A 72,089-nucleotide genomic window follows, 5' to 3' on the forward strand; every position below is an offset into this window, starting at 1 on the left:
GAAATTTTCAAAGGTTTTTGACTTATGCTTGATTAAGTAGACATAGCCATATCTGTTGTAATCATAAGTAAAAGTCACATAGAAGCGATTACCATCCCTTGTGGCGGTTCTGAATGGTCGACACACATCAGTGTGTACGAGATCCAACATACCTTCACCCCTTTCACAAGTACCAGTGAATGGTGACTTGGTTATCTTTCTAAGTAAACAAGATTCGCAAGTGTCATCCGACTTTAAGTCGAATGACTCCAAAACTCCATCCTTTTAGAGTTGAGCTATGCGCTTCTTGTTGACATGTCCAAGACGACAATGCCACAAGCATGCTTTATCCAAATCATTGGAAGAATCAATGTGTAACACATTATTTCCTAAGTTATCTACAACATTCACAGTTTCATACACACCATTGCAAGGTAATGCTTCAAAATAAAATTGACCATTGTAATAAGCATTAATACCACCAATTTCATTATTAAAAGAAAAGGTAAAACCTTGTTTATCCAAACTGTGAAAGAAAATAATATTTCTCGCCATATCGGCCGAGTAACAACAATTATTCAAATCTAAATTTAAACCATTACTAAGAAATAAAGAATAAACTCCAATCTTGGTCACAAACGACATTTTCCTATTTCCCATGATTAAGTTTATCTTCCCGTGCTCCACATCCCTACTTCTTTTTAGTCCCTACAAATCAGAACAAATGTGAAATCCACAACCTGTATCAAGGACCCAAGAATTAGCATGTGATGAGTTATTAGATTGAATAGTGTAAATACCTGCAAAGGAGGGTTTGATCTTCCCATCCTTTATGTCTTGCAAGTACTTGGGGCAGCTTCGTTTCCAGTGCCCTTTTTCATGGCAGTGGAAGCATTCTGCATCCTTCAGATTAGAGGAATTAGCAGAACCAGCTTTGGTCCCACTAGAAGAGGATCCATCAAGAGACTTTCCCTTGCGGCTCTTGGAGGGAGCCTTCCTGTTCTTTCCCTTTCCATGTCCGATTTCCAGAACAGGGGCAGGAGTAGTAGTAGGAGTAGACACAACCGATTTTCCTTTCAAGTTGCTTTCAGCAGTCCTTAAAAGGCCTTGAAGCTTGCTAAGAGTGACCTCGTCCTTGTTCATATGATAAGTCATACGAAACTGATCATAATAAGGAGGTAAAGAGTGTAGAATAATATCTATGGCCAACTCTATTTAAGCAAGCAGTCCACGAATCTCTGTATCTTTTGCAAGTGGGCCGTGATGGGTTCACCATCCTTCATTTTGGTTGTGATCATGGAGGCAATGATCTCATACCTCTCCTGCCGATCACTTTGATGGTATCTTTCCATCAAATCATGATACATTTCATAGGGATAGTAGTCCTCATAGGAATTCTGTAGCTCTACAGTCATGGTTGCAATCATAAGACACGACACCTTTGTCGCGTCCCTCTCATGAGTAGTGTGTTCAGTGATTTGTTCAGGAGTTGCAGTGGTTACATCAATCTCCTTTAGCTCTTTATCAAGGGCATATTCTTTGTCCTCATAGCGAATAACCATTATGATGTTATGAATCCAGTCATTGAAGTTCGAGCCAACGAAAATGACCCTCTTGTTGGATTAGGTGTCTAACCCCATAACTATAATTGGTATGTACTTGACCCGAGAGTAGCATGGTCCATTTGGGTTGCATATCATCAGGACAATTTGTTAGGATGAACTTTTGAGAAGAGGTTATTTATGATTTATTAATATAATATAAGTTCTAATATATTAATATGAAATCATATGATTTAATTAGGATTGATCAAGAATTAGTTTGGAACTTATTTACTGATCAAAAGAGACTAATTAAATCAATGGGGACTAATTGTGTAAATTAGTTATGTTTATATGTGTTGGGTCATTGATCCATGTTGGACTAAGTTTATGTATGGATACATAAAGAGTTGGTCCACATGAACCATGGATCATAAATCCATGGGTATGGGTTAGGGTTAACCCATGACCTTTGGAATCCCACATATAAGTATGTTACTCCATAGCCAAAATCACCACTTAGGTTCTTGGAGTTCATATGGACGGTTTTGGGGTATGAAGATTCTCTCTCAAATGTCATCCTTTGTCCTAGGTGTGTTGTGATTCCATTTGAGTCATCCACACTATTGGTGCTAAGTTCTTAAAGGCCAAATACATCACGGATAGCAAGCTACACAAAGAGGTAAACTTCTAACTAGTATTTTATGTAGTTTATATCATTTGTATGCTAGTTGTAGGCTTAAAGCTTTGGAAACAATATTGCATGTATAATTAGAGAAAACATAAATCCAAAGCTTTTAGGGTTGTATGTGCACCATAGGATGTTGTAGTATACAAAACCCAACAATGGTATCAGAGCCATGAGTTGTTTTCTATTATATTTGATGCATAGCCATTTGTTCAAAGACGAAAAAACAGAAAAACTAGACACTGGACAGGGGACTCGACGAGTCCATACACAGACTCGACGAGTCCATGTGTAAAATTAACCAACTCGTTGAGTTGGATAGTGCACTCGTCGAGTTGGGATCCCAGTGTGCAGATTTTCGAGTTTTTTGGCCTGTTTTGGATTAGAATCATTACCACAAAGTGTTTTTGTTCATAAAATTTGATTTTGGTGCTATGGTAATGTTTATTCTCATTCAAATAAATGATAATTGTCAAATTTTCAAGATTTGTGTTAGTTTATGTGAGTAGCTAAGTTCTTGAAAATTGTTGATATGAATTATCTTTGCTTATGAGTTTGATCGTGTTCATAGAAAAATTATTTGATTATTGTGTTAATTGAAATAATTGATCTTAATGGTTTTTATGAACTCCATAACTTCTCCTCAAGTTATGGAAAATGAAGAGTTTTTCATTTAAAAGCACATTAAGTCTCATAGGTTATGAAAATGGAAGAGTCTCTAATTTTAATGTCATCATAAAATTATTTTATGTCATCCATAACTTGTCCTCAAGTTATGGAACTTGAAAAGTCTTCCATAAAAACCATATTAAACTCATAAGTTATGCAAACCAAAAGTTTTTGAATTGTTCAAAACTTGCCCTCAAGTTTTGGAATTTGTAAAGTTTCCCCCCCATGAATCCTTTAATTCCAAATTAAACCCCTAGAATTTTAAAAATTTTAAAATTCAACCCTTATACTATTATAATATTATAGGTTTAATATTATATATATATATATATATATATATATATATATATATATATATATATATATATATATATATATATATATATATATATATATATATATATATATATATATATATGTATAAGAGTAAGTCAGTCTTACCGTTAGTAGGTCTTATTCACGAAGCCGGTCTATAAGGGGGGTATAAGGTTATTGTCTATAAAATGGCAGTTTAATGGGTGTCCACTCTCACCCACCGCTTCCTTGACTGGTGGAGGGTCGTTAGCCGAACGGGTAGGACAGGACATTAATTCTCCCTTCATTAAAAGTATAATGATAAATATAAAGTAACTAAACGTTATTAAATTCCCAATCTTAGTTACTTTAGGAAAATGTGAATTTGGTGCTAACCCATGAAATTGCACTTTGCACCTTGTTAAGTTGTTAGTGGAACGTGTGTGGTTAACTGAAACACTAATATGGGACTGACAATGTGTGGCAAAGGGTAGCTTGATGTTAATCACAGATCAATGGAGCGTGTGTGGTTAGCCGGCACATTGATTAGGTGGTTGTAACATTAAGTGTACCAAGTTAATTTGCATGGTTATTCACTCCTTGTTTGTGATCCTCGACATCCCAGTCACAAACTTGAAGGACACAATCGAGACTTAAACATGCCATTGATTAGTTCAATGAATCTCAAAAGATCTAGGAGTTTCAATTCATTTAAAACCTAATGTTAAATTTAGTTTTTCATGGTGGAAATTGGTAAATCGTCATTTACCTACCTTCAAATATTTTGTAGCTTGGATTACGACATCCCTCTTCCAAGTTATAAAATATTGTGTTGGGTCCTAGCCTTAATATTTCATATTGGGTGTTTTATTAAGGACTTAAATAAACTAAACTTGAATTTCTCCCTCATAGATGTCTAGTTATGACAAATATGGTCTTCCTTATCCTTTTGGATAAAGCTATCCTAATGAAGATGATATCGCAAATGGCGATCAAGGTGAAAGATTAATCCCTTTGTTGTGCATTAATGGGACTGGAAATCATATTTCACCTCCTCCAATTGTTCTCCTTAACCCACAAGTTCTTGAATAGTTCAAGGTCACTCAATACCTATTGGCAAGCAGTGTCTATATGTACTCACATCTTGGAGATGAAGTCTCATATCGACAAGCTGGGAGAGTTGGGTGTCGAACTCTTAAGGAAGTTGACTGTTGACTGGGTTCTTCAATCGCTTTCCCAGTCGTATAGTAAGTTCATTAAGGACTACTATGTGACAGACCACGACATGACCCTTAATGATCTTACCTATTTGGTTGTTGCTGCTGAGTCAACAATGATTTGGAGCACTGGTAAGACAAATTTGATTGGAAGATCTACTTCCCAAACTTCCATGGACATTGACGATGGTAACATTAGAGATCCAGAAAAGCTTTATATTCCCAATAGAAAGGGATCGGCCATGGTCAAGTCATCTGACCCAATGGTAAAGAGAAAGGCTAAGTCTGAGATAGTCTCGTGTACCATTCCTAAAGAGTCCATATGTTTCTATTGCCAAAAGGAAAGGGGCATTGGTTGCGAAGCTGCCCAAGTTTGCTGATGGTAAAGTTTTTATACTCAGGTAATAGTCCACATTCTATCAGTTCCTATTTGGAGATTCTTATTACATGATGTGACTAAGTCGCATTTTGATGTTTTGTAGAATCGAAAAAGGATAGGAAGCATAGAAGAAGAGTATGTTGAATCTGATCACGAAGATGGATTTCGATCGCATGATTCGAAGATCAGAATTTTGAGCTGCTGCTTAAGAGTTATGATAGATTGCTTAGGAATAGATAACACCATAGTTTTCATATGTATTTGCATTGTAATGATAAGTTTTTCCGCAATTTTAAAATAAAAGGATTTTTTTTATTTAATTTATTTTAAGTATCCTTACAATGAGATTTGTGAAAATTGTTGTTTATATGATTCCATTGATAGCAATATTGGAAAATGGATTTGATTCTTTTGTTTGTGGTAGTGTCATAATTTACCAAATAAGGAAAGATTCTCATCACCCAAGTTTCAGTTGGATAGAAACTTGGAATCATGCAACTTGTATTGTATGATGAATGAGAATTTTCATCTTTGGGAAATTAAGACTAATTCTTTGTTCAGATGTATATGTGAGTCAAGTGAAGGACTAGAAGATCGATTACACTTGGTTGTGCGCTGATCAAGTCCACCACAAAGAACGATAAGGCTATTCGTCATGATTTACTAAAGTTTAGTAAATATGGTTGTGCTTACAAGTTTAAGTATAATTCTGAAACATTGGAAAAGTTTCAATGTATGGCAGGACGAATGAGAAGAATCAAATTAGGCAGAAAGATAAAAGTTTCTCCAATCTGAAAAGATGGGAGAGTACTTCAGTATCATGTTTTATGATCATCTTAATGATTAGGAAAAACCATATCACAATTGATCCTCTAAGGACATGTTAGTGCAATTGTTTGACTAAGAAGAGAAATCGTGAATTGTTGAAATGGTTAAATCAAAAGATGAATCATACTTCGTTCCAAAATTGAGTCTTAGAGTAATACTCCAAGATCGAGCCTTGAGTAACATAATGTTAAGAAGGTTTAAAACACTTATCAAATGTAGAGTAAAATGTTTTCTACTCTTGTACATTTGAAATTGGTGAGTTGTGATTTTTTGGATAAAACAAAGACCAACTAAGGCCAATTGTGTGAAGTGTTTGTCTTGATAAGAATCCGCACTAACTCTTGAATATTTGCTTTGTCAAGGAATGGTTCTTGACCAGAGAATCTTATATGTCAAGAGTGTTGGGTTTTGAGAATTCTAACACTCCTATGGTGTACATGCAACCCTATAAACCTTGGATCTATGTTTTCTCTATTATACATGCAAATATTAACTATTCCAAGGTTTCATCCTAACTAGCATATTATGAAGCACCTATACTACAAAGTTCTAGTTAGATGACATACCTTTTGATGTAGCTTGATGTCTTCAAGCTTTAAGAGCTTAGCCCCAATAGTGTGGAAGCCTCAAATGGAATCACAAATCACCAAAACACCTTGGAAGAACTTGAGAGAATATGTATGCACACTAAAATCGGCCCACTCTTATTTTCACACACTTGTGCCAATTTTGTGAGCCAAGGACCCCTTTATATATTATGGAGGATTAGGGTTACATCCATGTAAACCCTAATACCCATGACCTTTCATTTACATAGGATCCATGGGTTAAAAGCTCCATGGACCATCCATGAAAGCTTAGCCCAACCTAAATGAACTTGGCCCATTCCATATATATAAGAGTCCATATTTAATTAGTTCTTTTTGATCACTTAATTAATTCTAAATTAATTCTTGATCAATACTAATTAAATAATATGATTTTCCATATTAATATATTAGAACTTATAATATATTAATATAAATCATAAATATACTATTCTCAAAAGACTATCCATATAAATTGTGCCGGTGAAGTGCAACCCAAATGGACCATGCCGGATCGGGTCAAGTACATACCAAATATAGTTATGGACTTAGACATTAATCCAACAGTCTCCCACTTGGATAAGTCTAAAACTATTATTGAGTATGACTTCAAAACCTAACTGGCAATCGTAGCTCTTAAAGCCGTTGTCGAACTCTGACCTTGTCAATGACTTGTCCATTAGATAAGGGATCATATATTCCCCCATTCAAGATATCATATGGACTGAGACATGGATTATAATCATTCTCTCTGTCCATTTGTTGTTTCCCGATTTTCGATTTATGATGACTGACTGATTGAACAAATCAAATCAGTCCTGGCTTGGCCAAGCACTCACATGTGTCATCGCTAAATCATCGAGGGGCCCACATATATCGCTTTTATCCCGAAGGTAAAAGGAATGGATAAACTTCGACTCATATGGCTTGTTCTACTACTTGTTGAATCATACACAAAGGCACGTTTTATAACATCGAGTTACCAATGCGTTTTCGTACAATCAATGTATAACCAACTCATAGTAACAACTCATATCTCTAGGTTTGAAGAATATAAGATATTATCGTCTCATGATCACTCGTGATAAAATCCATGAAGTGATTCAAATGAGCGTGGGTTGAATCCAATACTCAGAACTTATGAGCACTCATGAGTGTTGTAGCACCACTTTGTCCACCAACTTGGACCTCTACAAACCAACCCATGACAGTCTTGATTCATATCTACTTCCAACATATGACCGACTGTGGATGGTTTGAATAACTTAATCATTCAGGAAGAGCGACTTAGTTATTCTGGAAGTCAAAACATGCGAAGTCAAAACATGCAAAGTGAAACACAAGAATAAATGAATCAAATATGGTATCAAACCCTATGAATATAAATAAACATTTTTATTTATCACCATACTGATTACTCATTATTCATTGTTTCGGTTTTATCAACTTTATACTTGAATTAAAAACACTAGTTGTCCCATGCTCCAAGCATGTACACTATGTTTTTCTTAAACAATAGCTTTGCCATACACCAAGTATGCACTCTATGTTTGTCTATGATCCTTACTTTGTGAAATAAACCAATTGAACATAATTTCAATGATTCTAATTTCACACTCCCAAATCCTTATCGAAAAATGTGAGAATTTCAAATTCCTATCATTTATCGAAATCTGTTTAGATTTTAAACTTATATACACCGACCCTCCTGTAATGAATATGTACAAAGTCACAAAGACTTGTCAACAGTCATTATAAGGTATTCAATTGGAGATCAACTCCATGGAAACTAAGTCTCATATTCAAAGTACATTGCTTTGGACACGCTTCTTGCATTAATTTTTCTAATCTTACACAGATAACTTCCACCTATGGAGACAACTCCATATTCTCATTTTGACTATCACTTCTGAATAAGAGATGCCTCTTTTCAGAATATGTCAATATGGTCCTTCCAAAATTAGCACTATACTTCCAACTGTCCCTGAGCAACCAATCTTTGGTAAATCTCAGATTGTCCTCGACAATTGCTTAATCATTTTAGTCATAAAGACATGATTCTAGACCAGTCTTTTGCTACAATATTTTTATTTGCCATGTTTTCAAAATTTGACTATGAAGAGGGATGTCGTAATCATAATCGAATTTTGAGAATGCAATATATAGAATTTCCTTAAGTTGAACCAATCCAACATGAAATTCATATATATATTCTTGACTAAAGATGATTAAGGTCTCAATCTAAGCCTTTAGAACTGAAATGAAGTATATCCTCTCCCTTAATTATAGCAAAACAACTTTTTCAATCCTTGCAGCCTCACGAATTGAAACTTTTGTTTTCTATAATTAACACTGCTAACTTGCAACACTAACAATAATTATCATGCTCCCACTAGCATGATGATTATTAGCATAACACTTATATGCTCCCACTAGCTTTGACATGTACTCAGAAATCAGCTGGACTTCTAGAAATCAATACTTTATTGACTTTCTTACCAAAGTTCAGATTTCTGATACGAGATGCTTTGATAAAACTTTATCAAAATCATACACCTTTCCTTAGATAACATGCATGTGTGTCTAAACAATTTCAGAACTATGAAAACGGATGCCGTAATCATAGTCTCAATTGTTTAGACCTTTTGCCATCTGCTTCAAATCTACTTGGTGGAAGTGTTTCCTCACCATCATTTTCATGAATCGGAGTCAAACCTTATGACCCTTAGATTTTATGGTGTATGTGTTCTTATCCATGTGAATCGTCAAAACCATAGTCATAAGACAAGGATAATGACAAATCCAAACTCATATGGATTGAACTTATGCAATCTTAACTTCTTGCCACCTGGCAGTACAGGGCCTGCCATTGCTTCCAAGTTGTTATGCAACCAATTGAGAACTTTCAGAACTCCTATGCAAAGCCAACTTTAACTGGAATGGGCACATAATATGTCAGCACGATAGGTTATAAACCTCAAGTCGTGTGCTAGTGAAGAACCTCAGGTTTTATTCTTGATTACTTCTTGAAATTCTTTTTAGGATCTTTAAGACTCCCACTATCCTCTTGACATATAAGACTGTCTTGCCAAATATTCAAGAGATAGTGCAGATTCTTTATCAAGACAAACACTTCACACAATTGGCCTTAGTTGGTCTTTGTTTTATCTAAAACATCACAACTTACCAATTTCAAATGTACAAGAGTAGGACACTTTTACTCTTACATTTGACAAGTGTTTTAAACCTTTCTTTAAGATATGTCACTCAAGTTACAATCTTGGAGTATGACTCTAAGAATTGTTTTGGAACGAACTATGACTCATCTTCCTGATCTAACCATTTGAACAATTCATGACTCCTCTTCTTAGTCATAAGAATGCACTAAGATGACCTTTAGAGGACTAATTGTGATATGATTTCTAAATCATTAAGATGATCACAAACATGATACTAAAGTACTCTCCCATCTTTTCAGATTTGAGAAACTTTTATCTTTCTGCCTAATTTGATTCTTCCCATTCGTTCTGCCATACATTGAGACTTTTCCAATGTTTCAGAATTATACTTAAACTTGTAAGTATAACCATATTTACTAAACTTTAGTAAATCAAATAGTCTTAACGAGCTTTGTGGTGGACATGACCAGTGCACAAGAATGTGTACTCGATCCCTTTAGTCCTTCACTTGACTCACACATCCATGTGAACAAGTAATTAGTCTTGATTTTCCAATGCTTGAAAGTTCTCATTCATCATACTATTCAACTTGCATGATTCCAAGTTTCGGTCCAATTGAAACTTGGGCGATGAGGAACTTTCCTGATTTGGTAAATTTAGACACTACCACAAATGAAAGAATCAAATCCATTTTCCATTATTGTTGTCAGTGGAATCATATAAGCAACAATTTTCCACAAATGCCATTGTAAGGATACTTCAAATAAATAAAATAAAACAATTTTCTTTTATTTTAAAACTTTGCGGAAAAACTTATCCTTACAATCCACATGGAAAAATTGTTGTTATCTATTCCTTAGCAATATATCATAACTTGTTAAGCAACTGCTCAAAATTCTGATGCGATCGAAATCCACCTTCGCGATCAGAATCAACATATACTTCCTTTAAGATTTCTCTCTATTCTTTGATTCTTAAAACATCAACATGTGACCCAGTCATATCATGTAATGAGGATCTCAGAATAGAACTTAACAGAGTTAGATAATGGGCTCTACCTGATGTAGAGTCAAACCTATTGACTTTAACATCCATAGGTAAATTTGGCAGCTTTGCAATCAACGCCCCTTCCTTTGACAAAATAAACATATGGACCCTTTGGTAATGGGACTATCTCAGACTTAGCCTTTCTCTTTACCATTTGGTTAACCGGGTTGAGTATGGCCAATCCCTTTCCATTGGGAAGAGAACGCTTTTTCTGGATTTCCAGTGTCACCATTGTCACTGTCCATAAAGTTTTTGGGAAGTTAATCTTCTAATCAAATTTGCTTTACTATCGTTCCAAATCATTGCTGATTCAGCAGCACCAAGCAAATAGATATGATCATTAAGGTTCATGTCATAGTCTGTTTCATAGTAGTCCCAAAGGAACTCACTGTGTGACTTAGAAAGTGATTGAACATCCAACTTTCTCAAGACTTTGACACCCAACTCTCCCGGCTTGTCAATATGTGACTTCATCTCTAAGATGTGATCACACATAGACCTTGCTTGCCATTAGGGCTTGAGTGACCTTGAACTTGTGGGTTAGGGAGAATAATTGGAGGAGGTGGAGGAAGAGAAGTATGACTTCCATGAGCCAAACTCGGGAAGTCATATTCATTAGGAAAGCTTGGTTTGGGAAGATCATTGTTGTCTAAACCAGACATCAACAATGGGAGAAATTCACGTAAAGTTGATTTAAGTCCTTAATATAACACCCAATATGATATATTAAGGCTAGGACCCAACAAACTATTTTATAACTTGGAAGAGGGATGCCGTAATCCAAGCGATAAAATATTTGAAGGTAGGTGAATGACGATTCACCAATTTCCACCAAGATAAACGAAATGTATTATTAGGTTTTAATTGGTTTTGAAACTCCTAGATTCTTTTGAGATTCATTGAACTTTTAAATGGCATGTTTCAATCTCGAGTGTGCCCTTCAGGTTTTATGACTGGGATGCCGAGGATCACAAAACAAGGTGTGAAGTAACCATGCAAATATACTTGGTACCCTTAATATTTACCCCTCAATCGATGTGCTGGTTAACCACACACGCTCCAACGATACTATGATAAACATTAAGTTACCCTTTGCCTACCTTGTTAAGTCCAGGTTAGTGTGCCGGTTAACCACACACGCTCCACTAACAGCTTAAACAAAGTGCAAAGTGTAATTTCATGGATTAGCACCTTATTCACATTTTCCTAAGTAACTAAGATTGGGAATTTATAAGTGTTTAGTTACTTAGTATTTATCATTATACTTATAATGAAGGGAGAATTATAGTCCTTGTCCTACCTGTTCGGCTAACGACCCTCCACCGGTCAAGGAAGCGGTGAGTGAGAGTGGACACCCATTAAACTGGCATTTTATAGGCAGTAACCTTATACCCCCCTTATAGACCGGGTTCGTGAATGAGGCCTACTAATGGTAAGACGACTTGCTCTTATACATATAATATATTAAACTTTTAATATTATAATAGTATAAGGGTGTATTTTAGACATTTAAAATACTTGGTGGTTTAATCTATTAATTAAACTAGACTTTTAATTTAATTAAACTCAAACCATATATTTATGGATTAATAATACTCTTTTAATTAAACGCTTTAATTAACTATTAATAAAGTCCATAAGAGTTAATTTGAACTATTCAACAAAACATCATAATTCCAATTATTAAACTCAAAATTAAAACCATTTAATTAATTGTTTAAGTTATGAACCCAAGAGTTTTAGAATTCAATTCTTTTTTTCATAAAAAACTTTTCTCAAATTCCAAAACTTGAGGGCAAGTTTTGTAATTCTTGAAAACCTTTGGATTCCATAACTTATGGAATTAATGGTGTTTTATGATGAAACTTTCCATGTTCCATAACTTAAGAACAAGTTATGGAATTCTGTAAAACATTAACACCAAATTTTGTAACTCCATAAAAACTTTGAATCAAATTTTTTTTTTTAAAAAAAAACTTTCATATCCATAACTTATGGAAGTTTCAAAAACCCTTAAGATCACAACTTTAAAAAAAAACTTTTGAGCTCCAAAATATGTAACTCCTTAAAACATTTAGATCAAACTTTTAAAACTAATAAAATAATCATATCATTTTATCTTTTACTAAATTTGACCTAATTCAACTCATATAACAAATGATTCAAATTTTACAAATAATTCGTTTTTCACAAAACAAGTAATTATCTTAAAATTTGACAAACGTCATGTTTTTTTTCCTTTTTTTTCCAACTTGAAAATAAAATATTTGCATCAATATAACAGAAAACAACCTGGCTCTGACACCACTGTTGGGTTTTGAGCATTCTAACACTCCTATGGTGTACATGCAACCCTATAAACCTTGGATCTCTGTTTTCTCTATTATACATGCAAATATTAACTATTCCAAGGTTTCATCCTAACTAGCATATTGTGAAGCACCTATACTACAAAGTTCTAGTTAGATGACATACCTTTTGATGTAGCTTGATGTCTTCAAGCTTTAAGAGCTTAGCCCCAATAGTGTGGAAGCCTCAAATGGAATCACAAATCACCAAAACACCTTGGAAGAACTTGAGAGAATATGTATGCACACTAAAATCGGCCCACTCTTATTTTCACACACTTGTGCCAATTTTGTGAGCCAAGGACCCCTTTATATATTATGGAGGATTAGGGTTACATCCATGTAAACCCTAATACCCATGACCTTTCATTTACATAGGATCCATGGGTTAAAAGCTCCATGGACCATCCATGAAAGCTTAGCCCAACCTAAATGAACTTGGCCCATTCCATATATATAAGAGTCCATATTTAATTAGTTCTTTTTGATCACTTAATTAATTCTTGATCAATACTAATTAAATAATATGATTTTCCATATTAATATATTAGAACTTATAATATATTAATATAAATCATAAATATACTATTCTCAAAAGACTATCCATATAAATTGTGTCGGTGAAGTGCAACCCAAATGGACCATGCCGGATCGGGTCAAGTACATACCAAATATAGTTATGGACTTAGACATTAATCCAACAAAGAGGTCTGTGGGAGTCTTAAAGATCTTGAAAAGTTTCAAGAACAAATCAAGGGTATTGTTTATCACTAACACACGACTTGAGGTTTATAACCTATCGTGTTGACACATTCTTATTTTTGTGCTCATTGCAGTTAAAGTTGACTATGCATGTGAGTTCTATGACTTCTTAATTGTTTGCATAACAACCTGGAAGCAATGGTAGGCCCTTGTGCCGCCAGATGGCAAGAACTTAAGATTGAACAAGTTCAATCCATATAAGCTTGGATTTGTCACTAACCTTGTCTTGTGATTATGGTTTTGACAAATTCACATGGATAGGAACACATACACCATACAAATCTAAGTGTCATAAGGTTTCTCTCCGATTCATGAAAATGATGGTGAGGAAACGCTTTCACTAAGTAAATTTTAATAGTTAGCAATCGTGATATTTGCATTTCTCAAATTCAATTATGATTACGACATCCCTTTTCATAATTCGAATTGTGAGCAATGGCAAAGGTCTAAACATTATGATTACAACATCCCTGTTCATAATTGTTTAGACATACATGTGAGCTATCTAAGGAAAGGCGTATGATTTTGGGAAGCTAAGATAAAGTTTTATCGAAGCATCTCATATTAGAAATCTGAACTTTGGTAAGAAAGTCAATAAGTATTGATTTCTAGAAGTCCAGCTGATTTCTGGATACATGTCAAAGCTAGTGGGAGCATAAGTGTTTTGCTAATAATTATCATGTTAGTGGGAGCGTGATTATTATGTTAAGTATTGCAAGTTAGCAATGTTAATTATAGAAAACAAAAGTTTCAATTTGCAAAGTTGAAGGGTTTGAAAAGTTGTTTTGCTATAATTAAGGGAGAGGAAATTATACTTCATCCCAATTCTAAAAGCTTAGATTGAGATTCTAATCAAATTTAGTCAAGTATATATATATGAATGTTATGTTGGAATGGTTGAACATAAGGAAATTCTATATATGGGAACATTATTTGTGTTCTAAAATTCGATTATGATTACGACATCCCTTTTCATAATCTGAATTATGAGAACATGGCAAATAGAAATAGAAATATTATAGCAAAAGACTGGTCTAGTATCGTGTCATTATGTGAGACATCATGAATCGTGTCCCATATGCTTCGGATATAGGATCGATTACATGTGCTGTAATATTCATCCGTTATAAATTTTCCAAATGCCTAGGACATTAAGAGGGAAAAGGACTAGAACTGGATATGACTAAAAAAATGATTAAGCAATTGTCGAGGACAATTTGAAGTCTACAGGATTGGTTGCTCATGGACAGTTGAAAGTATAGTATAAATTTTTGGAAGGACCATATTGACATATTCTGAAAAGAGGCAACTCTTGTTCACAAGTGATAGTCAAAATGGGAATATGAAAATGTTTCCATAGGTGGAAGTTATTCATTAAATCCGTGTAAGATTAGAAAATTTAATGCAAGAAGGATATTCAAAGGAATGCACTTTGAATGTGAGACTTCGTTTCCATGGAATTGCTCTCCATTGGAATACTTTGTAATGTCTGTTGCCATGTCTTTGTGACTTTTGTGTATAGTCATTACAAGAGGATCATTGCATATAAGTTTAGAATCTAACAAATTATAGTAAATGACAAGAATTTGGTGTTCTTACATTTATGATAAGGATTTGGAATTGTGAAATGAGCATCATTGAAATGTTTTCAATTGATCTATTCCACAAAGAAAGGACCATAGGTAAACATAGTGTGCATGCTTGTAGCATGGGGCAACTATTGTTTTAGTTGAAGTATTAAGTTGATTATTTGAAACATTATACAATGAATAATGAGTAATCAATATGACTCAAAAATTTTGGGACCATATAGGATTAGTATTATTCTTGTGTTTCACTTTGCATGTTTTGACTTCCCGAATAACTAGGTTATTCAAACCGTCCACAGTCGATCATACTTTGGAAGTAGGTATTGAGGCAAGACTGTCATGAATGGGTCTGTAGTATGTCTAGGTGTTTTAGACATATCTGCAGTATTCATGAGTGCTCCTGGAATAAGATTCGAGTATTGGATTAAACCCATGCTCATTTGAATCACTTCATGGATTTTATCTAGAGTGATCATGAGACGATAATATCTTATATTCTTCAAACTCAGAGATATGAGTTGCAGTCTACAAGTCGGTTGCACATTGATAATGTGAAAACGCACCAGTAACTTGGTGTTATAAAACACATTGTTGTGTGTGATTTGATGAGTAAATAGAGCAAGCATATGAGTCGAAGTTTATCCATTCCTTTTACCCTTGGAGGGATAAAAGCGATATCCGTGGGCCCCTCGATGATTTAGTGATGACAACCCTAAGCACTCGGCCGAGCCTGGACTGATTTGATTTGTTCAATTAGTCGGTTGTTATAAATCGGAAATCGGGAAACAAAAGATGGACATAGAGAATGATTATAATCCATGTCTCAGTCCATATGATATCTAGAATGGAGGAATATATGATCCCTTATCTAATGGACACGTCATTGACTAGGTCAGAGTTCGACAACGACTTTTAAGAGCTACGATTGCTAGTCGGGGTTTTGGAGTCATACTTGCAACAATAGTTATTAGTCTTATCCAAGTGGGAGACTGTTGGATTAGGTGTCTAAGCCCATAACTATAATTGGTATGTACTTGACCCGAGAGTAGCATGGTCCATTTGGGTTGCATATCATCGGGACAATTTGTTAGGATGGACTTTTGAGAAGAGGTTATTTATGATTTATTAATATATTATAAGTTCTAATATATTAATATGAAATCATATGATTTAATTAGTATTGATCAAGAATTAGTTTGGAACTTATTTACTGATCAAAAGAGACTAATTAAATCAATGGGGACTAATTGTGTAAATTAGTTATATTTATATGTGTTGGGCCATTGATCCATGTTGGACTAAGTTTATGTATGGATACATAAAGAGTTGGGTCACATGAACCATGGATCATAAATCCATGGGTATGGGTCAGGGTTAACCCATTACCTTTTGAATCCCACATATAAATATGTTACTCCATAGCCAAAATCACCACTTAGGTTCTTGGAGTTCATATGGACGGTTTTGGGGTATGAAGATTCTCTCTCAAATGCCATCCTTTGTCCTAGGTGTGTTGTGATTCCATTTGAGGCATCCACACTATTGGTGCTAAGTTCTTAAAGGCCAAATACATCACGGATAGCAAGCTACACAAAGAGGTAAACTTCTAACTAGTATTTTATGTAGTTTATATCATTTGTATGCTAGTTGTAGGGTTAAAGCTTTGAAAACAATATTGCATGTATAATTACAGAAAACATAGATCCAAAGCTTTTAGGGTTGTATGTGCACCATATGATGTTGTAGTATACAAAACCCAACACCTCCCACATAGGTTCATGAGGGAGAAAGAGCCTGAAGGAATTGGTGTGGAAGCATTGTTTGGGATAGAAATCTGAAAAGAAGAAGAACAAAGTTTAGATTAGATGATAATCCCTAATATTACACCCAATATGAAATATTAAGGCTAGGACCCAACAAAATATTCTACAATTGCGAAGAGGGATGCCGTAATCCAATTATAAAATATTTGAAAGTAGGTAAATGACGATTTACCAATTTCCACCATGAAAAACAAAATAGATTATTAAGTTTTAATTGTTTTTAAATTCCTAGATCTTTGAGATTCATTGAACTTTTCAATGGCATGTTTATATCTCGGTGTGCCCTTCAAGTTTGTGACTGGGATGCCGAGGATCACAAACAAGGTATGAATAACCATGCAAATTAACTTGGTACACCCAATGTTACGGATCACCTAATCAATGTGCTGGTTAACCACACACGCTCCATTCATCTATGATTAACACCAAGTTACCCTTTTCCACACATTGTCAGTTCCAGATTAGTGTGCCGGTGAACCACACACGCTCCACTAACGACTTAACAAAGGTGCAAAGTGTAATTTCATGGATTAGCACCATTTTCACATTTTCCTAATATTGGGAATTTAATAAACAATTTAGTTACTTTATATTTGTCATTATACTTTTAATGAGGGAGAATTAATGTCCAATCCTACCCGTTCGGCTAACGACCCTCCACCTGTCAAGGAAGCGGTGGGTGAGAGTGGACACCCATTAAACTACCATTTTATAGGCAGTAACCTTATACCCCCTTATAGACCAGCTTCGTGAATGAGGCCTACTAACGGTAAGACTGACTTGTTCTTACACACACACACACACACACACACACACATATATATATATATATATATATATATATATATATATATATATATATATATATATATATTATTAAACTCTTAATATTATAAAGCATAAGGGTTGAATTTTAACTTTTAAAACTCTAGGGTTTGGAATTAAAGTTTCATTTAATTAGACTTTGAAAATTCCAAAACTTGAGGGCAAGTTTTGAAACTTGTCAAAACTCTTCACATTCATAACCTATGAGTTTAATTTGATTTTAATGAAGAGACCTTTCATTTTCCATAACTTGAGGACAATATATGGAGGTCATTAAACATCATTTAGATCATTTTTCTAACAACAAAAATTATCACATAATCTATGATCTAACTAAACTCATAATCAAGACAATTTTAAGTCAACAATTTGAAAAGAAACTTTTTTATCATATAAAACAACAATTATTTTAAAAACTTTGACAATTATCTTGTGGTTGGATGAGTTAAAGCACTACCATATCATAAAAAACATTTCCAATGATCCAAAATAGTTTGTGGTAGTGTTCCCAATCCAAACCAGGTCAAGAAACTCAAAATTCTGCAAACAGGGCCTTCAACTCGTCGAGTGTATGAACTGACTCGCCGAGTTGCCCTATTTACTGAGTGGAATCGTCGAGTCTGTTCATGTACTCGACGATTTCATCAGTCAGATGCAAAAATTTTGACTTTTTCAGCTTTGTAAAACTAGTAAGCATCAAACATAATAGAAAACAAACATGTCTTTGATACCAATATTGGGTTTTGATCACTATAACACTCATATGGTGCACATGCAACCCTAAATGCTTTGGATCTATGTTTTCTCTAATTATACATGCATTTTGTTTTTCCAAAGCATTCTCCCTATCTAGCATACAATTGAAGCTATATAATATAAAAGTTTAGTTTGGATGCTTACCTCTTGAGTAGGGTAGAGTTCTTGACCTTTGAAAGCTCGAGCACCTCAAGTGTGATGCCTCTATTGGTTCACAAATACCAAAATGCAAAAGGAGGCTTAAGAGAATAAGTTGTTTATCTCCAAGAGATGGTGTCACTGATTTTGGCTCTAGAAGGGTTCTATTTATAGTGTTGCACATGCTAGGGTTACACTTTGTAAACCCTAATAACCCATGACTTTCCACATTCTCATGCTCCATGGGTTTAACCTCCATGTACTATCCATGGATTAGTTTAGCCCACCTACATAATCAAGGATCATTGGCCCACACTACAAGAATGATTGATTTACATAATCAATCCCCCTATATTTAATTAGTCTCTTTTGATCACAAAATTAATTCCAAATTAATTCTTGATCAATACTAATTAAATAATATGATTTCATATTAATATATTATACTTGTAATATATAAATAAACCATAAACAACCTTATTCTCAAAATCCATCATATCAAGTTGCACTAGTGAAGGCAACCCAAAAAGGACCATGCTACAATCGGGTCAAGTACATCCCAGTTATAGTTATGGGCTTAGGCACCAAATCCAACAGGGAGTTCATCTCGTCTGAGATTACACGCAATATACTTGAGTAGACTCCTGTGATCTTTGGCACGGTCAATGAGGGTATTCTAGAGATTCTGGATAAGAGGCTGAGCGACTTTTGCTCAAAGATGGTGGCATTGGTTGTGGCGTGTTCTTTGACCTTCAGGGAGTTCCGTGCATGTGGAGCTCCAGATTATCATGAGGCGAAGGACCCGATAGTGAGCAGGAGGTGGTTAGCGGATGGTACTAATGCCTTCCGCACCAGCCATTGCCCTAAGGGGAAAGGGTCAGACTAGCTTCCTGCCTTTTGAAGGACAGGGCACGAGACTGGTGGGAGGAGGTAGGACGTGTAGTGGGTGATGATGCTGTTGATGTGATGTCATGGGATGATTTCTTGACCAGGTTCCGAGCTGAGTTTGCACCGGTGATTGAGGTGCAACAGTTGGTGCGAGAGTTTCAGGATCTCCACCAGATTACAGAGACGGTGGTTGAGATCACCGCGATGTTCCGGGAGAGGGCACTATTGGTTCCGAAGTATATGACGGACGTGGAGATGAAGAAAGCCCGGTATCATGAGATGTTGAGGAGTGACATTCAACAGTTTGTGAGTCGTTCCTGCTGCAAGACGCTGGAGGATATGATAGAGAGGGCTAGAGAGAGAGAGATTGATCTTGAGATGGAGAGGAAGAGGAATTCGGATGAGGTTCAGGTATTATGGGGTTCAGGCAAGAGGCCCAAGGTTGTTAATACGAGAGGGAAGGGCCAGTAGGGCCGAGGCTGTTGCCGCAAGTGCGGCAGGTCGCACGAGGGGACGTACAAGATGGGTGGTTCTGGCTGCTTCAAGTGCGGTCAGACTAGTCATATTAGCAGGTATTGCACTGCTACCACCATCACCACCCCGATATTTGACCTGATTTGCTTTCATTACAATAAAAGGGGCCAGAACAAGGCCTATTCTCCGAGTTTGGCTGCAGCAGGATTGGTGTCAGCACCCGCTCCTACAACTCTTCAGATTACTGACGACCGGTAGGGTCGGGCGGACGCACTTGTGGTGAAGAACAGGGCTTTCCAGTTGATGGCCGAGGAGGCGCGTGCAGCTCCCGACGTGGTGACGGGTATGTATGTTCTCCTTATCTCTTTATTTTTATTGAATTGCTTGCTTATGTTTATGTGTTTTATTTTAGGATCGTTCATTGTGAACAATATTTCTGCATTGGTATTGTTTGATTTGGGGGCTACCCAATCGTTTGTATCGCTTGTGCTGAGCAAGAGATTTGTTGGAGCTCCGGGGGAACTAGATTATCCTCTAGATGTCAAGATTGTTGATGATAGGTCTGTTCGGTTGCGAGGGTTCATCGGGGCTGTACTCTCCAGTTATTCAATGAGTAGTATCTGTTTGATTTGGTTCCCATTCCTCTGCATGGGAACAAGGTTATAGTGGGCATGGAATGGTTGAGCCCTAATGGGGCAGTGATCGACTGTGAGCAGCAGTTGGTTCGGGTTCGGACCCCTAGTATGGGAGAGATAGTAGTTCATGGGGAGAGTCTTAGCGTGGCCTATTTTCTGTTTAGCAGCGAGGGCCAGACGCTATCTTCAACAGGGTTGTTTCGGTTATGTCTCCTATGTTATGGATACCCGGGATAAGGGTAAGGCGACCGCGGATGATGTGCCGATTATGCGGTATTACCTGGATGTATTCCCAGAGGATTTGCCTGGGGTACCTCCGGAGAGGAAGATTGAGTTCAGGATTGATATGGTTCAAGGTGCAGCTCCGATAGCCAAAGCATCGTATCGATTAGATCCTCCCAATATGCAGGAGTTGTCTACACAGCTACAGGAGTTGTTAGACGAGGGATTTATTCGATCGAGCAGTTCGCCTTGGGGAGCACTGATTCTGTTTGTGAAGAACAAGGATGGGTCTCACCGTATGTGTATCGACTACCGGGAGCTGAATAAGGTAACAGTCAAGAACCGTTATCCACTCCTGAGGATTGATGATCTTTTTGACCAACTTCAGGGTGTATATTGGTTATACAAGATTGATTTGCGATTGGTTTATCATCAAATGCGGGTCAGGGGTGAGGATGTGCAGCAGACCGCTTTCTGGACTCGTTATGGTCATTACGAGTTCGTGGTGATGCCTTTTGGGCTCACCAATGCTCCATCCACGTTCATGTACCTCATGAACCGCGTGTGCAAACTAATCTTGGATCGGTCTGTGATAATATTCATTGATGATATCTTGGTTTATTCCAAGACTCAAGAGCAACACGAGGAGCACTTAAGGGAAGTGCTAGAGACGTTGAGGAAGGAGAGACTTTACTCCAAGTGTGATTTCTGGTTGTGCAAGGTGCAGGTTCTGGGGCGCCTTGTCAACCAGAATGGTATCTTGGTCGATCCGTCCAAGGTTGAGGTCGTGATGCAGTGGGAGGTTCCGAGGTCTCCATCTGAGATTCGGAGTTTTCTTGGTTTGGTGGGTTAATCGTAGATTCATTCAGGATTTCTCCAAGATAGTTGATGCTTTGACCCCACTGACAAAGAAGACGGTTACATTTCGTTGGGCTCCTGAGCAGCAGGCAGCTTTTAAGACTCTTAGACAACGATTATGTGAGGTACCGATTCTAACCCTGCCAGAGGGTGTTGATGATTTCATGGTTTATTATGATGCTTGGATCACAGGGTTGGGGGCATGCTGATGCAGAGGGGTCGCGTGATCGCTTACGCCTCGAGGCAGATGGAGCCTTATGAAGTGAATTATCCGACGAATGATTCGGAGTTGGGGGCCGTGGTGTTCGCCCTCAAGATCTGGCAGCATTGCCTCTATGGGGTTCATTGTATTATTTACACAGATCACAAGAGCTTGAGGTATTTGATGGATCAGTCGAACCTAAATATGAGGCAACGTCGATGGTTGGATGTGGTGAACGATTATGATTGTGAAATCGTTTATCACCCTGGGAAGGCCATTGTGGTGGCCGATGCTCTTAGCCGCAAGGCGGTCGCAGCTCCGATCAGGGACATATATTTGAGGATGACCGTTATTACTCCGTTGTTGGAGCGGAGTCGTGAGGCACATGTTGAGGTTATGAAGGAAGAGTACCGAAAGAGCGAGCGTATTGTGGGTCAGGTGGCTTCCTTCAATAACGATAGTCATGGATTATTGACCTTGCACCGACGAGTTTAGGTTCCGTATTGGGGCGGTGTACGCCAGATTCTAATGATGGAAGCCTACAAGTCTAGGTTCTCCATTCATCCCGGGGCGACGAACATGTATAGGGATATTCGTCCTGATTATTGGTGGCCCTACATGAAGCGGGATGTGGCTTGGTACGTGGAGCGGTGCTTGAGTTGAAGGAAAGTCAATGCCGAGCATCAGCATTCTCACGACAAGATACACCTGTTGGAGATTTCCGTATGGAAATGGGAGGATATCACTATGGATTTTATCACGAAGCCTCCCAGGACTGCGCGCAAATTGGATTTGATCTGGGTCATCATGGATCGTTTGACCAAGACCGCACATTTCTTTCCGATTAAGGAGAGTATTTCCACAGAGAAGTTGGTTGAGATTTATATCCGGGAGGATGTGGCACGTTATGTGGTGCCGGTATCAGTAGTTTCAGACAGAGATGTCTGGTTCACTTCCAGGTTTTGGAATAGGTTCCATGACGAGTTGGGTACTTGTTTCCATTTCAGCACATCTATTCATCCGAAGACCGATGGTCAGAGTGAGCGGACTATTCAGACCCTCAAGGATATGCTGCGGGCGTGTATTCTGGATTTCGGTGAGAGTTAGGATACGTATCTTCCGTTAGCGGAATTTACGTATAACAACACTTATCATGCGAACATCGATTGAACTCCTTTTGAGATGCTCTATAAGAAGAAGTGCAGGACCCCGATTTGTTGGGGCGAGGTCGGTCAACGGGTTATGGGGAGTATCGAGGTGGTACTCAAGACCACTGAGCTGATTCAGCAGGTTCGGAGCAGGCTCCAGATAGCTTAGAGTTGGCAGAAGAGTTATGCCAACAGACGTCGGTCAGACTTAGAGTTTCAGGTGGGAGATATGGTTCTCCTGAAGGTGTCACCTTGGAAAGGTGTCATCCCGTTCAGGAAGCGGGGCAATCTAGGCCCCAGATATATTGGTCCTTTCAAGGTTTTGGCTCGGGTGGGCCGGGTTGCATATCGATTAGATCTTCCAGCCGAGCTCAGTCAGATTCATAGCACATTCCACGTCTCTCAACCACGTAAATACTTTGTGGATGATTCTGCAGTGGTACCTTTTGAGGATATTCAGGTGGACGACTGTTTGAATTATATTGAGAGACTGGTGGCGATTCTAGATTAGAAGACGAAAACCTTGAGGAAAATGGTTGTTGAGTTGGTCAAAGGTGCAATGGCAGCACCGCAAGGGTTTGGGGTGGACTTAGGAGCCCGAGGATGAGATGAATGAGCTCTATCTGGAGTTATTCAGGGCAACAGACTTCAAGGACAAAGTCTAATTCAAATAGGGGAGAACTGTAACACTTGAACCTTGGTATGTTTCTTTATTTCCCTTGTTATTATAAAAGTTGCATTTTTGATCCTTGGGCAGTATGCGGGTACGCTTAACATACAAGTTGTGAAGCGAGTACGCGGGGCGTACCACATGGGATGCTTAGCGTACTAATGCGAGGTGGGGACGAGACTCTGGAGACGTACGCTGGGTGTACATTTATGTACGTGGGGCGTACGTGAGACATATTGAAACCCTAATCCAGGGTGTTGCTGTTGGATTAATGTCTAAGTCCATAACTATAACTGGTAAGACTTGACCCGACCCGGCATGGTCCATTTGGGTTGCATGGCATCATGCATTTGGATAGACTATAATGAGAGAAATAACACTTAAGGTTGGTTAATATATTATAAGTTCTAATATATTAATAAGGTTATTTAATTAGTATTGATCAAGAATTAATTTGGAATTAATTAAGTGATCAAAAGGAGACTAATTAAATATATGGGTTGATTGTGTAAATCATTCATTCTTATATATGTGGGCTTGTGATCCAAGATTCCTTATGTTGGACTAAGTCCATGGGGTGACCCATGGATACTCCATGGAGGTTAAAATCCATGGAGCATAAGGAATGGGTAAAGTTATGAGTTACATGGTGTAACCCTAATAGCCACCATATAAAAGAATCCCATGGCTCAAGAAATCGTGCACTAATGTGTGAGTGTGAGGGCTAGACGAGTGTTCAAGTTTCTCTCAAGTTATTCCAAGTGTATTTGGTGTTGTGTGAACCATTTGAGGTGTCACACTTGGGGCACTAGGCACTCAAGCTTCATGAAGACATTCTACATCAAAGAGGTATGTATTCTATATTGTTATATTTATTATTTTGTATGCTAGATTAGGATAATACCTTGGATGTTCATAATTGTATGTATAATAGAGAAAACATAGATCCAAGGTATTTAGGGTTGCATGTACACTTAGGAGTGTTAGAATGCTCATAACCCAACAATGGTATCAGAGCCTAGGCTTGTTTTCTTGTTATACTTGCAAAAGTAGCTGAAAAATCGAGTTGGATGCATATATTCGATTGTTTTGGCTGGAATTGGACTAGGAACATTACCCTAAGATGTTTTTGGACTTATAAACTTGTTTTTGATGTGGTAATGTTCATGCTAATCCAATTTCTAAGATAATTGTCATAATTTCAAGATTTGTATTAGTTTGTATGTTCATGCTAATTTCTTGAAGATTGATGATTTGAATTATCTTGTTCTTATGAGGTTCTTAGATTAATAAAAAAGTTGTGTGAAATAGTTGTTTTCAATCCATTTTAATCTAAGAGTTGATTCCAAAGTGTGTTTTTGTAACTTGTCCTCAAGTTATATGAAAAGTCACATTTAAGAATCATAAAACTCATAAAAGTTGGCAAAGGTTACAAAATGAAGAGTCTAGTTCTAATTAAATGGTTTTATGACTCCATAACTTGTCCTCAAGTTATGGAGGTTCAAGAGTCTCTTCATTAAATTAAAAAAAAAGTGTAACCTTAATTAGTTCCATAAGTTACAATAAAAAAAAGTTATTTTTTTTATTAATTTGTTTAAAGTCTTCCATAACTTGTCCTCAAGTTATGGAACTTGAAGAGTTTTTTTTAATTAAAACTACTTTAAACTCATAAGTTATGAAATTAATTAGTTTTGAATAGTTTCAAAACTTGCCCTCAAGTTTTGGAATTTGAAAAGTTTTCACTTATGAATACTTTAATTCCAAGTTAGCCCTTAGAATTTTAAAAGTTAAAATTCAACCCTTATACTTTATAATATTATAAGTTAATAATATTTATATATATGTATAAGAGTAAAGTCAGTCTTACCGTTAGTATGCCTCATTCACGAAGCCGGTCTATAAGGGGGGTATAAGGTTACTGCCTATAAAATGGCAGTTTAATAGGTGTCCACTCTCACCCACCGCTTCCTTGACTGGTGGAGGGTCGTTAGCCGAACGGGTAGGACAAGGACTATAATTCTCCTTTCATTAAAAGTATTAATGATAAATACTAAGTAACTAAACTCTTATTAATACCCAATCTTAGTTACTTAGGAAAATGTGAATTTGGTGCTAACCCATGAAATTACACTTTGCACATTGCTTAAGTCATTAGTGGAGCGTGTGTGGTTAACCGGCACACTAACCTGGACTTAACAAGGTAGGCAAAGGGTAACTTAATATTTATCATAGTATCGGTGGAGCGTGTGTGGTTAACCGGCACACTGATTAAGGGGTAAATATTAAGGGTACCAAGTATATTTGCATGGTTATTCACACCTTGTTTTGTGATCCTCGGCATCCCAGTCACAAAACCTGAAGGGCCCACTCGAGATTGAAACATGCCTTTGAACAGTTCAATGAATCTCAAAGATCTAGGACTTTCAAATCCAATTAAAACCTAATAAATTATTTCGTTTTTCATGGTGAAAATTGGTGAATCGTCATTCACCTACCTTCAAATATTTTATAGCTTGGATTACGGCATCCCTCTTCTAAGTTATAAAATAGTTTGTTGGGTCCTAGCCTTAATATTTCATATTGGGTGTCATATTAAGGACTTTAAATCAACTATCTTGAATATCTCCCAAAAAGATGTCTGGTCTAGACATTTATGATCTTCCCAAATCTCTTGAAACAAGCTTTCCTAAATGAAGATGATGTCCCATGGATATCATACTTCTTTCACCTCCTCCAATTATTCTCCCTAACCCACAAGTTCCTAAAAAAGTTTAAGGTCACTCAAGCCCTATTGGCAAGGCAAGGTCTAGGTGTGATCACATCTTGGAGATGTAGTCACATATTGACAAGCCGGGAGAGTTGGGTGTCAAAGTCTTGAGAAAGTTGGTGGCTCAACTACTTTCTAAGTCACATAGTGAGTTCTTTTGGGAATCCTATGAAACAGACTAAGACAAGACCCTTAATGATCTTATCTATTTGCTAAGATCAACTTCCTAAAACGCTATGGACATTGACAATGATGACATTGGATATCCAATAAAGCTCTCTCTTCCCAATGGAAAGGGATGGGCCATAATCAACTCGGTTGACCCAATGGTAAAGAGAGAGGCGAAGTCTGAGATAGTCCCATTATCAAGGGTCCATAGGTAACTATTGCCAAAGGAAGGGGCATTGGTTACGAAGCTGCCAAATTTACCTAACGATGTTAAAGTCAATAAGTTTGGCTCTACTTCAGGTAAAGTCCATTGTCTAACTCTATTAAGTACATGCTGATTTTGATCGCGAAGATGGATTTCAATTGCATGGTTCGGTGATCAGAATTTTGGGCTATTACTTAAGAGTTATGATATTTATATTGCTTAGGAATAGATAACAACAAGGTTTTCATATGGATTGTAAGGATAAGTTTTTCCGCAAAGTTTTAAAATAAAAGAAAAAGGTTTTGATTTTATTTATTTTAAGTATCCTTACAATGGCATTTGTGAAAAGTTGTTGCTTATAAGATTCCATTGATAGCAATATTGGAAAAATGGATTTGATTCTTTCGGTTGTGGTAGTGTCTAATATTACCAAATAAGGAAAGATTCTCATCACCCAAGGTTCAATTGGACCGAAACTTGGAATCATGCAAGTTGTATAGTATGATGAATGAGAACTTTCAGCTTGGAAAATTAAGACTAATTCCTTATGTGAATAAGGAAAGGACTAAGGGATCGAGTACACATTCTTGTGCACTGGTCAAGTCCACCACAAAAGATCAAGAAGACTATTCGTCATGATTTACTTAAGTTCAGTAAATATGGTTATACTTATAAGTTTAAGTATAAGTCTGTAGCATTGGAGAAGTTTCAATGTGAGACAGAACGAATAAGAAGAATCAAAGAATGGCAGAAAGATAAAAGTTTCTCAAATCTGAAAAGATGGGAGAGTACTTTAGTATCATGTTTATGATCATCTTAATGATTAAGATACCATATCACAATTGGTCCTCTATAGTCATCTTAGTGCATTCTTATGACTAAGAAGAGGAGTCATGAATTGTTGAAATGGTTAAATCAAAAAGATGAGTCATACTTCGTTCCAAAACAATTCTTAGAGTCATACTCCAAGATTGTAACTTGAGTGACATATCTTAAAGAGGGTTTGTTAACACTAGTCAAATGTAAGAGTAAAAGGTTATCTACTCTTGTACATTTGAAATTGGTAAGTTGTGATGTTTTGGATAAAACAGAGACCAACTTAGGCCAATTGTGTAAAGTGTTAGTCTTGATAAAGAATCCGCACTATCTCTTGAATATTTGACAAGGGAGTCTTATATGTCAAGAGGACAGTGGGAGTCTTAAACCTATCGTGTTGAAATTTTTGTGCCTATTCAAGTTGGCTTTGCATAGGAGTTCTGAGAGTTCTCAATTGGTTGCACAACTACTTGGAAGCAATGGCAGGCACCTGAGCTGCCAAATGGCAAGAATTTAAGATTGCACAAGTTTAATCAATATGAGTTTGGATTTGTCACTAACCTTGTCTTGTGATTATGGTTTTGACAAATTCACATGGATAAGAACACATACACTATTAAATCTAAGTGTCATAAGGTTTCTCTCCGATTCATGAAAATGATGGTGAGGAAACACTTTCACTAAGTAGATTTTAGCTAGATAGCAATTGTGATATTTGCATTCTCAAAGTCGTTAGTGGAGCGTGTGTGGTTTACCGGCACACTAACATGGACTTGTGAGAAGTGGCAAAGGTCTAAACAATTAAGACTATGATTACGACATCCCTTTTCATAGTTCTAAAATTGTTTAGACACACATGTGAGCTATCTAAGAGAGGTGTATGATTTTGATAAAGTTTTATCAAAACAATCTAGTATCAGAAATCTGAACTTTGGTAAGAAAGTCAGTTGATTTCTGAGTACATGTCAAAGCTAGTGGGAGCATAAGTGTTATGCTAATAATCATCATGTTAGTGGGAGCATGATAATTATGACAAAGGTTGCAAGTTAGCAATGTTAATTATAGAAAACAAAAGTTTCAATTCGTGAGGTTGCAGGGGTTGAAAAAGTTGTTTTGCTATAATTAAGGGAGAGGAAATTATACTTCATTTTAATTCTAAAAGCTTAGATTGAGATTTTAATCGTATTTAATCAAGGATATATATATATATATATATATATATGAATTTCATGTTGGAATGGCTCAACATAAGGAAATTCTATATATGGGTCCATTATTTGCGTTCTAAAATTCGATTATGATTATGGCATCCCTTTTCATAATCTAAATTTTGCGTTCTAAAATTCCAAATGCCTGGGGCATTATGAAGGGAAAAGGTCTAGAATTGGATATGACTAAAATGATTAAGCAATTGTCGAGGACAATCTAAGGTTTACCAAAGATTGGTTGCTCAAGGACAGTTGGAAGTATAATGTTAATTCTGGAAGGACCATATTGACATAATCTGTAAGGAGACAACTCTTGTTCAGAAGTGATAGTCAAAATGGAATATGGAAATGTTTCAAAGTTAGAAATTATTCAATCTGTGTAAGATTAGGAAACTTAATGAAAGAAGGATGTTTCCAAGGAGCTGATCTCCTTTGGAATGCTCTGTAATGATTGTTGTCAAGTCTTTCTGACTTCGTGCATAATCATTAAGAGGATCAATGCATATAAGTTTAGAATCTAACAGATTTCAGTAAATGGCATGAATTTGGAATTCTTGCATTTGCAGTAAGGATTTGGGACTATGAAAAGAGGATCATTCGAGTGATGTTCAATTGATGTATTTTACAAAGTAAAGATCATAGACAAACATAGTATGCATACTTGGTGTATGGCATGACTAGTGTTTAGAAAACATAGTGTACATGCTTGGAGCATGGGACAACTATTGTTTTAAATTCAAGTATAAAGTTGATAAAACCGAAACAATGAATAATGAGTAATCAGTATGGTGATAAATAAAAGTGTTTATTTATATTCATAGGGTTTGATACCATATTTGATTCATTTATTCTTGTGTTTCACTTTGCATGTTTTGACTTCCAGAATAACTAAGTCGCTCTTCCTGAATGATTAAGTTATTCAAACCATCCACAGTCAGTCATATGTTGGAAGTAGATATGAATCAAGACTGTCATGGGTTGGTTTGTAGAGGTCCAAGTTGGTGGACAAAGTGGTGCTACAACACTCATGAGTGCTCATAAGTTCTGAGTATTGGATTCAACCCGTGCTCATTTGAATCACTTCATGGATTTTATCACGAGTGATCATGAGACGATAATATCTTATATTCTTCAAACCTAGAGATATGAGTTGTTACTATGAGTTGGTTATACATTGATTGCACGAAAACACATTGGTAACTCGATGTTATAAAACGTGCCTTTGTGTATGATTCAACAAGTAGTAGAACAAGCCATATGAGTCGAAGTTTTCCATTCCTTTTACCTTCGGGATAAAAGCGATATCTGTGGGCCCCTCGATGATTTAAAGATGATACATGTGAGTGCTTGGCCAAGCCAGGACTGATTTGATTTGTTCAATCAGTCAGTCATCATGAATCGGAAATCGGGAAACAACAAATGGACAGAGAGAATGATTGATAATCCATGTCTCAGTCCATATGATATCTAGAATGGAGGAATATATGATCCCTTATCTAATGGACAAGTCATTGACAAAGGTCAGAGTTCATCGACAAGGTCAGAGTTCGACAGAAGCTTTTGAAAGCTACGATTGCTGATCGGTTCCTGAAGTCATACGCAATAATAGTTTTAGACTTATCCAAGTGGGAGACTGTTGGATTAATGTCTAAGTCCATAACTATAATTGGTAAGACTTGACCCGACCCGGCATGGTCCATTTGGGTTGCATGGCATCATGCATTTGGATAGACTATAATGAGAGAAATAACACTTAAGGTTGGTTAATATATTATAAGTTCTAATATATCAATAAGGTTATTTAATTAGTACTGATCAAGAATTAATTTGGAATTAATTAAGTGATCAAAAGGAGACTAATTAAATATATGGGTTGATTGTGTAAATCATTCATTCTTATATATGTGGGCTTGTGATCCAAGATTCCTTATGTTGGACTAAGTCCATGGGGCGACCCATGGATACTCCATGGAGGTTAAAATCCATAGAGCATAAGGAATGGGTAAAGTTATGAGTTACATGGTGTAACCCTAATAGCCACCATATAAAAGAATCCCATGGCTCAAGAAATCGTGCACTAATGTGTGAGTGTGAGGGCTAGACGATTTCAAGGAGTGTTCAAGTTTTTCTCAAGTTATTCCAAGTGTATTTGGTGTTGTGTGAACCATTTGAGGTGTCACACTTGGGGCACTAGGCACTCAAGCTTCATGAAGACATTCTACATCAAAGAGGTATGTATTCTATCTTGTTATATTTATTATTTTGTATGCTAGATTAGGATAATACCTTGGATGTTCATAATTGTATGTATAATAGAGAAAACATAGATCCAAGGTATTTAGGGTTGCATGTACACTTAGGAGTGTTAGAATGCTCATAACCCAACAGTTGCACCCTATATAAACACCTTAAGACCCTAGGGCTGGCCTCTTTACCAACCCCCAAACCTCCTAAAACCCTAAATCGTCCCTTAAGCCTCTATATGGTATTCTTGAGCTATTAAGAAGACTTTGGTGCCCGTTTTTGCCTTTGTGAAGGAAGTAGAGAAGCTTGAAGTTTCCTTGCTTGGTGAGAAGGTTTTTTATCCGGAATCATCATCCTTTGTGCAAGCTTTCTAAGGTATCAAGTTTAAATATTGACTTGTATATGTTTAGATCTCTTTATGGTTTGTTTTTTTTATGCTTTTAGTCCCTTTTTGGGTTGATTGAAGAGTTAAGACTTTTGAAGGACTCATTCTTTAAGATCTGAGCTTGTTAGGAGTTCTTTTAGCATAAAGGAGCAAGCTTTATGGGATTTTTGGTCACATGCAGGCATTAAGTCACTTATTAAGTCCTTTTTAAGCTTAAGAGCTTCATTTAGCCATGAATGAACGTAAAGTTAGCATCTTTACGTGATATTCCAGCTCAAGGAAGTCAGAGATATATTTTGGGGCTATGTCTTAAGGGATTAAGAGTTGAAATAAAGTTTTGGCTGAATAGGTGAGTACGCTAGGCGTACAAGCAGGTACGCTTAGCGTACAAGCCTTCAAGCGAGTACGCTGCACGTACATGCTGAGTACGCCCCGCGTACTCAGTCTGATGGACTTCATATGTTTGGGCTATTCTTGGGGCTTAGTGGCTTGGGGGCTTGTTGGGCCATCTGAATGTAAGAGTTTGGACTAGGAAGAATTGGTGGGCCTTAGGGTAAGGTCGAATAATGGGATTTGAGCCCAATTTGGAAAATTATGCCATATGTGGGCCTTGGATGGTTAATTGATTTTTGGGCCTTTTAGATTGAAAGTTTTGGCTTTAGTCTTGGACCAAACTAGGTAAGGGGTAAAATGGTCTTTTTACCCTAAGTATGGATTGAAGGATATAGATTTGACTCCAATTGTTAATTGGGTGTTATTTGATATTGAAAGCTCGGGGATTCGTCGGACCAACAGTAAGGGATTATCAGTGTGATTAAGCAGTCCGAGGAGAGTTCCTCACCATGTGTAGCGGGTTGAAGGCACCAATGCCGACCCATGATCTGTTATGCTAAAATACTCATTGTCTGTGTGATACTAGTATGTGTATATGCTAGTATGCTTACTGGGCGGGGCCCGATGATTATTCCGTATGTTGTTACTTGTTATGTAGTATGAATTGTCTGTAGGCGGGGACCGTTATGCGAGTTAGGGCGGGGCCTGTTATACTCATTGGGTGGGGCCCGTTATGCGAGTTAGGGCGAGGTCCGTTATACTCATTCTTCGGGGCCCATTTTGCGAGTTTGGGCGGGGCGCGTTATGTGTTTTATGTTTTGGTATGTGGTATCTTGGGGAACTCGCTAAGCTTCGTGCTTATGGTTTTCGGTTTATGTTTCAGATACTTCCCATTCCAAGGGGAAGGGCTCGGGATAATTGAAGAGCACACACCACCTCCTTTAGTTTTTGTGATTCACTCTGATTGTTATGTTGTTTGACACATTTATTTTATTTGGCTTGTACCGATGATGTTTTGGAAATACTGATTTTACTAAATTAAAAATGAAATTTTTGGGTCTTATTTTTGGGATGTTTCAGGGCATCCGCTTCATTTGACAACCGGAACCGAGGGTTCCTATAAAATTAGAACCAAAACCGAAACCGGTCTAGGCAGTTCTTAAATTTTTTGAACCACTCACGGAACCGGCGGTTCCGATTCCAGGACCAGGTAATCTGGTAGCATCAACGTTTTTTTCGTTTTATCAATACAACATGTTTCCATTCTGTCCAAATCGGACCAAAGTCAGACGAAAGAAGTTGTGAAAACCCTAGTCGACTCGCCGAGTTCCCAGAAAACTCGTCGAGTCCATGCAGTGTCCAGAATGTCGGGAAAACCCTAACCAAATCGTCGAGTCATCTCACTGACTCACCGAGTCCATGCAGAACCAAATACAGGCAATCTTCATCCGACTCGTCGAGTTGACCATGCAACTCATCGAGTCCCTTCCGTCCTTTTCTTATTCAGACACTTTTAAGCAAAACCAAAGCTCCAAGTTGTAGATCTAGCCTCCTAGGGCATGGTTACCACGTAAAGTTGCAAACTTTACACGCATGCAAGGCCTTAAATGCCAAAACCAAGCTAAAGAAGAAGTTTTAGGCAAGGAGAAGGCCATAACTTGCTAAAGATTAGAACTTTATGACTATAAGGGGCTAGAGGAGTCCAGATCTGAAGTTACAACTTCAGATCATGACCAAAGCAAGAAATAACTCCACAACAAACTAGAATTAGCCCTACACCTTTGCATGAAGAGATCTAGCTAGAGAGAAGTCAAGGTAACGACTTTTTACCTTCAAGATGATGTTAAGATGAAGTAGAAATCAGATCCACAAGCTTCTCCTTGCTCCAAGCTCCTTAGACTTCAAGCTCTCTTCACAAAATCCACCTTCCAAGCTTCGTAACACACAAAAATGGAGAGTAGGCGCGATTAGGGTTTTTTGAGCTCAAGGGGGACGGTAAGGGAGGCAGAGGGAGGCTAATGACCCTTTAAATAGGATGTAAAACCCTGGAAATTAGGGTTTCATTTTCCAGCTCCTACTCGTCGAGTTGGGGACCTCCAACTCGTCGTGTAGACCTCCTAAATAACACAGCCTGATCCACTACTTCACGACGAGTTGAGGCATCCAACTCCTAGAGTAGGTCTAAGAATGTGAATATAAGCTTTAATTTTTATACCTGGGAGTCGGGGTGTTACAATTCTCCCCTACTTGAACTAGACTTCGTCCTCGAAGTCTGCTGCGGTAAATAACTCAGGGTAATGCTCCCGCATCTCTGCCTCCAAACCTTTACCAAAGGTACTTCCTTGTTCCGTAGAACCTTCACCTTCCTCTCCAGAACGGCCACTGGCCTCTCCACATAATTAAGGCGCTCATCGACCTGTATATCATCCAATGACACCACTACCTCCTCATCTAATATGCACTTTCGCAACTGTGACACATGGAAAGTGCTGTGGATCTAACTAAGCTCCTCCGGGAGATCTAGTTTATACGCTACTTTGCCAACCCTGGAAATGATCCTGAATGGCTCGATGTATTCGGGACCCAATTTCCCCTCTTCCGAAAGGGAATCACACCCTTCCAGGGTGAGACCTTCAGGAGTACCATGTCACCGACCTGAAACTCCAGCTCAGATCGGCGTCTCTCGGCGTAACTCTTCTGCCAACTCTGTGCGGTCTGCAACCACTGTCTGATCTGTTGAATCCTCTCGGTGGTCTGCAGGACTACCTCGCTCCGACCCATCACATTGTGACCAACCTCGCCCCAACAGACTGGGGTGCGGCATCTCTGTCTATACAATAGCTCATAAGGTGGAGCACCAATGCTGGAGTGATAGTTGTTGTTATAGGAAAACTCTGCAAGGGGTAGGTAGGAGTCCCAACTCCCACCGAAGTTAATAACGCATGCCCTCAACATATCCTCGAGGGTCTGAATGGTCCGCTCGCTCTGGCCGTCTGTCTGCGGATAATATGCGTTACTGAAATGCAACCGCGTGCCCAGTTCCTCGTGGAACTTCTGCCAGAAACGGGAGGTTAACCGCACATCACGGTCTGAAACGATAGAGACAGGAACCCCATGGCGAGCGACAATCTCGCATATATACACATCGGCCAGCTTCTCGGCCGATGAGCTCTCCTGGATGGGCAGAAAATGGGCACTCTTGGTCAGTCGATCCACGATGACCCATATAGCGTCGAAACCCTTTGCCGTTCTCGGCAATTTGGTGATGAAGTCCATCGTGATCTGCTCCCACTTCCATATGGGAATATCTAGAGGCTGCAGCTTGCCATGCTGCCTCTGATGCTCGGCCTTGACGATCCTGCAGGTCAAGCACCTCTCCACGTACCAAGCGATCTCTCGCTTCATGCACAACCACCAGTAACTCAAACTCAGATCCCGGTATATCTTGGTGGCCTCCGGGTAAACAGAGAAGCGAGACTTGTGAGCCTCCTCCAGTACAATCTGTCTGACCCCACCAGACATCATAACCTATACCCGACCGCAACAGGTCAATAACCCCTGGCTATCCTGCACAAAACGGGTCTTCTCACCCCTAATCCTCTCAAGCCTCCAGTTCTCCAGTCGCATACCCTCATCCTAAGCTTCCCTGATCAAGCTCACAAGTGGAGAATCCATTGATATCCTCATACATGTCACTGGAGTAGAAGATCCAGCTGAATTGCGGATCAGAGCGTCCACAACCACATTCGCTTTACCCAGATGGTAAAGGATCTCACAGTCATAATCCTTGACTACGTCCAGCCACCTGCGCTGCCTCATGTTCAGGTTTAGCTGATCCATGATGTGTCTCAGACTCTTGTGGTCCGTGTAAATGGTACAACAGGCCTTGTAGAGATAATGTCTCCAAATCTTGAGAGCGAATATCACTGCTCCCAATTCCAAATCGTGAGTAGGGTATCTCATCTCGTGCGGCTTCAACTGCCACGACGCATAGGCTATCACCTGTCCTCTCTGCATGAGGACCGCTCCCAGTCCCGTGATGGATACATCACAGAACACTACAAAATCCTCAACTCCCTTCGAGAGAGTCAAAACTGGAGCCTCGCAAAGTCGTTGTCTGAGGGTCTCAAATGCCCTCTGTTGCTCAGGGCCCCACCGGAAATCCACACCCTTCCTCGTCAGACGAGTGAAAGGTACTGCAATCTTGGAGAAATCTTGTATGAATCTCCGATAGTTGAACACTTGGAAAATGCTTTCCATTATCCAAATGAACACACCAATCATAAATATATTTAAAGTGCAATCATTAAAATCACATGAATATTCTTGAGATATGATAACACCCATAAGTGTTGGAATTTTCATTACTTTTATGATAATATGAAATTGCACAAAAGTCATTATTTTGGATAAATAGCACAAAAGTCACTACATTTTAGTTTTTTTTTTTCAATTTTAACACCTGGAATGTGATGTCACCAAAGAGTGTCACGTCTGCATTTCATGTCACTAAAGATTGCCTCGTCACCAGACAATTAGGTGACCGGGTAAATTGTCAACATAGAAACAAATTAGAAAACAGTGTCTGTATTAAGACAAAATATAACGTAGTATCAAAATCGAATCTCTGTGTAAACTTAGTGATTTTTGGGGAATTTCCTCTTTTTTTTTAAATAGTTTAAAACGGTTAAATGTTTTAAGGGTAATACCTAAATCGACATGTGAAATTAACTAAAAAATCCATAAACTATTTTTATAATAATTGAATTTTTTTCTGAATAAATGGTTTCTAAATTAATTAACAATAATAATAGATACCAATAATATAAAATCCTAAATTATATCACGTTACCTTACAAAAAAAGCTCAAATAAATCATTTATAAATTAATTAATTAATTATAACATTAAAAGTTATGAAAAATCGAGAATCTTGTTTGTTATATATGGAGGTGTGGTACTAAGAGAAACAAACTTGTTATCGAAGGAAAAAAGTGGTTCAGTGAAAGGATTCTTGATTCAATTACTTTGGTTTGTCCAAGTTTGCAATATTGCTCTCTTTATAATTGTTATATGCTGTAACTATGGCTAGCTTTTTATGCATATTTATTTTTGTGTTTCAAAGAATCAATAAATAAAAATAATTGATAATAAATAACAAATAATCAGTAATAAATAATTGATAATTGATAGTAGATAATAGATGATATAAGTATTGAAAGATGAAACAAATCCCAAGTATCCAAGGGTACACCTTTCTACAAAAGATAATTTTGCCCGAAAGATGCATGGAGGAGGTAGTGGTCGTCCTTTGTGATTCTTGCCATTTGCCTAGATAATTAATGACCATGGAGAGAATCGGTGGGCAGATGACCGTTTGGAGGATCGATCTTCTGCCATTTTAGGGTGTTTGCGGTTATTGGCGAATGAATGCACTGGTGCTGAAAGCTATACTTTTCATAAATGAAATGAGAAGGAAGCTTTGATATATATAGGAAGGAGGGTGGGGTAGGGTTACACTTCAGGCAACGATGACATGGTGTAAAATGATTGCATAGGCTAAAGTGCGCTAGATTCAGGGTGTATATCATGAGCTTGCATCCGGAAGAACCGGGTTTCTTTGAGTCGTTACTAATTAGTGATGCAAGCTTTTGCATGTTTTTCTTTCTACTACTACAATCATTTTTTTTTTGTTTTTTTTGTTTTCTTTTCATTTTCTTATGATTCTTTTAATTACTAAATGATTAAAAAAACTCAATTATATTTCTGTAATTTCAAAAAGAAACCACTTATATTTGAAACTTCATGTTTTCCACCGGAAGTTCACGAGAAAAGGTTGTTGGTTTCTAAAAAGAAACCACTAAAATCAGAAAATTGTAACTATAATTATGTTTTTATCACTATTTTAGAAAAATGGCTTTAAAGGTAAGTAACAGGGAATATTTATGCACGAATAATGTGAATTGGACATACATTTTTGTGATCCTTAATTAATAAGTTGAGTTTTGCTTCATTAATTGATATGCTTCAATTCCTGTAAAATGTTTGTTAGACCAATCTTTATCGATTCTTTCGTTTCATTCTCTTACACATTAAATATTTGTGTGTAAGTCATCAATCAAGGAGTTGCAAAATGGGAATATTTACAACTTGGTGAATCGGGGAAAAAAAATTCCCTCATAGTTCAGTTAATATGTTGTCATATTATTACAAGTGTTGGTTGATTAAAAACTAATGTGTATGACTTGGTGACAACAAACATCTAACTTGTCAATTAGACCAACATAAGCGTATTTGTTTTCACAAAAATGATCGTTTCAATTTTATTATTTTTGGACTCATCGATTCTGATAACTCAACCATAGTTTTACTTTTATGTTTTAAAAACTACCAAAGAACATGCGTTTATTATCTAATTTTCAATACTGATCATTATATATCGGCATGTATGTCTCTTCAATTTCCCGTAAAATGTTTGTTAGTCCGATCTTTATCAATTGTTTCGTTTCATTCTCTTACTAATCAACTCTTTGTGTGTAAGTCATCAATCAAGGAGTTGCTAAATGAGAATATTTACAAATTGGTGAATCGGGAAAATTTCCTCATAGTTCAGTTAGTATGTTGCTATATTATTACAAAAAAATTCTCATAGTTCAGTTAGTATGTTGTCATATTATTATATGTGGTGGTTGATTAAAAACTAATGTGCATGACTTGGTAACAACGAACATATAACTTGTCAATTAGACCAACATAAGTGTATTTGCTTTAACAAAAATGATTGTTCAAATTTTATTATTTTAGGTCTCAACATCGATTCTGACAACTTAACCATTGTTTTACTTTTATGTTTTAAATACTACCGAAGAACATGCGTTTATTGTCCAATTGTCAATACTAATCATCAATATATATTTGCATGTATGTTTCTTCAATTTACCATAAAATGTTTGTTACCCTGCTCTTTTTCAATTGTTTCATTTCATTCTCCTGCAGAATAATCTTTGTGTGTAAGTCATCAATCAAGGAGTTGCTAAATGAGAATATTTACAACTTGGTGAATTAGGAAAAATTCCTCATAGTTCAGTTATTATATTTCCCTATTATTGCAAGTGGTCGTTGATTAAAAGCTAATGTGCATACCTCGGTGACAACACACGTCAAACTTGTCAACTTGACCAACATAAGTGTATTCGTTTTCACCAAAATGATTGTTCCGGTTTTATTATTATATATCTCAACATCGCTTCTTATGTCTTAACCATAGTTTTACTTTTATGTCTCAAAGACTGCTAAAGAACTTGCGTTATTGTCCAATTATCAATACTAATCGTTACATATTGGCATGTATGTGTGTAGTTAACTATCATATAAAGTGCTTCTGATTTTAGGTGTTATCTTAAGTTGATTAGTTACGGTTATTCATTCTTAAAACTAGGAAGAAAAGTATTTAAGTAAAACTCGAATTATGTATTAATTTAAAACTTGATTTACGTATTGGTTTTGTATCTAACGTTTAATATATTCAAGGACCTTATATATCATTGAATTGGTGTTAAGTACATGATATTGCATGGTTTTCAATAGAATCGACTATCTTTCGGTTGAAACCTTAGTACAACTTATTATATATGCATCCTTTCTACATAAAAGAAAATACAATGTCTTAAGTGCGAAAAACCCTACAGACTCAACAATATTAGGTATGATATTATGACTAAACAATGTTAGGTATGTTATACTTGTTACGGTTAGATATGTTTAAGATAATAATATGTTAATATTAAGGTAATTGAAATTATGATTATTTTCTATCATAGAATCTCAAGTATTATATGAATTTGAGCGATTATCTGGTTAGAGAAAAGTGAGTATATATGTAAGATAAAGTTTTAATTGGTCACTCGTGAAATGCTCACACAAAAACAAACTTGAAATTGATTATAATGTCCATCCTACCTTAGTTTGATGGTATTGGTTTTCCTTATGTGGTTGTGGTATTTAAGTGAGAATTTATTGTAACACTCAAACTCAAATGTATGTTCATATAAATGTATGTTCATATGTTGCATTTCACCAGATTTAATAACACACCAAAATATATGAATAGTATGAAAACTATTTATTTCGAGTATTTTATTATATGTTTGCTCTTACTTATGTAATTATCATAACACTTTTTTGCAAAAAAAAGTATATTATAAAAGACAAGTTTATTTAGTTTATAACATAGTAAGAAGTAATAAGGCTAAAACGAAAGATAACTATGATTTATTAATATTTTTGTATTTTATTATTATGGTGTTTGCGTATAAGTTAAACTATATTATCGTTCACAAGTATGTTAGGGATTTTTCTATATATGCTCTCATATCCTTGACGTTTTAAGGAAAGGTATGGTTATTTGTTATTTTCCAATAAACTGGTCATTACAAGTTAGTATAATACAACTATTTAAGTTTTTTAACTGTCAATTTTGAAAGCTTGGACTCAAATCTTTATATATACAATAAGAGGTGTCTAATGAGAAAAGCTTAACCCAAGAAAGGAAAATAAAACTTATAGGATTATGGTAAATGTAGTGTGAAAAATGGTTTCTCAAGATACACTAATGTATACTGTAAGATTTTTGGTTTCGATATACCATAATTGAGGGTTTATAAAAGTTATTTCACATAAATATGGTTGATTATATTAATAAAAAGGTAAAAGAATCATTAAGAGCTGTCTTTGGGGAAAAAAGTTAATTGCTATTAGTGAGTTTGACTATGTTTGATGCTTTTGGTCAATTAAGATTATGAAATTTAGTTAAATTAATGGTTTAATTATTGATAGGTTATGTGGAAAACCCATTAATTAGGGTTGCATGTATAGATAACAATATATAGTATAAACATATTAACATAAGAGCCATATACTATGTACAAGATAATAAAATAGATAAATATTATTTAACACACCCCCGAAGTTGGAATAGGAGGATCTTGAATGTTCAAACTTTTTTCAAAATCCAAAAATAATTGAGCAGGTAGGCCCTTTGTAAAAATGTTTGCATACTGATAAACCAAGAGTACATGTAAAACACGCATATGACCAATTACAACACACTCCGTAACAAAATGTAAATCTATTTCCACATGTTTGGTTCTTTGGTGTTGTACCGGGTTGCAGGCTAAATAGATGGCACTAACATTATCATAAAATACAACAGTGACACGAAAAAAGTGCAATATAACTCAAGAAGAAGATTTATAAGCCATGCAGATTCTACAACCACATTAGCTACCCCAATACTCAGATTCGACACTAGAATGAGACACAACATTAATTACGGTTTCATGTATAGATATCAATATAAAGTGTAAACATATTAACATAAGAGCCCCTATACTATGTACAAGATAATGAAACAAAAAACTATTGTTTAAAAACTATAATTGAATATTGATGTATATTATTCAAAGAAATGGTCGAATAATTTCAAGTAATTATAGAACGGTTGGTGGTGATGGTATATGTATCTCTTAATTCATGTCACATATATTTATACCATGGTAATTGTAATAATTATTGGAATTCTTGGCCGCCAATTAAATCCAAACATCTCTAGATGCAGATTAAACCTAATGGGGTTGCCACATAGGGAAGAGTTAGATAAAACACGTATTGAAATTCCATCAATTATGTGTATGATATGTAGCGTTGGCCCTGAAAACACGACTTACATGTTTACCTAATGCCTTATGTCTCAATAATCGTGAATTAGAATCGCTATCTGGTGAAGGATTCAAAACTTAGGGTAAGATTTTGTGGCACTTAAAGAAGGTGCCAAAGGGAATTTGATGTCCAAAATAGTGTTTTACGTAGCGGTCACCTATCACGCGACTAATCCCTTGAAAGAGGACTTTAATCGACTTTGTCCATGAAATATTTAAACAACTTTTTCAATTTTCATGAACAATAGCATTGAAAGAATTCATCAATATATATATATATATATATATATATATATATATATATATATATATATATATATATATATATATATATATATATATATATATATATATATATATACATATTCTTTCAATGCTATTGTTCATGAAAATTGATAGAGTTGTTCAAATATTTCATGGACAAAGTCGATTAAAGCCCCTGGTGGCTGTTACTTTTATGTAATTTTTGTTTGTTCGCTCCCTCTAACTCCTTACTAGAGTGGTTGTTTTATAGAATTGAAGTGTTGTTAAAAAAAACATACACTTATACCATGGTTTTTATACACTTATAATTTCTTAAGAAATTTGATGACTTTTTTAAATGATTAGTATAGAACATAATTATATTAGGCGGAAAATGAAAATGTTAGAAACTAGTGAAATTTGGATAAAGTAATGGATATACGGTAAAATAAACGAATCTTGATGAAAATATAGAATGTTTATGTTGTAAATAGTCAAATTTAATAGGAGTAACTATAATAGATGTTTAATTTCATGATGAGGGGTTTAAGTTATAGATATGAAATGGTGAATTCATGAAAATGGTAACGTTGCATTTCCATGTGACTTGTATATCCCAAAAAATGTTGAAATGTATGGTCATCTTAAAATAAAATTTTAGAAGGATTTTGTTTTCTTATTTTTGTGGTGCGCAATCCAAAAGGACGAATTCGTAGAACACTTTGAAGACAATGAAATCGTTAATTATGATCCATCTTAGCTTCTGTATACTAAAGGTAAAATTTATTTTGTACTATGATTTGTTGTTAGAAATGTTATTTGAGAATCCACGATTTGTAAACAAAGTTAGCATCTCAAATAAAAAGTTGTTATTATGACTAAACAATGTTAGGTACATTATCTTTGATCACAAATATGAGTATTAGAATGCATTTAATTATCTTAGAGCACCATTATTGGATGTGATATAGAAATCAGGGCTTTATCATTGTGTATGTATATGAGTTTACGAATCTTTATTTTAATAAAAAAAGTAATTGGCATGTTTAGAGTTGTTTAAGGTAATAATATGTTATTATCATGCTAACTCAAGTTATGATGATTTTCTATAAGTGTCATAGAATCTCAAGATTTGCATGGGTTTGAATGATGTTCAGGTTACAGAAAAGTGAGTATGTAGCATAAAGTTTTAATCGGTAGCCCGTGAAATGCTCACATAAAAACAAAGAATTATATCCATCCTCACTTGGATTGATGGTACTGTTTTCCTTATGTGGTTTTGGTGTGTAAAATGAAATTTATTGTAGCCTTCAAACTCGAGTGTGCCAGGTGTTGCATTACACAAGGTTTTATAGCACACCAAAATATGTGAATTATAAGGAAACAAATTTTTTACAAATAGTTTTTTATATGTTTACTCTCACTTAGTTATTATCCTAGACACTTTTTGTTTTTTGAAAAAATAGACATACATTTAAGGTATATAATAAAATCCAATTCTATTTGCTTTATTAAATAGCAAGAAGTAATAAGGCTAAATTGAAATATAACTATGATCTACTAATAGTTTTGTTTCTAATTATTACTATTTTTACTTGAAACTTGAAAGTTATATCGATTGTTATGTAGTAACACTTATGGTAAATTGCGTTAATTATTGTTATTGTTCACAAATATGTTACAGATTTTTCTATACATCATCTTGATGTCTTTGATGTTTTAAGGAAAGTTTGGTTATTTTTTTATTTGAGTTCCGTTACACATGTTATTACAACTTAGTATAATGTAATTATTTACGTGAGCTAGGTAACGATTTTACAAGGTTGGTCGCAAATAGTTGGATGTACAATAAGAGAGTGTCTTACGAGGAAATATTAACCTAAGAAAGAAAAATAAAGCTTTTAGGAATATGGTAGATATAGTTTGAGCAATGGCTGCTCGAGAGAGATTAATGTATATGTCTAAGAGATTTTGTTTCCATATACCATATTTAAGAGTTTATAAAAATTTAATGCATACAAATATGGTTGATTATATTTAAAATTGTAAGATAATATTTAACAGTTGACTTTATATGTGTAGCATTTATATACATCTTAGAATATATATTATAAATTGTAGAGTACAAATTATTTAAATCAATATGAACATTTAAAATAATGCATTTTGTTTCTTTTTAAATGTTTAATATATTATCGTTTTGTTATTAAAATACATAAAAAGTATCAAAAGATTGGCAATTTATATATTAGTTTTTTAATTATAAAAAATAGTTATTTATCTTGAACCAAATGAAGCTAAATTGACAATAGATGGTAGATAAATAGATGATAGATAATAAAAAAATAGACATGTGGGAGTTAAACCTTCAAAGTCAGCAATGCAAAACGAGATGAACTACTAATCGAAGACATGAATGTGAGTTTATGTGAACACAGTTTTGGATGTTGTCTTCTCTGTTATATATGTCATATATGCAGATGCAGTTTATGAGATATAGAATTGTTTTCCAAGGAAAAAAGTGGTTTAGTAAAAAGATTCATCACTCAATTCATCTGGTTTCTTTTAATTGATTTAGTAATAGATGTGTAAAAGTAAAAGGTTGATTAGATAACTTGATTGGTTTGTCCAAGTTTGCAATTCTCTCTTTATAATTGTTGTTTGCTCTAACTATGGCTAGATTTTTATACATATTAATTTTATTGGTTAAAAAAAACAATATATAATAATAACTGATAATAAATGATATATATATATATATATATATATATATATATATATATATATATATATATATATATATAAAATAACAATAATAATAATAATAATAATAATAATAACACCTTCCTACCAAATATCATTATGCCTTTATACAAGGATGAAAGATGCATACGGATTTGCCAGAGTCAAAAGGGTCTTCCCTTCTCATTCTTGCCATATGGCTATTACTTATAAACCATACAACAAGCATGACCTTCTAAGTCATTTTATTTAACAATGGAACCTTAGTAACATATATAGTTGTTCATACAATAACTTAATTCAACTTACATCAACATATATAAACTTCCTAATGCTCAATCGACTGTGGTTTTTCCCTTTGAAGATTCTTCAAAATTAGTGCCTATGATATATAGTTCTATATGTCAGATATACATCGTGTGTTTATGATTTGAAAACATCAAAAAAAAGAAACTGATTAACATAACTATTTCTATGAAATGTTAGGACTCTTGAAAGAACAAAGCAATAGGATCAACAACAGGATACCCTAAATTTTCCTTAAAATCAATCAACCAGAAAACGAGGGTAACCAAAAAGATGGCAGAAGAAAACAGAGTTTCATACATCGATTAAAAAGCTTCACGACTCTCGACTTAGCTTTAATAAAATACCAGAAACTTTATTCAGAATAATAATATATATAAATATAAAGAATTGGAATTCTGTACTTTTGACAGGTGGAGGAAGATCGGAGCGGCAATGGCAGTACAGCTAGATCACGTACGTACGGGTGGAGAAAATGCCTGTGATAAGGTTGATTATAGTTAGCGCACATGATAAACTGCTGGTTTTTGCCACCAGACCCACATTCAATGCAGATCACATCGTTTTCGTTGCCGTAGTTCTCCACCGCTTGGTTAGTGGTCTTCAAGATGTCGGTCATTAACATGTACTTTTGTACTCGTGGTTGTCGTTTTGCCGACAATGGAGAGAATCGGTGGGTAGATGACCACTTGGAGGATCGATCTTCTGCCATTTTAGGGTGCTTCCGGTTATTGGCGAACAATGCACAGAAACAATGCACAGGTGCTGAAAGCGATACTTTTCATATGTGAAATGAGAAGGAAGATTTGATATATATATATATATATATATATATATATATATATATATATATATATATATATATATATATATATATATATATATATATATATAGGATAGAGAGTGGGGTGGGGTGGGGTTAACATGGCGTAATATGACTGGAGAGGCTAACATGCACTAGGTTCAGGTGTATATGATGAGCCTAGCTACAACCGGCAGTACATAAAAGGTCATCATCATAGTATAAATCCCAAAATCTCGAATGCGGAAAATCAAAGTGTGATGCGATGCCATAAAGTCGGCCCTTTCCCCTTCGAGCTGGAGCTACCTGAAACACAAACTGAATCGGTAAGCACAAAGCTTAGTGATTTTCCCCCACCATACCACATACATAAAAGAACATACTGCTACGCATATCTGGGTGTGCAGCCTACCCCTTCGGTTTACTTCAACCGGATAATGCCAAGCATATCTGGGGGCTCGACCTGCCCCTTCTGTCCAATGACCGGATACCGGGTCTATTTCACCCCTACCACTACCATATAATATCATGCAAAATTCACAGGAGCATCAAAAAATACATAAACCCTTAACAATTATCACAAAGAGAATCATCAAGCCAAATCAATACTAGTGGGCTGGCCTTGGTGCCTTCGACCCACAAATTATACGAAGGGAGACTCACCTAAACTATGAATGTCGAAACGTACTCCTCAGATGACTCGAGACTCCTCTCCCTAAAGTGCAACAAACTTTCTAATCAGCTATCAGATCCAAAAATAACCCCAATGGACCAAATTCTAATTCATAACATAAAGGAAAAGTTCCCTAGTCCTTGCCCTATTGGATCTCTTCCTCTAAGGCCCAACTTCCCCAATAAAATGTCCAAGCCCAACTAATTAGGCTTTAAGGCCCAATACCATAATCTCAGTCCTATGCCCAAAGGTTTCGGTCCACAGGTGGGCTTGAGGCCCAACAACTCTAAGCCTAATATCGCATGGCCCAAAACAACGTTTGACCCACTGTACGCGTACGTGCGGTGTACTCAGCATGTACGCCCAACATACGCTGGCCTTGACCAGAGGCGAGAAGCTGACCTGGTACGCACAGCGTACTATGGGGTTGTCACACCCCCAAACCAGAACGGAGGAAACGTTCGGGGGCAGAGGACTTCATGTACAGTATCACAACAATTGCATAATAGTAAATCAAAGCAAACACAACCATTACATTGATTGAATATGGTATTTACATCTGTTCAATACATAGTTTGTATGACATAAAAAATGTATAACAAAAGTATAAAATACGCGACTCTAAAAGCTCTGGCTTCTCAAAAACCTGTGGGTGTACCTATCTACCGGTTCCCTGAGAATACAAATGATTTTGAAAGTATCAACATTTAAGTTGGTGAGTTCATAAGTATGTTTTTGTGATGGAAACTTGTCTTTGATCTTTGATAAATGTTCGTATATTCCTCAAGAAAATCCAATATTTTCTTTAGTAGTGAAAAGTAGTCTTAGGCCTTAAGGCCAAAATGTATGTTTGTTACTGTACTCTATAATAGTATAATAGAGTAGTGTTTGTTATGAAACCCTTGTATGAAAACCTTTGTATGTATGCCTGGATACTACCGGCTGTAATGTATAATAGTGTATTGTATGAAAACCCGTGTATGAATTCCTAGATACCACCCGTAGCAATGTATAGTAGTGTACTGTAGCTTCATTAATTAAAATAAAACTGTTTGTTTGAAATCCCTGGAATCCTCCAGTTGTAATGTAGTGTAGTTTTATTATTTAAAATAAAACCGTTTGAAGAAATGTAATCCCGTAAACAAATGTTTTAGTTTATATTATTGTGAGTTTCGTATAACAATGGTTGATATGACTAGTGACCTCTACGACGTTCTTCAGGCGTCAGAAACGTTATGACATTTGTCACCCCAGGCTTGTCGGCCTAACTGTAGCTAACAATTTAGGTGCGGGATTGTCAGTCCCGTATAGATCTATACACAAATTCATGCTCTTCCTCCAGTAGACTCTGGTTATATTGTACACGATTTAGCCCTGTACCCTGGTGGGTACAATGAAGTAGTGCCTCACAACCTTGTATTAACAAGTTTACGTGTAGTGTTGTGTTCTCTTGTACTTGAATATGTATGTATAACCTTGTAGTAATGTACTTGTAATGTAAAATAATTATACTTAAATAATTATTTAGTAATGTTCCCTTGTATCCGAAAAATAGTGTAGTGTTCCATAAACTATATCTACCATAGTTTATGTGTTAGTTTCTGAATAATGTTCTTGAACTAGTAAAATAGTGTAATGTATCCCAAACTATACCTATTATATTTTGTATGAATGTTCCTGTTTCGTGTATTGAACTCAGTGAAAGTAATGTACTCTCCTCAACTATACCAATTATAGTTTGATTGTATGTTTTGTACTGTGCTGAAAACTTTTGCAATTTAGTTGTATGAAGGAAAAACACCCTTATGCTCGACGTGGTACACAAGGGTTAAAATATATAAATGTTTTTGTAAAATGTAGTGAATTCTCAAAAATCCTGTTTGAAATCATTTGTATAAAAACACAGAAATTCTTGTGTTTACTTTTATCCCCTCCTAAAAACATTGAAAATAGTAAAATGTAGGGTTATGAACTAACTTTTAGTATATGTTTGTAGCTAGATAGCGGAACTGTAGAGATGACCCTCAAGCTGACGTACGCGGAACTAACAATATCCTAATAATATTTAAACACGTAATTGTATTGAAATTAGCGAAACCATTAATTAAAGTGTTAGAAAACACTTGTTTTGTGTTGAGGGTAATTACCTAGAATTGCACAAGTGTTGAAGAGTTTTCAGTTCCAAGGGGTTCTCGGCCGGTTCTCGGCCGAACACAGTTTGTGGTCCTGGGCTGTTTTCGGTCACTTAAAGTTTGAAGGCTGTTCTTGGTGAAAAATATGAAGATTTGAAGGTTTTTTCTTGAAGGTTTGAATGTTCTTGGATGATGTTTGAGAGCAAAATGAGTGTGTTTTTTAGTGTAAAAGGTGAGAAATGACTAAATTTTCGAGGAAACATACTTATACCGGTTGGGTTTTCGGCTGGAAATGGGTTCTCGGCCGAAAACGGTTTGCTGTCCGAGAGTTTTCGGCTGAAAAAGGGATTTTCGGTCCAAGGGTTCTTGGTTTAAAAATGGAAAAATGTTGATTTTTGAGTGTGATTTATTCCGAAAACTTACATAAACATTATTTACATTGTTTTCTAACCCTTATGAATTTAATTTAAATGAAATTCGAAATTTTATTTGACGGGTTTGACTTTTGTTGACTTGGAAAGTAACAGGTTGTTACAGGGGTACGCCCAACGTTCCTGCCAGCCACCCTAAGATTCTTCTTTTGACTTAATCCATTAAGTCCTAACGTCCAGAACATAGATTTAGGCTCCTAACAACGTCCTAAACCAGAAAGTTATGAACTTTATGATTTTGCATGCATGGATGGGGATTAAGACACACATTAATTCCATAAGCTCACTTAGTGGCCATCTAGTACATGCATGGTTGGGGCTAAACCATCAAGATCCAATTTTTATGGTTCTAAACACCCCCAAGAGCCAAAAAGGACTGCTCATTTGGACAAAATCTTCTAAAACTCAAAGGAATTCAAGTATGGGATCCAAATGTGATATAAAACACCCCAAAACTAGATCTAAGCATGTAATGATCAAGTCTAAAGCTTTATACCTCAGATGGGTCAAAAATGATTCCAAACTTCTGGATCTACAAGCCCTCTTCAAGTCCTTGCTCATTCTTCTTCAAAACCACCAAAATAACACCAAAATGCTCAAAGTAAGCTCAAGATACATGCAAGGGGGGTTAGGGTTCAAGTTGGACACTTTGGGGACAATGGAGGCTGAGAGGATAAGGGTTTGGAGGGATATATGATGCTTAAATAGGGTGTAAACCCTAAAACTTAAGTTTTGCATCTGACCAGTCTACGCCCAACGTACGCATAGGGCCTTCCCGCTTCACGCCTCACTTGTGTAAGCCATGCGTACACCTTGTACGCCAAGCGTACGCCCCAACCCATAAATCCAAATATATGCTTAAATATAACTTGAATAGGAAGCAACATAAATACTTGACAATCCCGGGCATTACAAATCTCCTCAACTGGAATTAGACTTCGTCCTTGAAGTCTGCTGATGCTGGAAATAGCTCTGGGTAGTGCTCCCTCATCTCGTCCTTTGGCTCCCACGTCCATTCCGAGCCCTTACGGTGCTACCACTGTACCTTCACCAACTCTAACCTCTTGTTCCTCAGATCCTTCGTCTTCATGTCGAGAATGGCTACTGGCCTCTCGATGTAGTTCAGGCGATCATCCACCTGAATGTCCTCCAAAAGAACCACCGCAAAATCATCGGCTATACACTTCCGCAGCTGTGAAACATGAAAAGTGTTGTGGATCTGCATGAGCTCCTCCAGAAGATCCGGCCGATACGCCACCTTGCCCACCTGGGCTACAATCCTGAAAGGTCTGATATGCCTGGGGCCCAACTTGCCCCGCTTTCTAAAGCGGATGACACCTTTCCAAGGTGACACCTTCAGAAGAACCATATCCCCGACCTGGAACTCCAGGTCTGTTCGGCGACTTTCCACGTAGCTCTTCTGCCGACTCTGAGCCATCTGCAGCCTACTCCGGACCTACTGTATCGGGGTTCCCCATGACTCGCTGACCGACCTCACCCCAACATATCGGGGTTCTACACTTTCTCTCATAAAGCATATCAAAGGGAGGCCGGTCGATACTGGCGTGGTAGCTATTTTTATAAGAAAACTCTGCCAATGGAAGTTAGGTATCCCAGCTACCTCCAAAGTCTAGAACGCACGCCCACAGCATATCCTCCAATGTTTGAATGGTCTGCTCGCTTTGACCATCCGTCTGCGGGTGGAAGGCCGTGCTTAAATGCAGACGAGGACCCAACTCGTCATGAGATTTCTTCCAGAATCTGGAAGTGAGCCGCACATCCCTGTCAGAAATCACCAAAACCGGCACCTCGTCCCGAGCCACGACCTCCCTGACATAGATGTCTGCCAGCTTCTAGGCAGAAATACTCTCTTGGATCAGTATAAAATGATCACTCTTGGTCAATCAATCCACGATGACCCATAGAGCATCAACTCCGCGTGTCGTCCGCGGAAACTTCGTAATGAAGTCCATGGTAATCTCCTCCCATTTCCACACGGGGATGTCCAACAGCTGCATCTTACCGTGAAGTCTCTGGTGCTCGACCTTGACCTTCCTGCAGGTCAAGCACCTCTCAACGTACCAGGCTACATCCCGCTTCATGCATGGCCACCAATAATCGGGACGAAGGTCTCTATACATCTTCGTTGCCCCGGGATGGATAGAAAATCTAGATTTGTGTGCTTCTTCCATCAGAACCTGGTGCACAACTCCAAGGTAAGTGTCACAACTAGCATTCTAGCTAGGAAATTATGTACTCTTGTAAACATTATCTACTGTAAACTCGTAATTGGGCTCTAATTCAACCCACTTTCATAAAATTTAACATTTTGGGCCATAATGGGCCTAAAATGAAATAAATTACCCTAATGGACCTTAATGGGCCATAAAACCCATTCTTTTATACAAATAGGGCCGTGAATACACTTAAGGGCCCAATGGGCCGAGAATTTTCGTTATGGGCTACATGTTTTCGAAAAAAACAAGAATGGGCTTATATTGATACACTACTCCTTTCCTTAAGCCCATTTTCGGCCCATAAGTTTAAAAAAAAGAGAGAAAATGGAGGATTTATGTGGCATTGCCACCTCCATATTATTTAGCATGTAACAAAGCTTGAAAATTCCATACTTCCATGCATGTCAAATCATCATCTCTCTCTTCCCCCCCCTCTTCTTCTTCTCAGCCAAACACATAAACACACACACATCTCACTAAAAATCTTCTTAAACACTCTCAAAGAAAACAACTCTTCATCCTTCATTCAAACCTTCGAGAATTATAAGGGCTTCAAGAGGGATTTCATCCAAAGATCACTTCAAGTTACATACTAGTGGTAAGATCTTGCAAACGTATTTCCTTTCTACACTCATTCACTCTTCTTACCACCTTAAATTCTTGATCATACTCCTAGAAACATACTAAGTTCGAGATCCACCCAAGAAAGCTTACTAGGGCCGAAAATAACATCAAACTCTTCCATTTCTTTCTTCAAACCGAAAACAACAAGCAAAGGTGAGTTCATACCCCTCTATTTTCGGTTTTCATATGATTTATGGGGGAGAATACAAGTAAAATGTGAAGATCTATGTGTATTGTATGTCATGTGTGATTTCTTGTGTTTTTGTGGTAAATATGTGTTAAAAATGAAAGATATTTCGAAATCTATAGTTCAAGAAGGAAAAATATGGGATCTAGGTCATATTTCACTTAACATGTCAAGATAAACTACTATACAAGCTTTAAAATAACACACTACAACATAAAACTCATTATAGGACTATTTTTGTCAAATAAACAAAAGTTTGGGAAAAAGTTGTCATTTACGGTTTTTACAAGGTTCAAAATGTCAAAACAGTTAAAATGGAAGTTTCTATGAATATTATGTTTTTCAAAGGACTAAAAATGAAATTTGTAGCTTATTGGGCTAAATTTTGGGTTTTTCGACCCATAGGCCCAAAGTTGCGAAAAATATGATTTTAAGGGGCTGAAATGGTAAATTTCTCAAAACAGTGGGTAGAAAAGTAAATGAATCTATTTCTGGGGTTAAAATGACCTTATTTGCTAAAAAAGGATTGAAAATGCAAAGATTTTGGATTTTGGGTAAAAAGTGTAAAAATTGCGAAAAAGGTGGACTACAATGCAAGTCTTTTAATTAACTAAAGGGTTGAAACTTTCTAAAATTTACTTTTGGGCTTAAAACATTATTTAAATAAGTGTTTGAGTCAAAAATGTCAAGAAAAATAGTTCAAGGACCTAATATGTCATTTTGTTATAAAAAGGACTAAAATTGCCAACTTCACCAAAATAAGGGGCTGAATAGGTCAAACTAATATTTTTGGTCAATTATGTTAATAATAAAATAATTGGGTCAAAATATACAAAACTTTATAACTTATGGGTTTTAAATAGAAAAATAACTATTTTTATAAATCTATGAATCGTTATAAAACAAATTCGTGATTTTTAAGACATATCGATTAAACAACTCGCAACATTAATACTATACAAAACAAGTAAACATTCTAATAGTTGGGTTTGAGAGATTCTAATCATGCTTATTGGGCCTTCGTGACTCATTAACATGACTTTTGGGCCCAACGTAAATAATACATGTTATTGGGCCTCTTGTGACCCAATTACATGCTTAAGGGACCCTCAATGGTTTTTACATGCTATTGGGCCTCAGTGGCCCATTAGCATTACTAGTAAGGTCCAAATAAATCATATGCGAAATGGGCCAACGCGCTTTTCGTATACTCGACAGCCTTAAATAACATACGAAATTAGTAGGGCCTAGTAGTCCTCTTCTCCTCGTCTGTTAGGCTTACCTTCTCTTCAAGTAAACTAAAATCAGATCATTAATCAAGGTTAATCAAATTCATGTGGATTGAGTGAGTAATAACGGGTGACACCAATAAGTGTCGGTCGTAGTCTGTAGTTGTAATCACAGTCTCCTGGAGGGAGAGCGAGAGTTTGTGTATAGATCTATACGGGGGTGACTCCCCCACACCTAAGTTGTTCGCTACAGTTAGACTCGGCCAGTCTAGGGTGACAAAATCTTAAGATCAAATTTCGGTGTTCATTAGAATGCCAAGACAGACGAACTAGTCATTATCATGCATGGTTATAACGACTCACGTAGAAATCCGATATCATTTAAGTAATCAAGGGAAATCATATTCATTCGATGTGACGATACAATAATGCAAAACTATCATAACTTTTTATCGGAAAACATCGGGTTTTCCGGGGAAACCAATCTTACTCATTTGTACTTTCAAAAACTATAATGCAAAACCTCTCTTTTATTCACGTTTTGAAATCATTCACGCATATACTTACAGGATCATCACAACATTTTCAAGAAAAGTCTTAATACATAAAATATCGGATTTTCTGGGTTTTACGAATGACATAAACTATTTTACATAAAACACACTTATGAACTCACCAACATTATATATGTTGACCGTTTTCAAAATAACTTGTATTCTCAGGTAATCATTAGAACGGGGAAGCATCCAGTGTGTTGAAAGTTCCTTTTGTAGTAGCTAATCACCAAACACTTTATATTTTGGAATCATGTAATGTAAACCATGTACTTGATGTAAACAATGCCAGTTGTACTATGTAATGTTGGGTGATGAATGTGTTACATTTCATGTATATTCATTGTGATGATATTTCAATTTAAGTCACGCGAGCCCTCGGACGTTTCCGCCGTCCGGTTCGGGGGTGTGACAGGTTGGTATCAGAGCTCTGTTTATAGTGAACTAGCATATCTAACCACACATTGATATGCAACTATAAACCCAAAGAGGGACTAAATAACTCTGAACAAAACAAATAAAATATACTAATAAACACTCTTATTTGTGCGACTTAGAAAAATGAACATAATAAGAAATCGAATAAGACGATTGGGAGAACTTGACATCTCGGTTAAGCCAGGACTGTTCACAGTTGTATTAGGGATGAATGTAGCCTGATCAACTACATTTCTTCGTAATACAACTATCACATGCCCTGTAACGATCGCGATGGTCAGTAAACCCAAGGCATACCCTATTGTTAAACAAGAAGAATGCATCAACCCAATTTTTATAACAACTAAAAATAATTTAGGATTAATAATAGTTTATTTATATACCTCCTTACGTGTTCCCCCTCACAGTCACCATGGAAGAGGAGCATCAGGGCATTCAGTTTCATCAGGTCTTAGTGGCCCATGGAATGATTGAGGACGACCTGGGGGAAGAGCAAGGGGAGCACACGGCGTTGGACCCGACGAGTACACAGACACAGACTATGAGTTTGATGGGACCGATGGCGATATGAAGGAAGAAGGAGGCACAGACGAAGCCTCCGTCACACCACCTACTGGCGAGACACCACAGAACCACCCCGCCCCACCAGGGAATCCCGTGAGAGAGAATCGTTCTCCGGAGGCTGAGGTTGCCGCACTACGACAACAACTATTCGCCATGGAAGCACGAGTGGTGCAGGCTGAACAGGAAAGAGATGAAGTCATTGGAGAAATGACTGAGATGGCCCAGTTGTTGGCATAACACTTCGGTATATGATCTCGCTACCACCGTTGGGCGCTTCCTAGTGTTTCAGGATCAGCTTTACCCTACTAGTGCTATGTTTTCTTATGTTAGCTATATTATGTACTACCGACTCCATGTTTAAGTGATTACACTACTCATAGAGTCGTTATGCTGTCGAACTTTGTACCTCTATGTATGCTCTTTCGAGCAAATTTTCATGTATCAAAGTACGGATATTATTAGTGAAAAATACTATGTGTTTTATGGTGATGTTGTGACCTGCTATGTGTTTTATACTATTATTGTTTGGTGTGAATATATGGGAACAATTAGATACAAAAATCGATTCACGAAATCCTCAACTTAAAAACAATACATACTCAACATCTTTCTGTTCCGTAACAGCAAGATGCCTCAGAGACCAAACCGCGGAAATAACCAACCACCGACACCACCGGAAGTCAACTCAGCTGCGTTTCAAGCCGTTGTATCTGCTGCAGTCACAGCAGCCATGGCGCAAATCCACCAAGGGAACAATGGCGGAGGAAACGGGCAGGGAGCTGGAAGTTCAAACAACGGAATAAATCAAGGACCTACCAAAACATGCTCTTACAAAGACTTTACCAACGCCAAGCCACGAACCTTTAATGGAACGGGAGGTGTCATAGCCCTAAAGAGGTGGATTGAGAAAATTGAATCCGTCTTTGATATTTGCGGGTGTCCAGATGGGTGCAAGGTCAAGTTCGCAGCATGTACCTTTATTGATCAAGCTCTTTCATGGTGGAATGGTCACATCGAAGCCATGACCCTTCCAGTGGCAAACGCGATGCCCTGGGAAGAACTGAAGGAAATGATGTTGGCAGAGTACTGCCCTAGAGGCAAGATACAAAAGATGGAACAAGAATTGTGGAACTTGACAGTTCAGAACTCCAACATCCAAGCATACATATCCAGGTTTAGCGAGCTATCCCTTCTGTGTCCGGGTATGATCACCTCAGAAGGGAAAAGATTGAGAGGTTCATCTGGGGATTGACTGCACCGATCCAAGGGAATGTCATTGCGGCAAACCTTGAGACGTTTGATAGCACTAAAAGATTGGCCAAGAAACTATATGATCATGGCAGCAAGAAGAGTGTTAAGATTGTGGAAGCGGATGTTAAGAAGGAAGAAGAGAATAAGAAAGGGAAGAACAACAAGAGAAGAGGTAAACAGAACTCAGAATCATCTAAAAAGCAACAGACAGTAACTGTCCATGCAGCAGCCCAAGCTACCACAGCACCACATGCTCCAGCCTCATCCACGCCGAATACTCCGAAACAGTACACAGGGAATCTTCCCAAGTGTAACAAATGTAACTACCATCACCTCGGGGAATACAGAGAGATGATGTGCACAAGATGCAACCGGAAGGGCCATACAACAAAATATTGTAGGACCCAGTTTCCACAAAACTAGATGCCCAACAACAACAACAACAACACAAAGGATGGAGCCAGTTATACCTGTTATGGGTGCGGGAAGACCGAACATTTCAGACGGAATTGTCCCAATGCAAACACCCAGACGACAGGAGCAGCAGGAAGAGTGCTGACTATGAGGCAAGGGGAAGCGGTTCAGAATCCCGCTGTCGTCACCGGTACGTTTCTCCTTAACCACTCATATGCATGCATCATGTTTGATACCGGAGCAGAGCGAAGCTTTGTGAGTAACAAATTCAAACACTTGCTAAAACAACAACCCCAAAAGCTTAATGAAACCTTTACAGTGGAAATGGCTAATGGGAAAACAGAATCAGCCGGGGAAATCTATGTAGGATGTACCCTAACTTTAAATCAGCATACCTTTCAAATAAACTTGATGCCTGTAACTATTAGGAGTTTTGATGTGATTATCGGCATGGACTGGTTGAGCCCCCATCATGCCGAAATTTTGTGTCGCGAGAAGGCCGTTCTCCTTCATCTCCCTAATCACGAAACCCTAATTATATACGGAGACAAACCCAGTACGAACCTTCGTCTTATCTCGTGCATTAAGGCACAAAAGTATCTACAAAAGAAGGACTTGGCGTTTCTGGCACACATAGTGGATAAGTCCAAGGAAGAGGTCAATATTCGAGACATCCCAGTGGCTTGCGACTTCCCGGACGTCTTTCCCGAAGATCTTCCGGGGATACCCCCAGAAAGACAAGTCGAGTTCCGAATTGACCTGGTATCGGGAGCTACGCCCATTGCCAAATCACCCTATAGGTTGGCTCCTGAGGAGATGAAAGAATTGTCAAGCCAACTCAGCGAGCTCTTGAGTAAAGGATTCATCCGACCTAGCTTCTCACCCTGGGGAGCTCCGGTCCTTTTTGTTAAGAAGAAGGACGGATCCTTTAGGATGTGTATCGATTATAGAGAGCCGAATAAGCCCACCATCAAAAATCGCTACCCACTTCCACGAATCGATGATCTGTTCGACCAGCTCCAGGGAGCAAATTACTTATCTAAGATAGATCTGTGGTCCGGCTATCACCAGCTCAAGGTCCAGGAAGAGGATATTCCCAAAACCGCTTTCCGAACCCGCTATGGACATTATGAATTAGTTGTAATGCCCTTCGGTCTAACGAATGCCCCCGCCGCATTCATGGACATGATGAATCGAGTCTGCCGACCATTCCTCGGCAACTTTGTCATCGTTTTCATCGACGACATTCGAGCCTATTCTCGAAGCGAAGAGGAGCATGGCCGACATCTCCGGAAAATCTTGGAAACCCTACGAACTGAAAAGTTATACGCAAAACTCTCTAAATGTGAGTTCTGGCTTCGTAGCGTAAACTTTTTAGGTTATATTGTCAGCCAAGAAGGGATACATGTGGACCCTTCTAAGATCAAAGCCATTGAAGGATGGGCAGTCCCAGCGACACCCACAGAAATTCGTCAATTTTTAGGTCTCGCAGGCTATTACAGGAGATTCATTCAGAACTTCTCCAAAACAGCCAAGCCACTTACCATGCTTACACAAAAGGGCGTGCCATTTGAATGGACAGAAAAGCAGGAGGTTGCCTTCCGAACTCTGAAGCGAGCTCTCTGTAGTGCACCAGTACTATCACTACCAGAGGGAACAGAGGACTTCATAGTTTACTGCGATGCTTCGAATCAGCGTTTAGGGTGTGTACTCATGCAGCGTGGTAAGGTGATAGCTTATGCATCCTGACAACTAAAGACACATGAGGTGAATTATACCACCCATGATCTCGAATTGGGATCTGTGGTCTTCGCCTTGAAAATTTGGAGGCACTACCTTTATGGTACCAAGTGCATCATTTTCACCGACCACAAGAGTCTCCAGCACATTTTAAATCAAAAGGAGTTAAACATGAGGCAACGAAGATGGGTTGAGCTGCTAAACGATTATGAGTGCGAAATCAAGTACCACCCAGACAAGGCTAACGTGGTAGCTGATGCCTTGAGTCGGAAAGAATACTCAAACGTCGTGTGAAGACTCTTTCAATAACCATCCAATCCCATCTATCCTCACAAATCAAAGCAGCCCAGTTCGACGCCATGAAGACAGAAAACAGAACGAGCGAAGCGTTACGTGGAATGGAAAAGAACTTCGAAGTCAAGGAGGATGGAACATATTATTTCATGAACCGAATTTGGGTCCCTAAACTTGGAGGATTCAGAGAAGTAGTCATGAATGAAGCTCATAAGACACGATACTCCATCCATCCAAGATCAGATAAAATGTACTTGGATGTCAAGCAATGTTATTAGTGGCCTAACATGAAGGCAGAGATTGCCACTTACGTTAGCAAATGCCTCACTCGTGCTAAAGTGAAGGTAGAGTATCAAAATCCCTCGGGACTATTACAACAGCCGGTAATACCCAAGTGGAAATGGGAAATGATTACTATGGACTTTGTGACCAAATTACCCAAGACAACAGATGGATTGGATACCATATGGGTAATAGTCGACATGTTGACAAAATCCGCCCATTTCCTGCCAATAAAGGAGACATACAAGATGGAGCGACTAACAAGAATCTACATCAAGGAAATTGTGAGACTCCATGGAGTACCAATATCTATCATCTCAGATCGAGATAGTAGGTTCACTTCACGCTTTTGGCAATCGCTACAGAAGGCTATGGGGACAGAACTCGACATGAGCACTGCTTACCACCCACAGACGGATGGTCAAAGTGAGCGAACCATTCAAACGCTTGAGGATATGCTTCGAGCGTGTGTGATAGACTTTGGAAGGTCGTGGGATGCCCACTTACCTTTAATTGAGTTTTCGTACAACAATAGTTATCACACAAGCATCAAAGTTGCTCCTTTCGAAGCATTATATGGTCGTAAATGTAGATCACCGTTGTGTTGGTCAGAGGTAGGCGACACTCAACTGGAAAGAGGGCAGACACCAAACAATGCATTAACAGGACCAGAAATCATACGCGAAACGACAGAGAAAATAGTTCAAATCAAAGCTCGACTTCAAGCATCACGCGACCGACAGAAGAGCTACGCCGATAATCGGCGAAAGCCCTTGGAATTTCAAGTTGGGGATCGGGTGCTGTTAAAGGTCTCCCCCTGGAAAGGGGAGATCCGTTTCGGGAAACAGGGAAAACTAAACCCACAGTACATTGGACCATTTGAGATTCTTGCCCGAATTGGTCCAGTGGCGTATAGACTACAGCTACCTGCCGAACTCAACAGTGTACACCCTGTGTTCCATGTTTCCAATTTGAAGAAGTGCTTATCCGACGAAACTCTCGTCATCCCGTTAGAAGAAATCGAAATCAACGAGAATCTCCTGTTCATCGAGGAACCAGTTGAAATCATGGACACGGATGTAAAGCGTACTAAGCAAAGTCGCATTCCAATAGTGAAGGTTCGGTGGAACGCCAAACGTGGACCGGAATTCACATGGGAACGCGAAGACAAGATGAAGCAAAAGTACCCTCACCTATTCTCGCATTCTCAAATCTAGCTTCAAAAAGAATTTCGGGACGAAATTCCCTCTAACGGGGGGATGATGTCACAACTAGCATTCTAGCTAGGAAATTCTATACTCTTGTAAACATTATCTACTATAAACTCGTAATTGGGCTCTAATTCAACCCACTTTCATAAAATTTAACATTTTGGGCCATAATGGGCCTAAAATGAAATAAATTACCCTAATGGACCTTAATGTGCTATAAAACCCATTTTTTTTATACAAATAGGGCCGTGAATACACTTAAGGGCCCAATGGGCTGAGAATTTTTGTTATGGGTTACATGTTTTCGAACAAAACAAGAATGGGCTCAAATTGATACACTACTCCTTTCCTTAAGCCCATTTTCGGCCCATAAGTTTAAAAAAAAAGAGAGAAAATGGAGGATTTATGTGGCATTGCCACCTCCATATTATTTAGCATGTAACAAAGCTTGAAAATCCCATACTTCCATGCATGTCAAATCATCATCTCTCTCTCTTTCCCCCCCCCCCCTCTTCTTCTTCTCGGCCAAAAACATAAACACACACATCTCACTAAAAATCTTCTTAAACATTCTCAAAGAAAACAACTCTTCATCCTTCATTCAAACCTTCGAGAATTATAAGGGCTTCAAGAGGGATTTCATCCAAAGATCACTTCAAGTTACATACTAGTGGTAAGATCTTGCAAACGTATTTCCTTTCTACACTCATTCACTCTTCTTACCACCTTAAATTCTTGATCATACTCCTAGAAACATACTAAGTTCGAGATCCACCCAAGAAAGCTTGCTAGGGCCGAAAATAGCATCAAACTCTTCCATTTCTTTCTTCAAACCGAAAACAACAAGCAAAGGTGAGTTCATACCCCTCTATTTTCGGTTTTCATATGATTTATGGGGGAGAATACAAGTAAAATGTGAAGATCTATGTGTATTGTATGTCATGTGTGATTTCTTGTGTTTTTGTGGTAAATATGTGTTAAAAATGAAAGATATTTCGAGATCTATAGTTCAAGAAGGAAAAATATGTGATCTAGGTCATATTTCATTTAACATGTCAAGATAAACTACTATACAAGCTTTAAAATAACACACTACAACATAAAACTCATTATAGGACTATTTTTGTCAAATAAACAAAAGTTTGGGAAAAAGTTGTCATTTATGGTTTTTACAAGGTTCAAAATGTCAAAACAGTTAAAATGGAAGTTTCTATGAATATTATGTTTTTCAAAGGACTAAAAATGAAATTTGTAGCTTATTGGGCTAAATTTTGGGCTTTTCGACCCATAGGCCCAAAGTTGTGAAAAATATGATTTTAAGGGGTTGAAATGGTAAATTTCTCAAAACAGTGGGTAGAAAAGTAAATGAATCTATTTATGGGGTTAAAATGACCTTATTTGCTAAAAAAAGGATTGAAAATGCAAAGATTTTGGATTTTGGGTAAAAAGTGTAAAAATTGCGAAAAAGGTGGACTAAAATGCAAGTCATTTAACTAAAGGGTTGAAACTTTCTAAAATTTACTTTTGGGCTTAAAACATTATTTAAATAAGTGTTTGAGTCAAAAATGTCAAGAAAAATAGTTCAAGGACCTAATATGTCATTTTGTTATAAAAAGGACTAAAATTGCCAACTTCACCAAAATAAGGGGCTGAATAGGTAAAACTAATATTTTTGGTCAATTATGTTAATAATAAAATAATTGGGTCAAAATATACAAAACTTTATAACTTATGGGTTTTAAATAGAAAAATAACTATTTTTATAAATCTATGAATCGTTATAAAACAAATTCGTGATTTTTACGACATATCGATTAAACAACTCGCAACATTAATACTATACAAAACAAGTAAACATTCTAATAGTTGGGTTTGAGAGATTCTAATCATGCTTATTGGGCCTTCGTGACTCATTAACATGACTTTTGGGCCCAACGTAAATAATACATGTTATTGGGCCTCTTGTGACCCAATTACATGCTTAAGGGACCCTCAATGGTTTTTACATGCTATTGGGCCTCAGTGGCCCATTAGCATTACTAGTAAGGTCCAAATAAATCATATGCGAAATGGGCCAACGCGCTTTTCGTATACTCGACAGCCTTAAATAACATACGAAATTAGTAGGGCCTAGTAGTCCTCTTCTCCTCGTCTGTTAGGCTTACCTTCTCTTCAAGTAAACTAAAATCAGATCATTAATCAAGGTTAATCAAATTCATGTGGATTGAGTGAGTAATAACGGGTGACACCAATAAGTGTCGGTTGTAGTCTGTAGTTGTAATCAAAGTCTCCTGGAGGGAGAGCGAGAGTTTGTGTATAGATTTATACGGGGGTGACTCCCCCACACCTAAGCTGTTCGCTACAGTTAGACTCGGCCAGTCTAGGGTGACAAAATCTTAAGATCAAATTTCGGTGTTCATTAGAATGCCAAGACAGACGAACTAGTCATTATCATGCATGGTTATAACGAGTCACGTAGAAATCCGATATCATTTAAGTAATCAAGAGAAATCATATTCATTCGATGTGACGATACAATAATGAAAAACTATCATAACTTTTTATCGGAAAACATCGGGTTTTCCGGGGAAACCAATCTTACTCATTTGTACTTTCTAAAACTATAATGCAAAACCTCTCTTTTATTCACGTTTTGAAATCATTCACGCATATACTTACAGGATCATCACAACATTTTCAAGAAAAGTCTTAATACAGAAAATATCGGATTTTCTGGGTTTTACGAATGACATAAACTATTTTACATCAAACACACTTATGAACTCACCAACATTATATATGTTGACCGTTTTCAAAATAACTTGTATTCTCAGGTAATCGTTAGAACGAGGAAGCATCCAGTGTGTTGAAAGTTTCTTTTGTAGTAGCTAATCAACAAACACTTTATATTTTGGAATCATGTAATGTAAACCATGTACTTGATGTAAACAATTCCAGTTGTACTATGTAATGTTGGGTGATGAATGTGTTACGTTTCATGTATATTCATTGTGATGATATTTCAATTTAAGTCACGCGAGCCCTCGGACGTTTCCGCCGTCCGGTTCAGGGGTGTGACAGTAAGGGACCCACACTCTCCGATGGAGTCTCAATAGACCGCGGCTATCGTAGTCAAATGAGGCAACCTGACCCACAATGCGCTCACTCTTCCGGTGCTCCTCCCGCATAGCCTCCAACTGTGCCTTCCGAATCCGCTCTAGGAGCAGAGTCACTACTGTCATCCTCAGACGGATATCCCTGATCGGGGCCGTAAATTCCTTGTGGCTAAGGGCATCAGCCACTAAATTGGCCTTTCTCGGGTGATAAAGGATCTCGCAATCGTAATCCTTCACCACGTCCAACCACCGACGCTGCCTCATGTTCAGATTGGGCTGGTCCATCAAGTACCTCAGGCTCTTCCGATCCATGTAAATAGTACAGCGGACCCCATAGAGGTAGTGTCGCCAAATCTTGAGGGCAAAAACCACTGCCACCAACTCCAGATCGTGCGTCGGGTAATTCGCCTCGTGAGGTTTCAACTGCCTCGAGGCGTAAGCGATGACGTGCCCTCTCTGCATCAACACTACGCCTAAGACCGAGATAGACACTACACAATAAACTACAAAATCCTCGACAACCTCTGGCAAGGTCAAGATCAGTGCCTCACACAACTTCTGCCTCAAAGTCTCAAACGTTGCCTACTGCTCAGGCCCCCAGCGAAAAACGGTAGTCTTCTTCGTCATTCGGGTTAGGGGTACTTCTATCTTAGAGAAATCCTGAATGAATATTCGATACTACCCAGCTAAACCGAGGAAGCTCCAAATCTCGGATAGAGACCTCGGAATCTCCCATCTCATTACGACCTCCACCTTAGCCGGATCGACCAGAATACCATTCTAGTTGACAAGGTGCCCCATAAATTTCAACTCGCACAGCCAGAACTCGCACTTGGAGAACTTGGTGTACAACCTCTCCCTCCTCAGGGTATCCAACACCTCTCGCAGGTGCTCCTCATGCTGCTTATGGGTTTTGGAGTAGAACATGATATCATCAATAAACACTATCACCGATCGGTCTAACATCCGCCTGTACAGGCGGTTCATGAGGTCCACGAATGCGACTAGGGCATTGGTGAGCCCAAAAGGCATCACCACAAACTCGTAGTGCCCATATCGAGTCCGAAAGGCCGTCTTCTGCACATCCTCATCCTTGACCCTCATCTGGTGGTATCCCGAGTGAAGATCAATCTTGGAAAACCAAGAAGCCCCCTGAAGTTGATCAAATAAATCATCGATCCTCAGGAGTGGATAACGGTTCTTCACCGTTAGCTTGTTCAACTCCCGGTAGTCGATACATATCTGGTGCGACCCATCCTTCTTCTTCACAAATAGGATCGGGGCACCCCAAGGTGAGCTACTCGGTCGGATAAATCCCTTGCTAACAGCTCATGCAGCTATGTAGACAACTCATGCATCTCTAGTGGGGCTAGTCGATATGGTGCCTTGGCTATCGGAGCTGCGCTAGGAACCAGATCGATCCTGAACTCCTCCTGTCTCTCCGGAGGCACCCCAGGTAATTCCTCCGGAAACACGTCTGGGTACTCATGAGTAACTGGTACCTCATCAATCGCCGCTCTATCCTACTCTCATGTATCCATAACGTAAGAGACAAACCCAAAGCCACCCTGCTGGAGGTAACGTCTGGCCCTAGCAGCTGAACACAAAATAGGACCGCGTTGAGCTCTCTCTCCCTAGACCACCAACTCTCCCCTGCTTGGGGTCCGTACTCATAGTAGCTGATGCTGAAAATTAATCACTGCCCCATTGGGGTTCAACCGGTTCATCCCTACTATGACCTTGTTACCGCATAAAGGGATGGGAACCAAGTCAATAGAGTAGTACTCTCCGCACATCCTCAAAACACAATCTCGATGAACCCTCGATGCCTGGACGGATCGCTCATCTGCAATCTCAACCTCTAGTGGGTAGTCTAGCACGCTTGGAGACTCAACAAACTTCTTGCTGAGTGCAAGAGATTCAAAAGATCGGGTGGCCCCCGAATCAAATAACACCAAAACAGTAATATCGTTCACAAGGAACGATCCTAAAACAAAACATATAAAATATAAGTATCGACATTAACATAAAATAAGAGTTAAGGGAAAGAAACATACCCGTCACCACATCTGGTGAGGCCCGCGCCTCGTCGGCGGTCAACTGAAAGGCTCGACTCCTCACCATTGGAGCATCCGTATTGCCCTTATGGCCATCTGTGATCTGTAGGGTCGCTGGAGCTGGCACCACCACTGGCGCTCCTGATGCTAGACTCGGCCAGTGGGCCTTCTGGTGGCCCTTCTGATTATAATGAAAGCAAATCAAGTCTGATGTCTGATTGGTGGCAGTAGGGCGGTACAATCCCTGCTAAAGTGCCCGGTCTTGCCGCACTTGTAGCAGTCCGAGCCCCCTGACCTGCAAGCTCCCTCATGCGTCCTGCTGCATTTCCCGCAGCAGCCCTGGCCCTGATGGCCCTTTGACCTCGAGTCGAATCCCTTGGGTTTCTTGAAAGAAACCCCACCCGTCAGCCCAGACTCTGCCTTCCTCTTTCCTGTGTGCTCCATATCAATCTACCGCTCGCGTGCCCTGGCTATCATGTTATCCAGTATCGGGCACGCCGAGTAACTAACAAGCTTTCTAAAAGTTATATCGATTTTTATGTAGTAACACTTATGGTAAATTGCGTTAATAATTGTTATTGTTCACACATATGTTACGGATTTTTCTATATATCATCTTGATGTCTTTGATGTTTTAAGGAAAGTTTGCTTATTTGTTATTTGAGTTCCATTACACATGTTATTACAACTTAGTATAATGCAATTATTTAAGTGAGCTAGGTAAAGATTTTACAAGCTTAGTCGCAAATAGATGGATGTACAATAAGAGAGTGTCTAATGAGGAAATATTAACCAAAGAAAGAAAAAATAAAGCTTTTAGGAATATGGTAGATATAGTTTGAGCAATGGCTGCTCGAGAGAGACTAATCTATATCTCTAAGAGATTTTGTTTCGATATACCATATTTAAGAGTTTATAAAAATTTAATGCATAAAAATATGGTTGATTATATTTAAAATGGTAAGATAATATTTAACAGTTGACTTTATATGTGTAGCATTTAGATACATCTTAGAATATATATTATAAATTATAGAGTACAAATTATTTAAATAAATATGAACATTTAAAATAATGCATTTTGTTTGTTTTTAAATGTTTAATATATTATTGTTTTGTTATTAAAAATACATAAAAGTATCCGAAGAATGACAATTCATATATTAGTTTTTTAATTCTAAAAAATAATTATTTATGTTGAACCAAATGAACCTAAATTAACAATAGATGGTAGATAAATAGACGATAGATAATAAAAAATAGACATGTGGGAGTTAAACATTCAAAGTCTTACCAATGCAAAACGAGCTTTATGTGAACAAAGTTTTGGATGTTTTCTTCTCTGTTATATATATTATATATGCAGACGGTTTATGAGAAATAGAATTGTTTTCCAAGGAGAAAAAGTGGTTTAATGAAAAGATTTATCACTCTATTCGTCTGGTTTCTTTTAATTGATTTAGTAATAGATGTGTAAAATTAAAAGGTTGACTAGATAACTTGATTGGTTTGTCCAAGTTTGCAATTCTCTCTTTATAATTGTTGTTTGCTCTAACTATGGCTAGATTTTTATACATATTAATTTTGTTGGTTAAAAAAAACAATAGATAATATAATAAATAATAACACCTTCCTACCACAGATCATTATGCCCTTATACAAGGATGAAAGATGCATATGGATTTGCTAGAGTCAAAAGGGTCTTCCCTTCTGATTATTTCTATTTTCCTAGATAATAACCCTATATATAGCTATTACTCATAAACCATACAACAAGCATGAGCTTCTAAGTCATTTTATTTAACAGTGGAACCTTAGTAACATATATAGTTCTCCGTATAATAACTTAATTCAACTTACATCAACATATATGAACTTCCTAGTTCTCAATCGACTGTGCTTTTCCTTTGAAGATTCTTCAACTTTAGTGCCCGTGATATATAGTTCTATATGTCAGATATATGTCGTGTGTTTATGATTTGAAAACATCAAAAAGAAACTGATTAAGGTAATTATTTCTCTGAAATGTTAGGACCCTTGAAAGAACAAATATATACATCAGCAACATAATACCCTAGATTTTCCTTAAAATCAATCAACCAGAAAACGAGGGTAACCAAAAAGTTGGCAGAAGAAAACAAAGTTTTTATACATCGATTAAAAAGCTTCACGAATCTCGACATAGCATTAATAAAATATCAGAAACTTTATTCAGAATAATAATATATATAAATATAATGAAATGGAATTGCGTACTTTTGACCGGCGGAGGAAGATCGGAGCGACAATGGCAATACCAAAGACCAGCTAGATCACGTACGTACGGGCGGAGACAATGCCTGTGATAAGGTTTATTACAGTTAGCGTATAGGATAAACTGTTGGGTTATGCTACCAGACCCACATTCAATGCAGATCACATCATTGTCCTTGTTGTAGTTCTCCACCGCTTGGTTTGCGGTCTTCAATATGTCAGTCATTAACTTGTACTTTTATACTCGTGGTTGTCGTTTCGCCGACAATGGAGAGAATCGGTGGGCATATGACCGCTTGGAGGATCGATCTTTTACCATTTTAGGGAGCTTCTGGTTATTGGCGAATGATGCATAGGTGCTGCAAGCGATACTTTTCATATGTGAAATGAGAAGGAAGATTTGATATATATATATATATATATATATATATATATATATATATATATATATATATATATATATATATATAGGATAGAGAGTGGGGTGGGGTGGGGTTAACATGGTGTAATATGACTGGAGAGGCTAACGTGCACTAGGTTCAGGTGTATATGATGAGCCTAGCTACAACCGGCTAAACCAGGTTGCTTTGAGGGGTTACTAATCGGTGATTTAACCTTTTGCATGTTTTCTTTCTACTACTACAATCATTCTCTTAATTTTTCGTTTTTTTCTTTTTTGTTTTGTTTTCATCTTTCTATGATTCTTTTAATTACTAAATCATTAAAAGAATTCATTTATATTTCTCCAATTACAAAAAGAATTCACTTATATTTGAAATTTCTTGTTTTTCATCGGAAGTTCACGAGATAAAGTTGTTTATTTCTAATTAAAGAAACCATTGAAAATAGAAATTTGTAACATTAATTATGTTCTTTTTATTATTTTTAGAAAAACAGTTTCTAAAGGTTAATATGTCACAACTTAAAAAATTTAGACCCGGTGAAGCTTAAACCCTAACCAAATACAAGTGATACTACATTGCAATTCTTGTTGCATTGTATGATCTATAGCCTTAGGGCTTGTGAATACAGCTAACAAAGAAGTATGGATTGAAACCTAAGCTAATTTAGGGTGGTATAAATGAACATAGTTTGAAAGACTAAGGGTTTAAACTATAAATATAACCATTAAATGAGTTTTCTCCCAAACTAATTTAAGGAGAAAGGGATTTACGGATCTGGAATTAATTCAAGAAGGGTTTACAGATTTGAATTGTTTCCAAATGGTGTTTTCGCCTTGCCTTTATCCGAAAACACAATCTAAAGCCCATTAAGGGCGAAAACCCAATAGCTAGAGCCTTAGACACCAAGGCCCAAGATCCCTAGATCCGAAAACTCATTTCCTAGAAGATATTAAGTCTGAAAACCCTTTTCACTTTGACTATAGATCCGAAAACTCTTTTCCTTTTGACCTTAGAAACGAAAACACACTTTCTAGAACATACTTCATCCGTAAACACTCCTAAATATCTTATATCTTATCCAAAGTTTGCTTCCCAATGTGATTACCTCCGTAAACCTATTCACCGCCTCGTGAGTTTCCTTCATACTTAAGATACAAAATAGAGATCATTTGTTACATTTCTCACATTCAGTAAACTATTTCCTCAAAATTCTCTCTCAAAACTCAACTTCATTCTTCACAAACTTGAAGATCAACACCTCCTGGAGTCATATTTTCTTCAAACCAAATTCCCTTAAGACATCATAGTAAGTATTATTCATATTATTTAGTGTTTATGAAACACTTATGTTATAAAGATCATCTTATTCACACACTATTGTGTGTTTAAAACCATTAGGATCACAACATCTTTCCCGTATTATAGCCCGAAGGTCACCGCGTTCGTCTCGATATCTAGTCGAAACCGCACATAAGGTGAGTTCGTACCCCCATATTTTTCTAAGCTTTTTCAATGTGTTTAGGGGGGGGGGGAATACAAGTAAGATACAAGAAAACTTGTGTTTAAAAATATATAATTTACTTATTATGTTTTCTTACTGTTAATATGTATTTAAACGTAAAATTTATTAAAACATGGAAATAAACTTATAAACTATAATATGTATAGTTTAAGGAACATATGAACTATTTTACAAAGTCCAGGTTAAAACATGGAAATAAAATTATAAACTATGATAGGTATAGTTTATGGAATAAAGGAATTATTTTACAAAGTTACATGTTATTTACAAAAAAAAATTTCTGCTTTATTACTAGTAAATTCGTTGAAGCAATTTGTGAGACGACTTCACGTACTTATCTAAGTACCAACCAAGTCATGACTTATAACCAGAGTCTCCTGGAGGGAGAGCGTGAGTTTGTGTATAGATCTATACGGGACTGAGAATCCCGCACATGAGCTTCTTGCAACAGCTAGGCCGGCAGGCCTAAGGTGACAAATGTCATAACGGTTCCGACGCCTGAAGAACGTCGATTCAGGCCATCCTGGGTCATAAAGTATGGTTATAAGAACTCACATGGAGAGAACAACGACATATTTACTTAGTAATATAGTTTTTATTAAACAATATTAAGGAGTATTAACTCTATGATTACTTAACATATACATCAGGATCATATAAAACCGATGTCCGGTAGACAGTGGAATGTGTGATTTTTGTCTTATTTCCTGTTCCTTGTTTGGTTGTGGGCTTAGGGCAGATTCACCCATTCAACAGTCTGTTCGATCTCAGTTATATACAACTCGTATGTACTAAGTGATCATAGGAGGGTAGTTACATCACATCTAGTTTACAAGGCAAAACACATCTTCAGCTAGTTTTACTTATAAATAAAACTAGGTATCATTAAACTAAGTATGGTAATTATACTTGTGCTTTTCCGTCTTTGAACGATTGAGACTACAAATCGGTTTCACAGAAAATATAGGAATTTCTAGGATAAACATCGTTATTTTAAAGGTAAACAGTTTTCGATTTAACGTTCTGAAAACAAATACAAGTATTTACTGAAAACAATATTTTACAATAGAGTAAGTGGAACTAGGAACATATTTACAAAAGGTTTGACACTTATTTACAAATTAGTATAACATAAAGGACCTTTAATTATTAATTCTATAGTTCCTTAGTTTATACATCAAAGTTATATATAAATAATATCCGATAGGCAGTGGAATGTGTGATTTCCACCTTACTTCCTGTTCCTTGTTTGGTTGTCGGCTTAGGGAAGATTCACACATTCAACTGTCCATTCAATATTAGTTTATATATAACTAGTATAAACTAAGTAATCATAGAAGGAACTGGTATGGTCACATTCTTACTAAGAAAATATAGGATTTTCTGGATGAACACACGAACTTTTCCAAAGAATAAAAGAATATACTTTTCGATAACAAAAGTGCTTATGAACTCACCAACTTTAAAGTTGACACTTTTTTCAAACCACTTGTATTCTCAGGAAAGTTAGTAGACAGTTACCCTCTTAGGCGTTGCGGAGACGGAGCATAGTAGTATTACGTCTTATCTTTTCTATAACTTTAATGTAAATCATGCAATGTTTTGAGCACAATGTAAACTTTATATTATTAATACAATGGTTGTTGTTGCTTTGATTACTATTATACAATTGTTGTGATACTGTACATGACGTCCTCCGCCCCCGAACGTTTCCGCCGTTCCGGTTTGGGGGTGTGACAGATTGGTATCAGAGCATTGTTTATAGTGAACTAAGTATATCAACCTATAAAAGATATACAACTATAAATACAATGGGATAAAAACACTCTGAGCAAGAATTATACTTTTAAAATATACTAATATTTTTTTAAAAGTATACATACGTGCATATATATATATATATATATATATATATATATATATATATATATATATATATATATATATATAGGGAAAAGTGAATATACCCTTAAGGGTATATAAACTTAGGTACCCATATCCACCATAATATGTCATTTTGTTTGATATATTCATTATAATGTTCTCAAACTTCAACCCCTAACGTGATTTACTTTCAAGATTTTCAAATTTTCACTATCATCTGTCTCTTACATCACATCTTTATGCCGAACACCTACTAGGTTATATATATTATAGTTGAAAATGAAAATTATGTAAAAGAAAGATAAATGTAAAATTTATAAAAATCTTGGAATGAAATCAAGTTAGAAGTAATATAATGAGTTTGGGTATCTAAGCTTATTTACCGTTAAGGGTATATTCACTTTTCCATACTTTCAAGATTTTCAAAATTTCACTATCATCTGTCTCTTACATCACATCTTTATGCCGAACACCTACTAGGTTATATATATTATAGTTGAAAATGAAAATTATGTAAAAGAAAGATAAATGTAAAATTTATAAAAATCTTGGAATGAAATCAAGTTAGAAGTAATATAATGAGTTTGGGTATCTAAGCTTATTTACCCTTAAGGGTATATTCACTTTTCATATATATATATATATATATATATATATATATATATATATATATATATATATATATACTAGAACAAGTATCACAAGAAGAATAAAACAAAAGTACTTGGATGTTGGACACTACAGTCAAACCTAGACAACTATGTAATCATATTTGGGATAAATATAGCCTGATCAACTATATTTATTTGAGATACGACCAACATGTATTTGGAAGTGATAGTGGTGTTGCAACAAGTCTAAAACTTACCAACTCTTTACACAAAGAAATACTAGAACCAAACATAAAGTTTA

The sequence above is a fragment of the Lactuca virosa genome, chromosome 8, assembly GCF_052849685.1.
Source record: "Lactuca virosa cultivar CGN04683 chromosome 8, Lactuca_virosa_CGN04683_v6, whole genome shotgun sequence".
Classification (NCBI taxonomy): Eukaryota; Viridiplantae; Streptophyta; class Magnoliopsida; order Asterales; family Asteraceae; genus Lactuca; species Lactuca virosa.